The sequence below is a fragment of the Procambarus clarkii genome, chromosome 31, assembly GCF_040958095.1.
Source record: "Procambarus clarkii isolate CNS0578487 chromosome 31, FALCON_Pclarkii_2.0, whole genome shotgun sequence".
Taxonomy (NCBI): domain Eukaryota; kingdom Metazoa; phylum Arthropoda; class Malacostraca; order Decapoda; family Cambaridae; genus Procambarus; species Procambarus clarkii.
Window position 1 is genome coordinate 32,289,365 of NC_091180.1, and position 72,089 is coordinate 32,361,453.

A 72,089-nucleotide genomic window follows, 5' to 3' on the forward strand; every position below is an offset into this window, starting at 1 on the left:
TAACTTCGTTTTGTGTTTGGCTAGACGTGGACTCCATGCTGGAGCCGCATACTCCAGGATTGGTCTGACATATGTGGTATACAAGGTTCTGAATAATTCCTTACGTAAGTTTCTAAAGGCCATTCTTATGTTGGCTAACCTGGCATATGCCGCTGATGTTATCCTCTTGATATGGGCTTCAGGGGACAGGTCTGGCGTGATATCAACCCCCAGGTCTTTCTCTCTCTCTCTGACTCTTGAAGTATTTCATCTCCCAAATGATACCTTGTATCTGGTCTCCTGCTCCCTACACCTATCTTCATTGCAACACTTGTTATTCGTTGCTCAGGTAAAAATCTAAGTACCCCAACAGTCAGAACCACCCCCACAACACCCCCTCCCCCTCCAACAGTCAGAACCACCCCCAACACCCCACTCCAACAGCCAGAACCACCCCAACACCCCACTCCAACAGCCAGAACCACCCCAACACCCCACTCCAACAGTCAGAACCACCCCCAACCCCCCACTCCAACAGTCAGAACCACCCCCAACCCCCCACTCCAACAGTCAGAACCACCCCCAACACCCCACTCCAACAGTCAGAACCACCCCAACACCCCACTCCAACAGTCAGAACCACCCCCAACCCCCCACTCCAACAGCCAGAACCACCCCCAACACCCCACTCCAACAGCCAGAACCACCCCCAACACCCCACTCCAACAGCCAGAACCACCCCCAACCCCCCACTCCAACAGTCAGAACCACCCCCAACCCCCCACTCCAACAGCCAGAACCACCCCCAACCCCCCACTCCAACAGTCAGAACCACCCCCAACACCCCACTCCAACAGCCAGAACCACCCCAACACCCCACTCCAACAGTCAGAACCACCCCCAACACCCCACTCCAACAGTCAGAACCACCCCCAACCCCCCACTCCAACAGTCAGAACCACCCCCAACCCCCCACTCCAACAGCCAGAACCACCCCCAACCCCCCACTCCAACAGCCAGAACCACCCCCAACCCCCCACTCCAACAGCCAGAACCACCCCCAACCCCCCACTCCAACAGTCAGAACCACCCCCAACACCCCACTCCAACAGCCAGAACCACCCCAACACCCCACTCCAACAGTCAGAACCACCCCCAACACCCCACTCCAACAGTCAGAACCACCCCCAACACCCCACTCCAACAGCCAGAACCACCCCCAACCCCCCACTCCAACAGCCAGAACCACCCCCAACCCCCCACTCCAACAGTCAGAACCACCCCCAACACCCCACTCCAACAGCCAGAACCACCCCCAACCCCTCCAACAGCCAGAACCACCCCCAACACCCCACTCCAACAGTCAGAACCACCCCCAACACCCCACTCCAACAGCCAGAACCACCCCAACCCCCCACTCCAACAGTCAGAACCACCCCCAACACCCCACTCCAACAGCCAGAACCACCCCCAACACCCCACTCCAACAGTCAGAACCACCCCAACACCCCACTCCAACAGTCAGAACCACCCCAACACCCCACTCCAACAGTCAGAACCACCCCAACACCCCACTCCAACAGTCAGAACCACCCCAACACCCCACTCCAACAGTCAGAACCACCCCCAACACCCCACTCCAACAGCCAGAACCACCCCCAACACCCCACTCCAACAGTCAGAACCACCCCCAACACCCCACTCCAACAGTCAGAACCACCCCAACACCCCACTCCAACAGTCAGAACCACCCCCAACACCCCACTCCAACAGCCAGAACCACCCCCAACACCCCACTCCAACAGTCAGAACCACCCCAACACCCCACTCCAACAGCCAGAACCACCCCCAACACCCACTCCAACAGCCAGAACCACCCCCAACACCCCACTCCAACAGCCAGAACCACCCCCAACCCCCCACTCCAACAGCCAGAACCACCCCCAACACCCCACTCCAACAGCCAGAACCACCCCCACCCCCAACCCCCCCACTTCCCCCACCACCAGAACAGGCAAGAAGCCTCACTACCGCTGGACACAGCCTAGTTCCCGCCAGAGCTTCTGGGGTAACGCGCCTCGAGACTTTTCAGTAGTTCAAAAAGACTTCTTCTTGTAGGCTTCAATGACTTTTCAACACTTCGCCTGAGACGTGTCTCTCCCCCGCCAAGGACGAGAAGTGAGCCTTAGCGACATGTGGCTTAGCACCCTCCTGCCACCACACAGCAAGCTGGCCATTACACTAATTCTTCCATCTAACAATGATCTTTGTCCAACAATGAACTGGTTGGTGCTCTTATGTAAAATTAACGTTCTGAAGGGTAGAAACTGTCGGAATATGACGGTTATGTCTGCCCGCGGACTGGACACTTTTCAATCCATTTATTTCCCGGTTCATAGATATATATATATTATCTAAACACGTAATCGGTTTGTCAGACTACTGGTTTGTATTTGGTTTCCAAATTGTAATTTAGACGATTTTTAAACACGTTTATAAGTGTTTTATTGCTGTTTTTTATCAGGTTGAATTTTTAGTTTTATGTTAGGTAAGGCCTAGTTAAGTTTGGTTAAATTTTAGTTAGGGGTTGACTGGTTAGGTTAATATTAGTTAGGTTTGATTCAATGGGACGTAATTAGGTTGACTAACTACACTATTTTGGTTTGCATTTCGATTATCGGGGACAGGAAGCCTGTTAGGTGGATTGAAGTTCCCCTAGGCCTAAGCTAACAACTAACTCTCCCACTCAGCCGTCTGATCTGACGGCTGAGTGGACAGCGCTCGGGATTCGTAGTTTTAAGGTTCCGGGTTCGATTCCCGGCGGAGGTGGAAACCAATGGGCAGAGTTTCTTTCACCATGATGCACCTGTTCACCTAGCAGTAAATAGGTACCTGGGAGTTAGGCAGCTGCTACGGGCTGCTTCCTGGGGGATGTGTAACAAAAAGGAGGCCTGGTCGAGGACCGGGCCGCGGGGACGCTAAGAGGGAGCCGGTCGGCCGAGAGGACAGCAAGCTGGACTTGTGATCCTGTGGTCCCGGGTTCGATCCCGGGCGCCGGCGAGAAACAATGGGCAGAGTTTCTTTCACCCTATGCTCCTGTTACCTAGCAGTAAAATAGGTACCTGGATGTTAGTCAGCTGTCACGGGCTGCTTCCTGGAGGTGGAGGCCTGGTCGAGGACCGGGCCGCGGGGACACTAAAGCCCCGAAATCATCTCAAGATAACCTCAAGATAACCTACGTCAAATGTGAATGATGCTCACATCTTCCAAACACTTAATAAAACTCTGTTTACAACACAAGAATTAGGCTAAAATCAGATATCGAACATCAGCGAGGCGCAATACATGAATAAGTCTAGACCAACAATCAGCCACCAGTTAACACATAACTACATTCTACCCACTTCAAGACCCCGAGCCAACACAGAGAGCAGCAAAAACATAAGACCACAACTGACTGTACAAAAAATGTTGGTAGTGGTGAGACTATTCACCCAACACCCGACAACACTCGCTGGTCAACTTGGACACAGATATTTCATCGAATCACCTCACTTGTTGTGGCCACGTGAGCAACACAAATGTGAACAAGCTTGAATGGTCCCCAAGCCAATAAGCAACCGAAAACTCCTCACCCCCAAAAGGATTCGAACCCAGACAGCCAAGAGCACCATGTACCTTAGCGTATCAAGTACTTTAACTCCTGGCTGTCTGGGGTTCGAATCTTCATTAATATGTTGTTGTTATTTTAGATTCAACTACTGGGAACACAAAGTTCCAAGCAGCACGGGCTATGGCGAGCCCGTAGTGGACAAAAAGAAGGCTTGTAGAAAACCTGGAACATATAAATGTTGTCTCCAAGCGTCAACAAGCATTCAGTTAATAGCAATCTTCATTGACTGACCACATGCGTTTACTGACTTTAATTAATTTAATTTAATTAATGTTAATTACTGCCCAAATTACGACCAAATGCGGCAATTAAACAAGAGAAAGAGGGTATAATGCTCTTTTCCTTGACTGCCAGAAAGTTGTTGACACTGTTCCTCTCAGGTGGCCCAAATACCAATTTACAACAGGAGGTTTGCGAACAGCAGCTTTCAGAAACAAAATAGTCACAGTAAGATGAAAAATAGCAGAAGTGAATAACTGTAGTAACACACAGAAACCACAATAGCGTGATGCATCAAATGAACAAATCCACAAGGGCCGTGAGGTACAGCGTCTGGGATGCTCTCGGACGCAGGTTCGAATCCTCGTCACGGCCCTTGTGGATTTGTTCAATAACTGTAGCAACTTAATGATTGTAGTAACTCGTTCAAGGGCTGTAACAAGGGGTTCAGGCCGCTCCTGATACCGTAGAGGCAAATGACCATTATATACCAACCTTGACTGACTAGTAACAAGTGTCAAAACTGAGGAGGATTGCAGTACGTTGCGAGACGAACTAAACAGTCCCCCATAGACGGTCAAATTAATGGCTATTAGTCTTTAACCCAGACAAGTGCAAGGTTATGACGCTATGAATACGAGCGAGAAAACCTCAAATACATTACAGAGTGGAGGGAAACAACCTCTGATCCCTGAAGAGGGACTTGGATCTTTAACCATCTAGGTTATCTTGAGGTTATCTTGATATATCTTGAGGTTATCTTGAGATATCTTGAGGTTACCTTGAGATATCTTGAGGTTATCTTGAGATATCTTGAGGTTATCTTAAGATATCTTCAGATGATTTCGGGGCTTAGCGTCCCCGCGGCCCGGTCCTCGACCAGGCCTCCTTTTTGTTACACATCCCCCAGGAAGCAGCCCGTAGCAGCTGTCTAACTCCCAGGTACCTATTTACTGCTAGATAACAGAGGGCATCAGGCTGAAAGAAACATTTTGCCCATTTGTCTCCGCCTCCACCGGGGATCGAACCCGGAACCTCAGGACTACGAATCTTGAGGTTGCGTAACGTCTTCGTGAATCTGGCCCCAGGTTCGTAAGTGCTTGATTAACTACTTCGTGAATCTGGCCCCTGGATAACGGTCCTTTCTGTTGTTGTTGTTATAGATTCAGCTACTCGGAACAGTTCCAAGTAGCACGGGCTATGGTGAGCCCGTAACTTACCTGGCACAGGAGCGGGGCAAGAAGCACGGGCTATGGTGAGCCCGTGGTGGACTTACCCGACACAGGAGCGGAGGGCTCCTTCATACTACCGGACCTTTCCGAGTGCTCCATACATATATGTCAGGCCCATTCGTGAGTAACTACGGGCTCACCATAGCCCGTGCTACATAGACACTTCGTCCTGAGTAGCTAAATCTGAAACATCGTGAGTATGCAGTACTGGCATGGATCTCCTACGTAAACACAACACTCGTTCCAGTTCTAGCGAAAGGGAATTATCAGGGCAAAGCTAACGGGCTATTCATGCCCGTGCCACCTCTTGGGTGGCTTAATCTTCATTAATCAGGGTAAAAGCGACAAGCCATTACGATTATATAGCACTGGGAAGGGATCAGAATAAAGATTTGGGATGAGACGGGGGAAAGGAATGGTGGCCAACCACTTGTGGACGGCCGGGGATTGAACGCCGACCTGCAAGTAGCGAGGCAGTCGCTCTACCGTCTAGCCCAAGTGGTTAGGCAGGTTCTAAAGGGGTACTGAGCTATGTAGAAAGACTGAAAGAACTGAACCTCGCCTCACTGAAGGAAACTAATATAGTGGAAACATAGCAACGATCTACAAGATCCTAAACGAAATAGTCAAATTAAATTTAGAATAAATGTTCAGATAGGAACAGAAGGATTTTGTTTTAATTTTAAAAGTTGTAAATAAAACGGATTAGACGAATAATGAAGGGCAACTCAATTCACAGTTCTAAATGCAAATAAGATTAAAGAAAGCAGCTAATATATTGAACAACTGTAGGTCCATTTAGACGAGTACACTGCAAAAACACATATAACATAACTGGCCCTATTTTTCCGCTTGTTACAACTTGTAATAAAGTTGTTACATCTTGCTATAACGTTTTAATAGATGTATCAGACTGTTGTTACAACTTGTTTATATATATATATATATATATATATATATATATATATATATATATATATATATATATATATATATATATATATATATATATATATATATATATAAATATATTGCTCGTTACAACTTGTTAGGGATTAAACCTCTTTCGAATGTTGTAGAAACGTCGTATTTTCGTCGTGTGTATGGCGGGAATTATACACACTGTTGTATGTATAATTGTTGCATGTATAATCCAGCAGGTGGACACTCCTCCTTGGTGCTTCCGGTAACTCCAGTGGGAAAAAAGGTACCACAAAGCCACTCAAATAGGAAACATATATATACTGCATGAGTTTGTTTCTTTACTTAACAGTTGGCTCCAATGCCCAACCACTTGGGCCTGGATGGTATAGAGCGGCGGTCTGGCTTCATGCGGGTCGGTGTTCAATCCCCCGAGACCGTCCACAAGTTGTTGTTGTTGTTATAGATTCAGCTACTCGGAACAAGTTGCAAGTAGCACGGGCTATGGTGAGCCCGTAGTGGACATACCTGGCACAGGAGCGGGGCAAGTAGCACGGGCTATGGTGAGCCCGTAGTGGACTTACCTGGCACAGGAGCGGGGCAAGTAGCACGGGCTATGGTGAGCCCGTAGTGGACTTACCTGGCACAGGAGCGGGGCAAGTAGCACGGGCTATAGTGAGCTCGTAGTGGACTTACCTGGCACAGGAGCGGGGCAAGTAGCACGGGCTATGGTGAGCCCGTAGTGGACTTACCTGGCACAGGAGCAGGGCAAGTAGCACGGGCTATGGTGAGCCCGTAGTGGACTTACCTGGCACAGGAGCGGGGCAAGTAGCACGGGCTATGGTGAGCCCGTAGTGGACTTACCTGGCACAGGAGCGGGGCAAGTAGCACGGGCTATGGTGAGCCCGTAGTGGACTAACCTGGCACAGGAGCGGGGCAAGTAGCACGGGCTATGGTGAGCCCGTAGTGGACTTACCTGGCACAGGAGCGGGGCAAGTAGCACGGGCTATGGTGAGCCCGTAGTGGACTAACCTGGCACAGGAGCGGGGCAAGTAGCACGGGCTATGGTGGGCCCGTAGTGGACTTACCTGGCAAAGGAGCGGGGCAAGTAGCACGGGCTATGGTGAGCCCGTAGTGGACTTACCTGGCACAGGAGCGGGGCAAGTAGCACGGGCTATGGTGAGCCCGTAGTGGACTAACCTGGCACAGGAGCGGGGCAAGTAGCACGGACTATGGTGAGCCCGTAGTGGACTTACCCGGCACAGGAGCGGGGCAAGTAGCACGGGCTATGGTGAGCCCGTAGTGGACTAACCTGGCACAGGAGCGGGGCAAGTAGCACGGACTATGGTGAGCCCGTAGTGGACTTACCTGGCACAGGAGCGGGGCAAGTAGCACGGGCTATGGTGAGCCCGTAGTGGACTAACCTGGCACAGGAGCGGGGCAAGTAGCACGGACTATGGTGAGCCCGTAGTGGACTTACCCGGCACAGGAGCGGGGCAAGTAGCACGGGCTATGGTGAGCCCGTAGTGGACTTACCTGGCACAGGAGCGGGGCAAGTAGCACGGGCTATGGTGAGCCCGTAGTGGACTAACCTGGCACAGGAGCGGGGCAAGTAGCACGGACTATGGTGAGCCCGTAGTGGACTTACCCGGCACAGGAGCGGGGCAAGTAGAACGGGCTATGGTGAGCCCGTAGTGAACTTACCTGGCACAGGAGCGGGGCAAGTAGCACGGACTATGGTGAGCCCGTAGTGGACTTACCTGGCACAGGAGCGGGGCAAGTAGCACGGACTATGGTGAGCCCGTAGTGGACTTACCTGGCACAGGAGCGGGGCAAGTAGCACGGGCTATGGTGAGCCCGTAGTGGACTTACCTGGCACAGGAGCGGGGCAAGTAGCACGGACTATGGTGAGCCCGTAGTGGACTTACCCGGCACAGGAGCGGGGCAAGTAGCACGGGCTATGGTGAGCCCGTAGTGGACTTACCTGGCACAGGAGCGGGGCAAGTAGCACGGGCTATGGTGAGCCCGTAGTGGACTTACCTGGCACAGGAGCGGGGCAAGTAGCACGGGCTATGGTGAGCCCGTAGTGGACTTACCTGGCACAGGAGCGGGGCTGTAACTGGCGGTTCCCATCTTTTGCTCTTGGATTAAATCTTGAGCCGATTGAATTCACCTCATTCCAACCCAATCTTGGCTTACTCGTGAATACATATGGCTTACTCGTGAATACATATGGCTTACTCGTGAATACATATGGCTTACTCGTGAATACATATGGCTTACTCTTGTATACCTTAATTGACTCGTATACACCTGGCTTTCTCGTATACAGTTATTCCTAAACATCTCACATGTATAAGGGGAAATACAGCTGCAAGAATCAAAAGCTTCACGTGGCTCGATTGAATTTATTTTGATTTCTCAGAGATGTGGAGTCTCCAGTGGGCGGGTTCTGCCTTTTCGTAAACGTCTTATTAATGACCCTGGAACCACAAACCGAAATTGTCTTTATTTTCCGCTTGTTACAACTTGTAATAAAGTTGTTACATCTTGGTTTAACGTGTTTATGACGTATTAGAACATTGTTACAACTTGTTATATTGGTTGTTACAACTTGTTATATTAGCTGTTACATCTTGTTAACGTATTAGAACGTTGTTACAACTTGCTATATTGGTTGTTATAACTGGTTAGGTGTTAAAACTTGTTCGAACGTTGTACCAACGTCGTAGTTTCGGTGTGTTTGGCGGAGACGGACCACCGTCAAGCAGGCAAGACGTTGTTGTTGTTGTTGTTTCAGATTTAGCTACTCAGAACGAAGTGTCCATGTAGCACGGGCTATGGCGAGCCCGTACAAGACGTTCCTTCGTTCCTTGGCTCTCGTAACTCCCACAAGTCAGACGCTGCAGAAATAGCGTATCTTGCCCCATGAACCGTGACCGGCAATTTGCAACATGTTCAGCCGCTAATTTTTTTTTAATTATTCGGGATTAGCAATCAATCAGCAGCAAAACTGCAGCTACAAGGTCGGCTTCACCACTACACACTCACCGCTGCCTGCACACACACGCTACGCCAGTGGTGTGTAGACTCGCTTCGCCACAGCAGACCTGACACAGCTTCGAATCCCTCGAACTAGAATTAGCTCACTGGGGGTGGCGGCTGAAAAGGTAGGGGTAAATGATGGGGGAGGGAGCAGGGATGAACCCTGAACGGGGTTTAGGGTGGGGGTGGTGGTGGGGTAAGAGAGGGGGGTGGGGTGGGGTGGGGGGATTAATGCTTTAGCTGTCGTTTGTCCCCATGATCAGCCCCTCTGACTCACCCCTAACCTCCTCCTCCCCCACTTGTCTCCCTATTGCAATGGGGGGAGACGGCCCCCATTTCACACGTATATGCAGGTTTTCCTCTGATTAAAAGTAAAAAAAAAATAAGGGGTCACCATAGCCCGTGCTACATGGACATTTCGTTCTGAGTAGCTAAATCTCAAACAACAACAACAACTCTGATTACAAACCTCTGTTCCTCCGTTCAGAATTATAACAATATTCAGATTTGAATATTGTTTGCGATAACCTAACCTTTGAACAAATCCACCAGGGCCGTGACGAGGATTCGAACCTACGTCCGAGATCATCCCAGACGCTGGCTTACTCGACTGAGCTACGACATGGTCAAAAAGAGTTGAAACCAGAAGTTGTACCTAACTTGGATCCTGCAGCCTCTCCGAGACACAAGCCAGGCTTTTACACAACTCCCCCCATGCACTCGAGCCATGTCAATAGCCCGTTCTACCTCTTCGCCCTTCATTACACACAGAAATCACATGCAAATTTGATACATCACGATAGTATGATTTCTGTGTGTAACCTAACCTTTACCTTTAGGGGAGCCGGTCGGCCGAGCGGACAGCACGCTGGACTTGTGATCCTGTGGTCCCGGGTTCAATCCCAGGCGTCGGCGAGAAACAATGGGCAGAGTTTCTTTCACCCTATGCCCCTGTTACCTAGCAGTAAAATAGGTACCTGGGTGTTAGTCAGCTGTCACGGGCTGCTTCCTGGGGGTGGAGGTCTGGTCGAGGACCGGGCCGCGGGGACACTAAAGCCCCGAAATCATCTCAAGATAACCTCAAGATTACCTATACAAGAATTAACAGGTGTAGCCTAATCAGTAAGTAATCGCCGTATACCCTGTGATTACTATTGGAATGTGAAATGCAAAATCTGATCATTCTTTGTGTACTGTATGGGTTTGGGAGCCTTGTTGTTGTTGTTGTTCAAGATTCAGCTGCTGGGAGTAAAAAGTTGCAAGTAGCACGGGCTATGGTGAGCCCCTTGAGGGAGCTTATATAGACGAGGGGAGAAATAGCCTTAGCTGCTGCTAATACTCTGAGGCATTTCACTGCCTCAATAAACTTGAGCCTGAACCTGGGGCCAGATTCACGAAGCAGTTACGCAAGCACTGACGAACCTGGGGCCAGATTCACGAAGCAGTTACGCGAGCACTGACGAACCTGGGGCCAGATTCACGAAGCAGTTACGCGAGCACTTACGAACCTGGGGCCAGATTCACGAAGCAGTTCGCAATACGCAAGTACTTACGAACCTGGGGCCAGATTCACGAAGCAGTTACGCAAGCACTTACGAACCTAGGGCCAGATTCACGAACCAGTTATGCAAGCACTTACGAACCTGTGCATCTTTTCTCAATCTTTGACGGCTTTGTTTACAATTATTAAACAGTTAATGAGCTCCGAAGCACCAGGAGGCTGTTTATAACAATAACAACAGTTGATTGGCAAGTTTTCATGCTTGTAAACTGTTTAATAAATGTAACCAAAGCCGTCAAAGATTGAGGAAAGATGTACACGTTCGTAAGTGCTTGCGTAACTGCTTCGTGAATCTGGCCACCCAGGTTCGTAAGTGCTTGCGTAACTGCTTCGTGAATCTAGCCCCAGATTCGTAAGTGCTTGCGTAAGTGCTTCGTGAATCTGGCCCCAGGTTCGTAAGTACTTGCGTAACTGCTTCGTGAATCTGACCCTCCAGGTTCGTAAGTGCTTGCGTAACTGCTTCGTGAATCTGGCCACCCAGGTTCGTAAGTGCTTGCGTAACTGCTTCGTGAATCTGGACCCTGGGATTCAGCTGAATCTACAAGGGGCCTTGAAGTGTCAAGCAGGACTCGAACTGATTGTCTCATTGACAGATCACGTTAATGTTATTTTTTTTTTTTTTTTTTGAAGGTAGCATCGGTGGAGTCACTCCTATACGACAGCATATAGTACGCGGGAAACGTATAAAATCTGGCGTTCTTATACAAAATATATTTATATAAAACCTGGCAAATCCACGGGTCCCGAGACCCCAAAATCCACAGGAGCCGTGGTGAGGGCTCGAACCTATGCGCCGGGTCTTCCCAGACGCACACGATAGACGAGCAACTAAAATGCTCATCGATACATGTTAATGTGATTGCTTTGAGCATTTGAAGAGGAGCATTGGGGGGAAGAACTCCCTATACCACACCCAGATTGCTGGCGGACACTGAAATCCTGACTTGGCTTCAGTGGAAGCCTCGTGACCCCATAGAGGATCCGTTGAACATAAGAACAAAGGCAACTGCAGAAGGCCTATTGGCCCATACGAGGCAGCTCCTCTTTATATCCACCAAATATCATTAATATACATGACTAACTTACACCGAAGGGGAGCAGGGACCCCCCAATCCTTGGTTCATCCCCCCCAGAATCACTGGGGGAGCAGATTGCTTAGCCCATCAGCCCAGCCCATCTATGTGGGACCTCTGGCACCTGACGCTTCCCTTGTGGATGAAGATGCCAGAGATCTTTCTTACTCTGGTAAGAGTGAATTGGTTGAGAGTTACAAACACCTGTCCAGAGTGATCAGTGGGTGGACATTTGGACATGAGAGGAGTTAACTGCTCTGTGTATCACTATTACTTTAGTTCCCCCTATAACAAAATCCACTTACAACCTGGCGATGTTTTTTTTATTTTTGAGATATATACAAGAGTTGTTACATTCTTGTACAGCCACTAGTACGCGTAGCATTTCGGGCAGGTCCCTGGAATACGATCCCCGCCGCGAAGAATCGTTGTTACAACCAAGTACACATTTTACTGTTGAGTTAAACAGAGGCTACAGTTAAGGAATTGCGCCCAGTAAATCCTCCCCGGCCAGGATACGAACCCATGACAAAGCGCTCGCGGAACGCCAGGCGAGTGTCTTACCACTACACCACGGGGACTGGTTTGTTCTGGTGGAAAGCGACGGTCCGTACTCAAGACTGGCCTATAATCTGCGCTACTTCTGTTCACCCAGACGGCCTGGGAGCCTTGAGGATAGTGAAAGTAGAAAGGTACAACTACCCCTCAAAACAACATAAATTAGTACACACAGTTCGTAGATCCCGGGCGCCGGCGAGAAACAATGGGCAGAGTTTCTTTCACCCTATGCCCCTGTTACCTAGCAGTAAAATAGGTACCTGGGTGTTAGTCAGCTGTCACGGGCTGCTTCCTGGGGGTGGAGGCCTGGTCGAGGACCGGGCCGCGGGGACACTAAAGCCCCGAAATCATCTCAAGGTAGTGGAGGGAAGCTCTTAGAGACCCTCTGAACCTACGTCTCCAATACGGGACATCTACCCTGTTACCAAGTAAGTTCAGTAGGACTTCTGGTTTCAACTCTTTTGACCATGTCGTAACTCAGTCGATTAAGGCCGCGTCTGGGATGCTCTCAGACGTAGGTTCGAATCCTCGTCACGGCCCTTGTTGGATTTGTTCATTAGATGTATCACACTATTGTGATTTGTGTGTGTGATCTACCCTGTCTGTACTGCAGCCCAAAAGTGTAAACAGAAAGTAAAACATTGTAACCGTAACATTGATCAACCGATCAATGTTACAATGACCAACAATGTTGATGACCAACCGATTGGTCATCAATCAATCAAGATAAAAAAGAGCCGTTTCACAGCAATTAGGTTATCCCTAATTGACCTCTTAAGGATGAGATTAGTCAGGAATACCACCTTGACTTTCACTTCAGACCACGACGACACATGTTGAATCACAGCCCCGCTCTTGTGCCAGGTTAGTCCACTACGGGCTCACCATAGCCCGTGCTACTTGCCCCGCTCTTGTGCCAGGTTAGTCCACTACGGGCTCACCATAGCCCGTGCTACTTGCCCCGCTCCTGTGCCAGGTTAGTCCACTACGGGCTCACCATAGCCCGTGCTACTTGCCCCGCTCCTGTTTCAGGTAAGTCCACTACGGGCTCACCATAGCCCGTGCTACTTGCCCCGCTCCTGTGCCAGGTTAGTCCACTACGGGCTCACCATAGCCCGTGCTACTTGCCCCGCTCCTGTGCCAGGTAAGTCCACTACGGGCTCACCATAGCCCGTGCTACTTGCCCCGCTCTTGTGCCAGGTTAGTCCACTACGGGCTCACCATAGCCCTTGCTACTTGCCCCGCTCCTGTGCCAGGTAAGTCCACTACGGGTTCACCATAGCCCGTGCTACTTGCCCCGCTCCTGTGCCAGGTAAGTCCACTACGGGCTCACCATAGCCCGTGCTACTTGCCCCGCTCCTGTGCCAGGTAAGTCCACTACGGGCTCACCATAGCCCGTGCTACTTGCCCCCCTCCTGTGCCAGGTAAGTCCACTATGGGCACACCATAGCCCGTGCTACTTGCCCCGCTCCTGTGCCAGGTAAGTCCACTACGGGCTCACCATAGTCCGTGCTACTTGCCCCGCTCCTGTGCCAGGTAAGTCCACTACGGGCTCACCATAGTCCGTGCTACTTGGAACTTGTTCAGAGTAGTTGAATCTGTAACAACAACAACAACCTGTTCAATCAACAGCCTCATACTTCCTGGCACAGTTTGCCAACCACCACAGCTCTGGCAAACACCACTGCTTTACTAAGTTACTAATTAAACTCGTCTCAATTACAGTCATTAAATTAAGCTCCGGTAATTTACAGCCGTCAGTAACTACAGGCTCTTTAACACACATCAAATGTGGTAGTAACTGAAGACACTGAGTCAAACACCAAGTAACTTACGGGCTATTCATGCCCGTGCCACCTCTTGGGTGGGTTAATCTTTCTCAATCATCACCAGGTAATATTCTACCGTCAATGTTAATAAAGGTTACAAAACAACTATGAAACTTGCGTTAGAAAAAACATTCATTGCTAATAGAGAGTTAGTTAATAATAATAATAATAATAATAATAATAATAATAATAATAATAATTAGTTGAATGAGTGGCATAATTCCCCAGTCAAGAATACAAGAGTAGGCCTTGAATTTTACGTTTTACATTTAGCTACTCAGGGCGAAGTGTCCATGTAGCACGGGCTATGGTGAGCCCGTAAGGCCTTGAACTACACGCTCGTTCAAGTACGTTTATTAAGACAATAAAATAGATCTCAAAGGGATAGAGTAGCTTAAGGTATGTCTATCCCCTTCCCCCCCCCCCCCTTTCCAAGCTCGTGTTACCGTCAATCATACCCTGCAAGACGTTTAGTACATTACACACAGGAATCACAATAGCCTGATGCATCAAATGAACAAATCCACGAGGGCCGTGACGAGGGTTCGAACTTACATCTGAGAGGATCCCCAGACGCTGCTTTACGTTTATTAAATGATCACGAACATATAATCGACATCAAATACGAAATAAATGTATTATTTGTTAGAGTTTGAAATGGAGAAAAATCGATTCGTTACTCACTTCATATTCGTCAATTATATATTGTACGAAACGTAAATTTAGATTTTATTTGTTTGTTTTTGCATGTATGCAATTATTTCCGTCTACCGGACGTAATCAACTGACTATAAACAAGTCGACAAGGGCCGTGACGAGGATTCGAACCTGCGTCCGAGAGCATCCCAGACGCTGCCTCTCGATTAAGGCAGCGTCTGGGATCCTCTCGGACGCAGGTTCGAACCCTCATCACGGCCCCTTGTGGATTTGTTCATTTGATACATCACATTATTGTTATTTCTGTGTGTAACTGACTATAAAGGAGCAAAGATGAACAACCAGTTAACGATCATTTAAAACAAGATAAAACACGAATCTTATTAACTGTTATCTGACCACCATACAAATGAACAATTAAAAGAAACAAAAAAAGTACTCTGCGTTATAATGAACCAAGAGCAATACTTCACAACAACAACAGGCAAGTCTCTCCACATATTGTTTGACCTCTAAATGTAGGTGGTATTGCAACTCTGTGGTTGGCATTGCAACACATCCCGAATTGATATAATTAGAGGTGAAACGTGCGTAAATTCGAGCGTTGTGCGGGAGGACATATTTGGCATCTTTACGTTTAATATATCGGCAGTATTTAAGGCGAGTCGCGCGCCCATCTTCTCCCAGACATGGCCATGCAAATATATTTTTTTTAAACACTTTTGAAACAGCTTTCGAACAAAGCGGCGAGAAGGAAAAGCCACAACTGCCCTTTACTGTGGCGAGAGCGGATGATATATTGTCGTGATTAGGGTTTTGCTTGCCCAGGAAGTTGCGGGTCGTGGCCGGGGAAAAGCAACCTTTATGCACGTTACAATCACGGGTCATTTTGACACTCGCCCTCCATGTTGCAACGGTGGCATTCACACCCATCGCGCCGTTGAGCATCACCGCCGTGTTCATTGTGTTCTCCCAGAGCCCTTTGAGGCGTTTAGAGGCTGGGGTTTTTGGAGGGAGGATTGGGCTTCCCCCCCCCTCACTCTGCTCATCCCGATGTAATGCAACTTAATTTACATATTGCTACTGCACTTTGGCACCTTAACTACCTTTAACCCCCCCCCCCATAGTCTCTGCTACTGTTTAACCCAGCCACTGAACCATCGCTTTATTCTAAATATTCTTAAACATTATTTTGAAAATATACTTAATTTGCCTCAAGAATAAATTTATAAAGGCTTCCGAGAGAGAGAGAGAGATACAGTCGATTAAGACAGCGTCTGGGATGCTCTCGGACGCAGGTTCGAATCCTCGTCACGGCCCTTGTGGATTTGTTCACCCAGCTGGATTTTCCCATCATGTCAGGAGAGCAGTCCCCCGCCTACCTTGTTCAGGTGAACTCAATCTACATTTCCCAAGTCTTCATAATTTGGTATCCTTTACAGAGTGTTCACAGCTCCTGTGCCAGGTAAGTCCACTACGGGCTCACCATAGCCCGTGCTACTTGCCCCGCTCCTGTGCAGGTAAGTCCACTACGGGCTCACCGTAGCCCGTGCTACTTGTCCCGCTCCTGTGCCAGGTAAGTCCACTACGGGCTCACCGTAGCCCGTGCTACTTGCCCCGCTCCTGTGCCAGGTAAGTCCACTACGGGCTCACCGTAGCCCGTGCTACTTGCCCCGCTCCTGTGCCAGGTAAGTCCACTACGGGCTCACCATAGCCCGTGCTACTTGCCCCGCTCCTGTGCCAGGTAAGTCCACTACGGGCTCACCATAGCCCGTGCTACTTGCCCCGCTCCTGTGCCAGGTAAGTCCACTACGGGCTCACCATAGCCCGTGCTACTTGCCCCGCTCCTGTGCCAGGTAAGTCCACTACGGGCTCACCATAGCCCGTGCTACTTGCCCCGCTCCTGTGCCGGGTAAGTCCACTACGGGCTCACCATAGCCCGTGCTACTTGCCCCGCTCCTGTGTCGGGTAAGTCCACTACGGGCTCACCATAGCCCGTGCTACTTGCCCCGCTCCTGTGCCAGGTAAGTCCACTACGGGGTCACCATAGCCCGTGCTACTTGGAACTTATTCCGAGTAGCTGAATCCATAACAACATACATAGTGTTCTCTATACAAACTTTCTCCCCTCATGTTACGTTCGATCTAATTTCCTTTATAATTGTTGTTCCGTGACGTGATCCTTTTCATGATATTATTTACTTGAGTCTCCCTGTGGGCGGGGAGAGTCTAAAATATTACCTCATCAAGACTGTAACTTGCTTAGCTAAATGAATTGTGGGGTTCAGTCCCTGAGCCCATTATGTGCCTCTGTAACCCTCTCTACTACTCACCAAGTTGTACTCACCTAGTTGTGTTTGCGGGGGTTGAGCTCTGGCTCTTTGGTCCCGCCTCTCAACCGTCAATCAACAGGTGTACAGATTCCTGAGCCTATCGGGCTCTGTCATATCTACACTTGAAACTGTGTATGGAGTCAGCCTCCACCACATCACCCCCTAATGCATTCCATTTGTCAACCACTCTGACACTAAAAAAGTTCTTTCTAATATCTCTGTGGCTCATTTGGGCACTCAGTTTCCACCTGTGTCCCCTTGTGCGTGTTCCCCTTGTGTTAAATAGACTGTCTTTATCTACCCTATCAATCCCCTTCAGAATCTTGAATGTGGTGATCATGTCCCCCCTAACTCTTCTGTCTTCCAGCGAAGTGAGGTTTAATTCCCGTAGTCTCTCCTCGTAGCTCATACCTCTCAGCTCGGGTACTAGTCTGGTGGCAAACCTTTGAACCTTTTCCAGTTTAGTCTTATCCTTGACTAGATATGGACTCCATGCTGGGGCTGCATACTCCAGGATTGGCCTGACATATGTGGTATACAAAGTTCTGAATGATTCTTTACACAAGTTTCTGAATGCCGTTCGTATGTTGGCCAGCCTGGCATATGCCGCTGATGTTATCCGCTGATGGGTATGGGGGTCCACTACCGCCCACAGGATGGGTATGGGGGTCCACTACCGCCCACAGGATGGGTATGGGGGTCCACTACCGCCCACAGGATGGGTATGGGGGTCCACTACCGCCCACAGGATGGGTATGGGGTCCACTACCGCCCACAAGATGGGTATGGGGTCCACTACCGCCCATAGGATGGGTATGGGGTCCACTACCGCCCACAGGATGGGTATGGGGTCCTACCGCCCACAAAATGGGTATGGGGTCCACTACCGCCCACAGGATGGGTATGGGGTCCACTACCGCCCACAGGATGGGTATGGGGTCCATTACCGCCCACAGGATGGGTATGGGGTCCACTACCGCCCACAGGATGGGTATGGGGGTCCACTACCGCCCACAGGATGGGTATGGGGGTCCACTACCGCCCACAGGATGGGTATGGGGTCCACTACCGCCCACAGGATGGGTATGGGGTCCACTACCGCCCACAGGATGGGTATGGGGTCCACTACCGCCCACAGGATGGGTATGGGGTCCACTACCGCCCACAAGATGGGTATGGGGTCCACTACCGCCCACAGGATGGGTATGGGTATCCACTACCGCCCACAGGATGGGTATGGGGTCCACTACCGCCCACAAGATGGGTATGGGGTCCACTACCGCCCACAGGATGGGTATGGGGTCCACTACCACCCACAGGATGGGTATGGGGTCCACTACCGCCCACAGGATGGGTATGGGGTCCACTACCGCCCACAGGATGGGTATGGGGTCCACTACCGCCCACAGGATGGGTATGGGGTCCACTACCGCCCACAGGATGGGTATGGGGTCCACTACCGCCCACAGGATGGGTATGGGGTCCACTACCGCCCACAGGATGGGTATGGGGTCCACTACCACCCACAGGATGGGTATGGGGTCCACTACCGCCCACAGGATGGGTATGGGGTCCACTACCACCCACAGGATGGGTATGGGGTCCACTACCGCCCACAGGATGGGTATGGGGTCCACTACCGCCCACAAGATGGGTATGGGGGTCCACTACCGCCCACAAGATGGGTATGGGGTCCACTACCGCCCACAGGATGGGTATGGGGTCCACTACCACCCACAAGATGGGTATGGGGTCCACTACCGCCCACAGGATGGGTATGGGGTCCACTACCACCCACAGGATGGGTATGGGGTGCATAATAAATGAACTTAACTAACTCTCCTGTAAGTTAAGTATACAGCCCCAGTGATCGCTTGAGAAAGCAGTTGGTCACCATTTCTTAAAACTCGTCTACAGTGCCCTGTTGTTGTTGTTGTTGTTAAAGATTCGCTACCTGGAACAAAAAGTTCCAAGTAGCACGGGCTATGGTGATCCCGTAATAGTGCCCGTTCTATTGGTCCAAGTTTAGCTTACTCTAATTAAAAAGAGGTTACCTGTTACACATTATCAGACCTAGTTACTTTAGATACCTCTATCTATATGTGGTGAAGAAATGATCAGGGGAAAAGCGCCAAGCCATTACGACTGTGTAGCACTTTGAAGGGGTCAGGATAAGAATTTGGGATGGGATTGAAGGATTGCTGCCAACCACTTGGACGGTCGGGGATTGAACGTCGACCTGCATGAAGCCAGACCGTCGCTCTACCGTCCACCCCAAGTGGTTGAGCATAGTTCTTCCAAAGAGTCTAAGATCGCCTCCCCGTTCCTAGACAGATGAAACTATCTCCCTCATCAAACACAGAATTCTGGCCAATGAACGAATCCAAGTTATTTATGAATGGTATTTCTCAAGTAAGACAATGCCCTTTAAGTTATCAATATAATCCAGTTATATTGATAACGCATCAGCATCACTCCCTCCAACAGAAGGGCAGAGAACAGCTTTGTTCCCGTTGCTGACCAAAAATGTTTTTCCTGCCTGTTATGTCACTTGCCGAAAAAAACACGCTCATCCTATTACGAGCAAATAGACCTGTGTACACATCTTATTTGAGAATGCCCGACAAACCAAGATTTGTCCTACCTTAATTAGGTCGCTTCGTTACTGGCATCTCCAGCATCCCTTCGTGAGATCTCCTGGCTCCTCTTGTCAGGCGAGCATCACGCACTAGGACAGAGAATCCGTTTTGGGAGGGGTTGGGACCTCTCCCCCCCCCCACATACACACATGGCTAATGGTAGTGATACCATTTACAAACCTACGAGGTTTCCGTGTGTATTTGTTAGGACCAGTTCTCCACAGCCAGGACCCCGTCGTCAGGTGAAACACATTTAGGCTGAGGGTATCTCACTCTTTTGACAACATAACTCTTCAGGGGGAAATGAAGTATACACACACACACACACACACACACACACACACACACACACACACACACACACACACACACACACACACACACACACACACACACAATGTATACTCACGCCTATCCACTAGCGTCAACAGTCAGTTTTCTATAAAGCCACAATACTGACTCTTATTCGCGACGGGAGACATCTCCCGTCACGCAGGGTGCAGTCGCACCTCCACAGATCTCCAGTATCATCTATAAATACTGGTAATGGCTCAAAAGGGCCACCACTTACGGGCTATTCATGCCCGTGCCACCTTTTGGGTGGCTTAATCTTCATCAATCAATCAATCTTAATCGCACACTATATTCATGCACCGTCCAGCGCCGTTGGCCACATAATGAGTTTCAAGACGTCTTCTCGTCCACGATCGACAACATCCCCCGTGTCTCTCTCTCTCACAGGTGACTTACAGACGCCGAGTCAATATTCTGCTTGGCGGAGGTGATCTGATCTACGTTTATGTCCCTGGACTGAGCCGAGCACTCGATGTTTATATCGCTGGACTGAAGCACAGCACTGACTGTGCCCAAAATTATCGGTGTGCTCGTTGTCTCAGTCGGCGACTCTGATTGGCTCTCCCGCCACCAGTCGGACAGTTTTGGCGAGCGCCAAAACGCCATCTATCGTCCACCTCGTTCCCTTCGGCAACAGTTCAACACATCATTCTCTTAAACCACAATTTCAATCTTAATTTGAAGCGACGAATTAGCACGCCCTGAGACAAGAAGTCCCAGTATCCTATTTGCTTAAGAGCGACATACACGCGTTCATTTTGTTTTTTACTTCTGATCCCTATTAACAATAACCCAAATCTGTTTTCGTATTCTTATTTCGTCTATTCTTATAGCCGATATCTGGTGCCAGATTCACGAAGCAGTTACGCAAGCACTTACGAACGTGTACATCTTTCCTCAATCTTTGACGGCTTTGGTTACATTTATTAAACAGTTTACAAGCATGAAAACTTGCCAATCAACTGTTGTTATTGTTATAAACAGCCTCCTGGTGCTTCGGAGCTCATTAACTGTTTAATAATTGAAAACAAAGCCGCCAAAGATTGAGATACGATGTACAGGTTCGTAAGTACTTGCGAAACTACTTCGTAAATCTGGGCCCTGGCAAGTAGTATCATTTCCTGGGAGTCGAACCCTATCATTTTGCCAGTGTTGAATGGCTCCTGCCGAACTATCGTCCATTTTAAACCCCTAACGAAATCGTCTTCAGTTATTTGGAGTCTTGTTCTGAATTTATTCTGTCTCATTTATGCACCGAAGGGAACTTTTTGCAATGGTTGTTGTTCAATCCCGAGTCTAAGTCTTTGATATGCCCTCTGGTGAGCAGCAGAGGTACTAGAGGCCCTCTGGTGAGCAGCAGAGGTACTAGAGGCCCTCTGGTGAGCAGCAGAGGTACTAGAGGCCCTCTGGTGAGCAGCAGAGGTACTAGAGGCCCTCTGGTGAGCAGCAGAGGTACTAGAGGCCCTCTGGTGAGCAGCAGAGGTACTAGAGGCCCTCTGGTGAGCAGCAGAGGTACTAGAGGCCCTCTGGTGAGCAGCAGAGGTACTAGAGGGCCCCTCTGGTGAGCAGCAGAGGTACTAGAGGGCCCTCTGGTGAGCAGCAGAGGTACTAGAGGCCCTCTGGTGAGCAGCAGAGGTACTAGAGGGCCCTCTGGTGAGCAGCAGAGGTACTAGAGGGCCCTCTGGTGAGCAGCAGAGGTACTAGAGGCCCTCTGGTGAGCAGCAGAGGTACTAGAGGCCCTCTGGTGAGCAGCAGAGGTACTAGAGGGCCCTCTGGTGAGCAGCAGAGGTACTAGAGGGCCCTCTGGTGAGCAGCAGAGGTACTAGAGGGCCCTCTGGTGAGCAGCAGAGGTACTAGAGGCCCTCTGGTGAGCAGAAGAGGTACTAGAGGCCCTCTGGTGAGCAGCAGAGGTACTAGAGGCCCTCTGGTGAGCAGCAGAGGTACTAGAGGGCCCTCTGGTGAGCAGCAGAGGTACTAGAGGCCCTCTGGTGAGCAACAGAGGTACTAGAGGGCCCTCTGGTGAGCAGCAGAGGTACTAGAGGCCCTCTGGTGAGCAGCAGAGGTACTAGAGGCCCTCTGGTGAGCAGCAGAGGTACTAGAGGGCCCTCTGGTGAGCAGCAGAGGTACTAGAGGCCCTCTGGTGAGCAACAGAGGTACTAGAGGGCCCCCTGGTGAGCAGCAGAGGTACTAGAGGCCCTCTGGTGAGCAGCAGAGGTACTAGAGGGCCCCTCTGGTGAGCAACAGAGGTACTAGAGGGCCCTCTGGTGAGCAGCAGAGGTACTAGAGGCCCTCTGGTGAGCAGCGGAGGTACTAGAGGGCCCTCTGGTGAGCAGCAGAGGTACTAGAGGCCCTCTGGTGAGCAACAGAGGTACTAGAGGGCCCTCTGGTGAGCAGCAGAGGTACTAGAGGGCCCTCTGGTGAGCAGCAGAGGTACTAGAGGGCCCTCTGGTGAGCAGCAGAGGTACTAGAGGCCCTCTGGTGAGCAGCAGAGGTACTAGAGGGCCCTCTGGTGAGCAGCAGAGGTACTAGAGGGCCCTCTGGTGAGCAGCAGAGGTACTAGAGGGCCCTCTGGTGAGCAGCAGAGGTACTAGAGGGCCCTCTGGTGAGCAGCAGAGGTACTAGAGGCCCTCTGGTGAGCAGTAGAGGTACTAGAGGGCCCTCTGGTGAGCAGCAGAGGTACTAGAGGGCCCTCTGGTGAGCAGCAGAGGTACTAGAGGCCCTCTGGTGAGCAGCAGAGGTACTAGAGGGCCCTCTGGTGAGCAGCAGAGGTACTAGAGGGCCCCTCTGGTGAGCAACAGAGGTACTAGAGGGCCCCTCTGGTGAGCAGCAGAGGTACTAGAGGGCCCTCTGGTGAGCAGCAGAGGTACTAGAGGGCCCTCTGGTGAGCAGCAGAGGTACTAGAGGCCCTCTGGTGAGCAGCAGAGGTACTAGAGGGCCCTCTGGTGAGCAGCAGAGGTACTAGAGGCCCTCTGGTGAGCAGCAGAGGTACTAGAGGCCCCTCTGGTGAGCAGCAGAGGTACTAGAGGGCCCTCTGGTGAGCAACAGAGGTACTAGAGGGCCCTCTGGTGAGCAACAGAGGTACTAGAGGGCCCTCTGGTAAGCAACAGAGGTACTAGAGGGCCCCTCTGGTGAGCAGCAGAGGTACTAGAGGGCCCCTCTGGTGAGCAACAGAGGTACTAGAGGGCCCTCTAGTGAGCAACAGAGGTACTAGAGGGCCCTCTGGTGAGCAGCAGAGGTACTAGAGGCCCTCTGGTGAGCAGCAGAGGTACTAGAGGGCCCCTCTGGTGAGCAACAGAGGTACTAGAGGGCCCTCTGGTGAGCAACAGAGGTACTAGAGGGCCCTCTGGTGAGCAGCAGAGGTACTAGAGGGCCCCTCTGGTGAGCAGCAGAGGTACTAGAGGGCCCTCTGGTGAGCAACAGAGGTACTAGAGGGCACTCTGGTGAGCAGCAGAGGTACTAGAGGCCCTCTGGTGAGCAGCAGAGGTACTAGAGGGCTCCTCTGGTGAGCAACAGAGGTACTAGAGGGCCCCTCTGGTGAGCAACAGAGGTACTAGAGGGCCCTCTGGTGAGCAACAGAGGTACTAGAGGGCCCTCTGGTGAGCAACAGAGGTACTAGAGGGCCCCTCTGGTGAGCAACAGAGGTACTAGAGGGCCCTCTGGTGAGCAGCAGAGGTACTAGAGGCCCTCTGGTGAGCAGCAGAGGTACTAGAGGGCCCTCTGGTGAGCAGCAGAGGTACTAGAGGCCCTCTGGTGAGCAGCAGAGGTACTAGAGGGCCCTCTGGTGAGCAGCAGAGGTACTAGAGGGCCCCTCTGGTGAGCAACAGAGGTACTAGAGGGCCCCTCTGGTGAGCAGCAGAGGTACTAGAGGGCCCTCTGGTGAGCAGCAGAGGTACTAGAGGGCCCTCTGGTGAGCAGCAGAGGTACTAGAGGCCCTCTGGTGAGCAGCAGAGGTACTAGAGGGCCCTCTGGTGAGCAGCAGAGGTACTAGAGGCCCTCTGGTGAGCAGCAGAGGTACTAGAGGCCCCTCTGGTGAGCAGCAGAGGTACTAGAGGGCCCTCTGGTGAGCAACAGAGGTACTAGAGGGCCCTCTGGTGAGCAACAGAGGTACTAGAGGGCCCTCTGGTAAGCAACAGAGGTACTAGAGGGCCCCTCTGGTGAGCAGCAGAGGTACTAGAGGGCCCCTCTGGTGAGCAACAGAGGTACTACCCGCCAAACACACACCGAAACTACGACGTTGCTACAACGTTCGAACAAGTTTTAACGCCACCTAACCAGTTATAACTACCAATATAGCAAGTTGTAACAACGTTCTAATACGTCATAAACACGTTAAGCCAAGATGTAACAACTTTATTACAAGTTGTAACAAGCGGAAAATAGAGACAGTTTCGGTTTGTATTTCCAGGGTAGAGGGCCCTCTAGTGAGCAACAGAGGTACTAGAGGGCCCCTCTGGTGAGCAACAGAGGTACTAGAGGGCCCCTCTGGTGAGCAACAGAGGTACTAGAGGGCCCTCTGGTGAGCAACAGAGGTACTAGAGGGCCCTCTGGTGAGCAACAGAGGTACTAGAGGGCCCCTCTGGTGAGCAACAGAGGTACTAGAGGGCCCTCTGGTGAGCAGCAGAGGTACTAGAGGCCCTCTGGTGAGCAGCAGAGGTACTAGAGGGCCCTCTGGTGAGCAGCAGAGGTACTAGAGGCCCTCTGGTGAGCAGCAGAGGTACTAGAGGGCCCTCTGGTGAGCAGCAGAGGTACTAGAGGGCCCCTCTGGTGAGCAACAGAGGTACTAGAGGGCCCTCTGGTGAGCAGCAGAGGTACTAGAGGCCCTCTGGTGAGCAGCAGAGGTACTAGAGGGCCCTCTGGTGAGCAGCAGAGGTACTAGAGGGCCCCTCTGGTGAGCAACAGAGGTACTAGAGGGCCCTCTGGTGAGCAGCAGAGGTACTAGAGGGCCCTCTGGTGAGCAGCAGAGGTACTAGAGGGCCCTCTGGTGAGCAGCAGAGGTACTAGAGGGCCTCTGGGGAGCAGCAGAGGTACTAGAGGGCCCCCCTGGTGAGCAGCAGAGGTACTAGAGGGCCCTCTGGTGAGCAGCAGAGGTACTAGAGGGCCCCTCTGGTGAGCAGCAGAGGTACTAGAGAGCCCTCTGGTGAGCAGCAGAGGTACTAGAAGGCCCTCTGGTGAGCAGCAGAGGTACTAGAGGGCCTCTGGGGAGCAGCAGAGGTACTAGAGGGTCCTCTGGTGAGCAGCAGAGGTACTAGAGGGCCCTCTGGTGAGCAGCAGAGGTACTAGAGGGCCCTCTGGTGAGCAGCAGAGGTACTAGAGGGCCCCTCTGGTGAGCAGCAGAGGTACTAGAGGGCCCTCTGGTGAGCAGCAGAGGTACTAGAGGGCCCCTCTGGTGAGCAGCAGAGGTACTAGAGGGCCCTCTGGTGAGCAGTAGAGGTACCACAGGGCCCCTCCAGATACCAGAGCACTCTGGGGGGCCCCCTTCCACTTGCATCAGATTCACTCTTCAGTAGATTGTGGGAAGGGGGAAGGGAACTATCAGGGGAAAGCAGCAAGTCGTTGCGACAATATAGGTAAGGGGTCAGGATAAGGATGTGGGACGGGTGGAGGGGAAGGGATGGTGCCCAACCACTTGTGGACGGTCTCGGGGATTAGACCATTCCGCTTGAAATATACTAGAGAAGGACGAGTCAATTTATTAAACACGAGTCGTCCTTAGTACAACCATGTCAAGATTACCTTGAGGTGATTTCGGGGCTTAGCGTCCCCGCGGCCCGGTCCTCCTAATCCCTCAATCCCTTAATTATTCTTATATCTTTTTCCCATTAGTAAACAAATGGCTTTTGCTATTATCGATTCATGCCATTTATCCCAAGAATAGCGGTTAAGTTAAATGGACTTGATTGATTGATAAAGATTAAGCCACCCAAGAGGTTGCACGGGCATGAATAACCCGCAATTAAATGGACGATAGTTCGATGCCTAATGGGCTTTAAGTTTCTATTTTGTTGAATAACTTCCTCCCGAGGTAACCCCTAAACTGTGTCAACGCGGCATAGCACGTTCTTCTCTAGTAAACACAGAGACATAAGACTTATTTTACAATATCACCTCGTGCCTCTGTCATTCTCATTTAATTGGCCTGTTTCATGTATCAATGGCTTAAGTGGTGGTCAGGGGGAAGGACTTAGGGAGGATGTCCTCCCAAAAAGTTATATGTAGTCGTAAACATATATAAAAGTATATAACATATATATATATATACATATATATACATATATATATATATATATATATATATTATATATATATGTATTATATATATATGTATTATATATATATATATAATATATATATATATATATATATATATATATATATATATATATATATATATATATATATATATATATAACACATATAGCTTCAATGTATTGAATCCCTTCAAGAATGAGAAGGGTGGATAGAGACAGCAGTTAGCGTCAAGGGGGTGTCACGGATCAGTGAAAAACGGTATATATATGGACATTTAATTTATTTAAAATATACAAACAATAAATAGGTATAAAAATCTACAACAGAAGACCTAAGCTGCGGCTCTACTGACGAGTCTTTTAATGGTTTCACATAGTTCATATCATCACCTTTTTTTCCATTTTTTTTTTTAAGAATAAGGGACACAGCGGACTCCTATAGAGAGAGATGGATGATGAGAGAGATTGATTGTCAATCTCATGATGATTGTGGTGTCCGTTCCCAGCATGATGAGGAATGGAAGGTGATGGGGGAAGGGAAGGGATGATTGGAAAGTTATTTAGTAAGCTATATGTGAAAGATATGAGAAGTATGAAGGAGTGAGAAAGACAGACGTATAATGGAAATGGGAAACTATCATCTAACATATTCAAGATGGTTTCAATTATGTAGTTTGAAGTTAAATCAAACATTTGGACAGTCGTAAACATATATAAAAAAAGTCCCCCCCCCTAAATAAAAAAGTAGGGAGGATAGCGAACATAGGAAGTGAGACAAAAAAAGTGAACAGCAAACAGGGTGTGAAAGCAAACACTGTGCTGGAAACAAAACAAATATCGGATGGGAAAAACAGGAGGGGGGGGGTGGGGGGCGGGGGTGAGGGGGGGATAATACTAGGGAGGGGCGGGATTTGGGAGTGGGAGGAGAGAACCCCCCCCCCCCTTTCCCTCATCATCCTGGGAGGGAGGGGTGAGAAGGAAAAGGGGGGGGGGGGATGATGGGGCGCTGGAACAGAAAGGTAATGATAGACTCAAAGGAAAGAGATAAAGAAAATGGGATAGATGTCTTCTTATACTTTTAAAAGTTTGCAAGTTCTGTGGTCTCTATATTTGTGATATTTCCCAGAGTTACAAAGGAGTCCACTGTTTGTAATTGTTACACAGAGGGGGCATCATTGAACATATTTAACGCCGGCATGAAGTTTCATAACAGCCTTGTTCAATTCAAAGAGACATAGTGATTATATCTTGTTAAACCTTCACATTTCTCAGCAAATATACTAAGTAATCATGTCTTGTGAAAGCTTCCAGTTAACAAAATATAGTAGCCATATCTTGTGAAGCTAAGCAGTATTAAAATCAATAGATATATTAACTATATCTTGTAAATTCTTAAAATGCCAAAAATGAACACGATGGAAATTTATCATGTAGTCCAAAGATTATAAAAACCATTTCAAATTTAATATATATATATATATATATATATATATATATATATATATATATATATATATATATATATATATATATATATATATAATTTGCGATTGTTATTCTATATTTAGAGTTCACAAACACTGATTTTTGAGAGTTTGGAACACAGAACATATACTGTATATATATATATATATGTGTGTGTGTGTGTGGTTTTGATTGTTGAAAAGCTAAGTTGTAAATGTAATGCAAGATATTATACACCAAACTTGCACATTTAGAGATATAAAACATGCTCAATAAATGGGTACACATACTTCATTTTGAATTGTATATATTATATATAATGGTTTTTATCATGATTTAAAATTAGAACTCCAATTTATTCATTAAAAAAGACGATGCTCGTTGTTTCTATTAATTTTTAAGGGAGGGGTGTTTAGACCATTCTTCCACTAGGCTTCATGCACTTCAATCCTGTCAGTCTTACAAAACCAGTCGTGAGAATCTAATATGAGAATAAGGAGACGCAGAAGACACACAATAATTGACAGTTGTGTTGATTACCGCCATTTTCTCCCTCCAAGAGGTACACTGGGACTCTCGTCACTTAATCTAACATAAATATGTCTTTGTGATCATGTTAACCCCCCCCCCAGTCACCCTCACGGGGAGGGGGGGGGGGTGGGGGACTCACTTTCATTCAAATACTTGTCTTGTTATTTTCCCCTAGAGTCTCCCTCATCACAGGGAGGGGGGAAGGGGGGACTCACTTTCAGTCAAAATCTAAGTCATGTGATCATGTTCCATGAGTCACGTTCACCAGGGAAGGTGCTCGCCCTTACACCAACCTGAGTACCAGAGGCTAAATCAGTACAAGCTCACAGTAAACAAATAACAACAACAAGGTAAGCAAACAAAGAACAATTACACGACAGCAGTGAAACAAGGACACGTTTGAGTAATGGCAATACTTGAGCAAGCACTAATATCATAGGAACAAACTGCTCAAATACAAAATAGTAAATTAAAAAATAAATACTATAAGTTAAGGAATAAATATATCACAGTTTTGTCTAATTGTAACCTACAAAATAAGTACACTAATGACTGCAAGATCCTTAAAAAACAAAATTAATATTACTCTGTAATATTTCAATGTCTACAATCACAAGCGATACCTGACGGTTCATGTGGATTTACTTTATGGGGGATTTAGCTTAAGGTGACTTGCTAATCTCACATAGGCAGACGAGGAGTCACAATAACGTGGCTGAAATGTTGACCAAATCACACTAGAAAGTGAGGGGACGACGACGTTACGGTCCGTCCTGGACCATTCTCAAGTCGAATGTGAGAATGATCCAGGACGGACCGAAACGTCGTCGTCCCTTCACTTTCTAGTGTGTGGTTTAGTCAAGAAATCTCACATAGTATCTGCTACCAGTCTAATCCTTTACAGAAGGCTTCGAGGGCCCTGTTCTGAGCTGACAGCTCCAGACTTCACCCGGGGCTGACAGCACGTTACCAAATTAACAAACACGATTTATAATCGATTTATTGTTGTTTATGGATAAAGGATTAGTGTATTTATGGATTGAAGAACTCGCAATCAGTTTAAAAAAAAAAAAAAAACAAGAGGTGAAAACTATCACTGGGGATGGCGTCGTGTCCACACGCTGCCATTGGTTGAGGTGCCTGAATATTTAAGCATTTCCTTGAGGTCGTTAATCAATACAATACAATGCTCGCGGAGCTTGAGAAAGAGGGAGTAATAATAGTAGACTTGATCTGAGGAAGAGGGGGGCTCATAGCTACTCAAACTCTACGAACATGTCTCTCAAACTCGTAAGGGCTTGGTCGTAGTCACGGACGATGATGGTGTCTCGCATCGTTCTGGCAGACTCGCCTTCCAGATCGCGGTATTCTATGCCCATAATCTCCTTCGTGACGGCCACGGAGGGCGTCAGCTCCTGGTGCACCATGGCGTAGTGTAACTCACACAAGATTTTCACAATATGAGTCTCTATGGTGCGGAACTCCAGCAAGAAGGTGCTCTGGTAAAGCGCCTGGTCCAGAGTCACCTGTTCGATGCCCACCGCCAGGCGCTGCATCACTTCGTAAGCGTTCTGCAAATGCGAGTTGAAGTCGTTCACCAGTGGTTGAGACACTGCCTTGAGGAATGGAATAGACTGATTGGAAGTGTAGTTGTCCAGCACGCTGGCCCAATCCATGCCCAGCTGCTGCGCCTGTTGAAGAAGAAAATGGGAATTAGTTTTGCTACAGTCTTGTATGTAAATGTGATAAACATTGTTATTAACTATAATCATACTGTACTTATCTATATTCCTATTTAAATAACAAAATTCTTGTTTAAGGAAAACATGCAAGTTAATTTGGATTTATGCTTTCCTTATAATAATGCATAATAGAGGAGCGGGCATAACCTGAGGGGGGACTTCTATGTTTGCACTGTGCAAACAGAAGATTAGTTCATAAACTCATTTGCCTTTTTCAGTTTTACACACCGATGGGAAAAAGTTTATCTGGAGACACGCGATACGACCAAATTTTCAAATCTTATTATCGGAAGACAGCAGCGGGCAGTATACCTTCCTCCGCCTGAATCAAATTACTTAATCACAAGGAAAATAGAGGAAAAATGTCAAGAGGGAAAAGGAAAAGCTCTGAAGAATGAGGAACCATTCTTCATAATATACCTTATAAGACCTCACAAGAAGAACGAGAAACGACGATGTGAAATACCACAATCGACTTGAGAATGGTCCAGGACGGACCGAAACGTCGTCGTCCCTTCACCTTCTAGCGTGTGGTCTGGTCAATATACGTCAGCCTCGTTATTGTGACTCATCGCCAGCACGTGAAATACCAGTTAAGAAGAGAACATATAAACCCCCAGACAACCACCAGCAACTTTAGTACAAGTGCCCGCACACACAAAGTTGCAATCGTCGAGAGAAGCACTTGTGGTAGAAAAACTTGTGTTGAAAAAGAAGTGTGTGTGTGTGTGTGTGCCTGGGGGCGTATGCGGGCGTGAGTGGGCGTGAGCAGCAGATGGGCGGCACGCTGGCCACCCAAGCCTCACCCTTGCACTAGAGCCTGAGGGCCTCACTCTAGCACTATATATACCCTCTTTTTGCTCACTCTGTACTCGAGTCCTCACATCTTGCAGAGGAGTACTAGGCTCCATCTCACTATAATACGAAGAACGCCAAGCAGGATCAGCCTAAGTCGAGCTCCAATACGTAAATAAATATGACCACAAAGAGGCCATCTGGGCCAAAACTGTCGTATTACCAAACCCGCTGACGACTCCTCTCATTACCACACAACCACTCTAATGCACAAACCACAAACTCTCCCATAAACTCATCTGGTGGCAGAGCAAGCAGCCAGCCACCCACGATCCTGCCGAGCGCCCCGTGTGTGTGCGTGTGCGTGTGCGTGTGTGTGTGTGTGTGTGTGTGTGTGTGTGTGTGTGTGTGTGTGTGTGTGCGTGTGTGTGTGTGTGTGTGTGTGTGTGTGTGTGCGTGTGTGTCTGCGTGTGTGTGTGTGTGTGTGTGTCTGCGTGTGTGTGTGTGTGTGTGTCTGCGTGTGTGTGTGTGTGTGGAGGGAGGTCCTGGAGGCTGCCATTTATGCCATATGGCGACCAAACAGTCACGACTCTCGCGGGCGGCCACATAATACCTCCACCCACCCATCAGAGGCCAAGGTCCTCACACACCCCCATACCGCACTGACATAGCTGCGAGCTCTCACTATCAGATAAGAATCCCAGGTGTCACCCACTCTACCGCAATGCTCGCTAATTAACGTCGTATTTGTCAGCAAGAACGCGTTAAATAATTTGAACAACGCGACTAACATTATACAATATCTAGTCGGTTGTTGACTTTTAGCAATTTTCTGTTTAAGGCGAAAGTTTTTTTGTTCCGTGGTAAACTTAAGTATTCTAGTGCGTGAACACACACACACTTTCTTTTCACTCTGGGAGATAAAATCCCGTAGACAATGAATATATTTTATTGTTTTGTGTTTATGGGCCCATTCAGTGGCATATATAATTTCATATAGTCAGGTCCACATTTTGTACTGCCCATATTTTATATAAATATATATATATATATATATATATATATATATATATATATATATATATATATATATATATATATATATATATAAATATATATATATATATATATATAAATATATATATATATATATATATATATATATATATATATATATATATATATATATATATTATATTATATATAAATGATAAACCCGAATAGAACCTTCACGTGGGCCAGAACCTCCGCCCAAGTGATGTAAAGTTGAGTATTGTACTCGACTCTCCACCAAGTCAGGGTGTCTACAGTGGTTAGATGAGCGGCTGCGAGTGCCTTGATCGCGGGTTCGAGTCGCTCTCAGAGATCCAGCTGACTTTAATTAGACTTTCTAACACTTCGTGTGTGTTCAGTGTTGGAGAAGTCGGGAACCTTTGTGTCTTCAATGTCAACAAAATATATGTTGACTTGTAAGTGGGAAGTTTTAACTCTTCCTTTGTGTTAATGATTCTAATACACAGTCTCTATTAATACCCTCATGGCCCCAGGCTTCTTTGCTCAAAGCAATAGTGGAAAATTATTAATGAAATATCAGTTGTTTAAGATTCCCTACTAGGAACAAAAAGTTCCAAGTAGCACGGGCTATGGTGAGCCCGTAGTGGACTTACCTGGCACAGGAGCGGGGCTTGAGATGTCAGACAAACATTAGTTAGTCAAACAGACTAACTGCTCCAGCATATTGATCACTGGTACCAATGTTTCCATTGTTCTAACACGCGCTGTAAATCATTTACAACATCGGTCTTGATGCTTACTATTTATGTTGCACTTAAGTTCCAGTGCTTTAGTTGCTGACTGACAACTCCGCCACTTGTTCTCTTACCGAGATAAAAGTGTTCTACATCTTGTTATAGAGATAATGAGACTTAACAATAACAAATTCTATGCAGGCGATGAGTCACAATAACGTGGCTGAAGTATGTTGACCAGACCACACACTAGAAATTGAAGAGACGACGACGTTTCGGTCCGTCCTGGACCATTCTCAAGTCGATTGTGAGAATGGTCCAGGACGGACCGAAACGTCGTCGTCTCTTCAATTTCTAGTGTGTGGTCTGGTCAACAAATTCTATGTAACTATGTCCAAAAAACCTGAAATTCTTGTGATATTCAAAATAAACAGTCGCCTAATACCATTCACAAGATATCAGTAAGTAATAATTGGCCAGTACGCAACCTTGGCGTCGCTGGCAGCAATTGCTTGCATCTTGCACGCGAGGCGGTGTACGTCCCTACGAGGCCCCCCAGGAATCTTCCTTGCCTGCTCTAAGATCTCCCCGGTATCTTATCGCAAATACTTTACACATTCTAAGCGTGTTGTGTGCGCCAATAACGGCGTCTCCCTCCCCCCCCCCCCTCTCTCTCTCTGTCCCAGACAGTCACGGCGTTATCGCATCCGTCTCCAGTAGATCGTCACCTCCACTACCACTGTTGTCACCACTACTACCACTGTTGTCACCTCCACTACCACTGTTGTCACCACTACTACCACTGTTGTCACCTCCACTACTATCACTGCCACTACCACCACTCACCACCACCACTATTGTCACCTTCACCACTACCACTACCACCATTAGAACCCAAATGGTATAGTAAACTAATATGGTCTCAACCACTGAGAGAAAAAGTTAGTGCCTTGAAAAAAATAAGGCTTGGAATATGTCACATATGTACTTATTTATAAGTGAAATAGTGACTATAAGCAATAAGTCATATATGTGCTGTCTTGTGCCAGAGCAGGTTGGTATATAATGCCCAGTTTTAGAAGAGGGTTTGAACACGAAAAGAACAGACGAAAACGGGCGATTGATTGACTGATAAAGATTAAGCCACCCAAGAGGGTGGCTTAATCTTTGGTTCCTTTGAAAGTAAACTATTATCTGGCACGGGCATGAATAGCCCGTAAAAACGGGCGATTTGTTGTTGTTTTAGATTTAGCTATTCAGAACGAAATGTCCATGTAGCACGGGCTAAGGTGAGCCCATAATTAAAGCGTGTACAGGTTTACATTTTGGCGAGGGTCAGGTGTGTGTTGGGGGGGGGGGGAGAAGGAGGAGGGGGGAGAGAGAGGGGGGGTAGTGGGGGGGGGAATGGGGGGTTGTGGGGATGCAATAATGTGAGGATTAGTTAGGGCGTGAGAGGCCGCCCTGGTGTGGTGTGGTGGGAGGGAGGGAACCAGGGGCCACTGATGCAATCCGCGACTCGGAAATTCCCCCCGCCTCTGTGGGCTGCTTCCGGTAGCAGAGCTGTGACTGTCCGTCATACGCCCAATATGCCACTCGCAAGATCCACGCCCACGCTGGGGGCGTGGGCGTGCGTCCCAGCGCCGAGGTCAGCCCTAGGACGCACGCCCGCGACCCCAGGTGAGGAACGCCACTCCGGAGTGGCATACAGCTGCGGCCGCGAGTGCTGAGACACAGAAGGCTTCCTGCAGGACGCAGCCCGGCACAGTTTACTGGGTCAAGTAGAAATCAACAGTCGCGAGGGTATTTCTTCCCTGTCGAGTATACTAGTATACTACTAGTATACTACTAGTATACTACTAGTATACTACTAGTATACTACTATTATACTACTAGTATACTACTAGTATACTACTAGTATACTAGTAGTATACTACTATTATACTACTAGTATACTACTAGTATACTACTAGTATACTACTAGTATAAGTGGGGAACATCCTGATGCGGAAGGACGTTAAACCTTTTCCTCTCTCTCTTGATGTCAGACTCGTTTAAAGGTTGAATCGACGCAAGCCAGGGAAGAGGAGGGGAAAGAGGAGGGGAAAGAGGAGAGAAGGCAAGCCACCAGACGAGACACGAGAGGTGAATCAGAGCGGACTCCAGGCTTACCTTCAAGCCGGGATTCCCGAACAGAGAGGCGAGTGGACCGTGACAAGATCAACCCACATCACCACAGACGAAAGCCGCGGGAGGTGACAGGGGGGGGGGGATGGGTCACCTGTTGGAGAGGGAGGAGGAGGAATGAGGGAGAGTTGGGGGTTGGGGGGGTTGGGGAGGGGAGCAGGAAGAGGTCAGGAGGTAGAATTATGGACTAGAGAAGCTGGATGAACAGCGCACAGGACAAATACGTTGTCCAGTGATGTATTGGGGGCAAGAATGTCGGGAGTAGGGGGGTGCCGGGTTGAAAGTCCCCCCCCCCCCTCCCTCCTCCCCATCCCTCTGGCGTCTAGTGCAGGGGGGAACCCTCACCACTTGTTTGCCTCTTCCCGTTAACTAAGCAGCACCACCCCTCACCAGCCACGGCTCAAATGCTAGCTAAAAAACAATCCCAAAAAAGCCCCTTTGAGTAAAAAAAAAATCAAATCTCTACGCAGTGGACGCGACAAAACAAACGAGTCTAACACTATTTTTCCCGGGAGAACCAAGAAGAACAACAAGCCTAGCGCGCGAGCCACCTGTTACTACACCCAAAACCTCCCATAACCTCACCACCAGGGCTGTGAGTGTACTCATTTCACCTCATTTTCTCACCCAGACATGATGTTGCCTCCTCCACACCTCTTTCCCACACCCGTCAACCCCATCACACACCCGTCGACCCCATCACACACGACTCGATTCCCGGTTCTTCCCCACCGTTTCTCGGAATCACAAAGGCATCCCTGGCTTCGCGGTCACGTGACTCATTTCCCCCCCCTAACCTCACCCCCACACGTCAAGGCAATTCACGGCCCTGTAGCCGGACGCCCGAGGGCCGGTTATCGCTTACAGCGGCGTCGCATCCGCCAGTGAAGGCGTGACGTCACACTCACGGATTCCCTTCGAACACCGGAAGCTCCAGGAAATTTCGGACGCGTATCCGAACACACGATAAACCGAACGATTACCCTAATTTACCCACGATACCTATTCACCACTCGGGAGGATTTATTGGACTTTATTTGATACAATAACGAAGAATAATTCGACAGAAAGCATAAAAATGGAGACTTTATGGAAAGCAAAATTTGACATTTGTTGGTATATAGCTTTGTGACGCGTCGCATTTACAGCTTCGGATGCTGTCTGTCGAGATGTGAGCAGATTGATGCTGCCACAGCCTCCAAGCCACAAGCCGGGACCTTGACAAGCCCAGCGACACTAGTCAGGTATGTATAAACCTGTGTGTTTATATTATGCCACCAATGAGCTTAATAAGCCACTGCTGAGCGTGAGGCTTCCGCGCTCTTCTCAGAGCCGGGGACGCTCCTAATGAGCTAGAGTTCGACTCTTCGTTCTCGCGGAGGCGAGAACGAAGGGGGAGCTCCGTTCTCGTCCTCTGGGGCTCCAGGTGAGCACCCACATTGGCAGACAGTGATACAATGTTTACATCCTCGGCCAGACGCCGACTAGGCTCCGCCTACTCCCGAGGCTCTGCTTGTTGATTGGTTGGCCAGATGATGACGTAACAACGACGCCCTGATGACGTAATTAAGATGCTGCAATTACAAAATCCAACCAACAGTTGTCTGTTCCTTTAAATAAAAATCTGATATACTCCGCATTTATTCATTCTTTTGTGTGCTTGTTAGGTGATTAACGAAACAAGGCTCAGGGTATAATTACTACTTTACGAAAGTGCAAATGGCCCAAGTCTAAACGGTCGATTTAAAGCGCTCCCCCTTATCCTAACCTACCAAGAGGACCCACAACAGAAAACGGGACAGTCCGTCACTTTCACCAGCCGCTTCCATGTTCTAGCATGACGATTTTTTTGGCGGGCTTAGGTAACGCCTACGAAGGAAAAGCGACGTTCTTCGCAAGAGGACAAGTTGGAGCATACGGGCGTTTCGCCTTTTCGCTAATTAAGAGTGAACCCGGAGGCCATTACCGCCAGGGTGAATGACCACCACGCCACACCACCAACGTACGTGCGCGCACGCCCCCATTGGTAAGCGCACGCCCCCCTGGTGTATATATATACATATTTCCATGCACGGGAGTTGCCAACGGTCATACAACGTTGAGAACACCACACCGCACAGGAGAGAGAGAGAGCAGTTACAGCTCCGCTCCTGGGCCAGGTCACTACGGGCTCACCATAGCCCGTGCTACTTGGAACATTTTGTTCCTAGAAGCTAAACAACAGCACAGGAGAGGTTGCGTGTGTAGGAGATTTGTCCGTATATATATATACATATATATATATATATATATATATATATATATATATATATATATATATATATATACATATATATATAAGGCGACAGAGAAGGATGGGCATGACGGACGGCTAAACCCGCCGACGTCTTAGCGAGAACATGCATCTTGGCAGGTCATGGTTGGGAGGGGGAAGGAGGTGGGGCGCCGGGGAGATAATTGGGTCAAGCAAGACTTAAGAAGGAGATCACCTCGCCAGAGACGTCTTTAAGTCTCAAGTGTATGCTTTTTTTCCCAGCCTTAAAACCCCCAAGGAAAATATTAGAATCATTAACATTCTTTAAGGGGAACGCTGCAGTCAGAGCTGCAGTCAGAGCTGCAGTCAGAGCTGCAGTCAGAGCTGCAGTCAGAGCTGCAGTCAGAGCTGCAGTCGGAGCTGCAGTCAGAGCTGCAGTCAGAGCTGCAGTCAGAGCTGCAGTCAGAGCTGCAGTCAGAGCTGCAGTCGGAGCTGCAGTCGGAGCTGCAGTCAGAGCTGCAGTCGGAGCTGCAGTCAGAGCTGCAGTCAGAGCTGCAGTCGGAGCTGCAGTCAGAGCTGCAGTCAGAGCTGCATTGCAAGCCTGGCAAGCTATCAACCCGTCTTGTTGATAGAGGGGGGGGAGAGTTTTCAGGGGAAAGCGCCAAGCCATTACGACTATATAGCACTGGGAAGGGGTCAGGATAAGGCTTAGGGATGGGATGGAGGGAAGGAATAGTGGCAAACCACTTGTGGATAGTCTCGGGGGATTGAACCCCGACCTGCATGAAGCGAGACCGTCGCTCTACCGTCCATCCCAAGTGGTTGGGTTCCTCCTCATAGAGTGTGGCATTTTGACTCATATTCTACCTAAGGAGGCCTGGTCAGAGACCGGGCCGCGGGAACACCCGGAACCACCGCAAGGTAACCGCAACATAAGGGCCAAAAATCGTCGTACTAGATAATGAAAGCGGTTGGCGAAAGTAACATACTGTCCCGTTTTCTGTTTTGGGTCCTCTGGTGGGTTAGGATAAGGGGACACTTTAGTACGTCAGTTTCTTGACGTTGGGGACACCTCAGGAGGACGGACTGGTGTCCAATAGGCAGATATATGGAGTAACTGAACGGAAAAATGTGTTTGGAAAAGAAAAGAGTATTTATCTCTGTTGCCAATTTTTTTTTAGCTCTGTCAGAATCATTTTCTGCCTAAATCACACACAGTGTGTACGTGCTGCCACGTGTAGCACGTAAGGGAATGTAGGCGTGCCTGTCACGTTGTATGTACAGTAATAACAAGATTATTATTATTAAAAGATGATTCCTTATTAAGGTCACTCAATAGCACGATAGAGCTTCGGTCTTTACACGCACGTGGGGATCCCCGGTTCGATTCTCCTAGAGCCCAAGTGAATGGAATTCTAAACATTCTCCAGCCCGTCCTCATAAACAAAGATCCAATGACCATTCCATCCACCCACCAACCCCCAGCTGTTTATGAATGAAAAACGGTTTACACACGACTCACAACTGATGACGTCCGAACACTTCCGGAACAAGTGCTTCACTGACGACTTGTGTTCGAACCACAACGCTGTAAATGCTTCACCCACGTACTACAAATACAAATAATCGCCAACAGAACCTAAACACCTAACCTAACCAGTGCCTAAATATTATATATTTTAGCATTTTGTGCATAATATTAATTTATACTTGAGAAAAGTTCAATTTTGAATGAACAGCATGATAAAATTGATGTGTCATTGGGGTCGACCGCTGGATGGAATGGTCTTGCTCAGAAGACGAGTTGACATTCTCGTGACAGAATTGCAAATCAAGCTAATCAAAGCTTCCTTGATCATGGTCCCAGCAACCGAAATGAGAAATAGGCTATCTAATTACTGGATAACACATATATATAACAGCTGTCTTATCCAACTAGGGGGGGAGACCGTGGCTTGTTGCTATCTATCTGGGCGAGGGTTGGCTATCGTGTCGGCATGTGAAGAACGTCCCATTTGTTATCTTATCGACAGGAAATTATTTAAGGCATGATCTCAGCGAGCCGAGACGTCGGTCGATGCCACACGTCGGAACACCTTATGTCGAACTCCGACAAAGTACCCAACTGTCACCCTTTCACCCCCCCCCTCAACCCCCTCAATAGTACCCCAGCTATCGGCTTCTCCATCCAAATAGTAGCCAGCTGTCACCCCCCTCTACAGTACCCAGCTGTCCCCCCTCTACAGTACCCAGCTGTCCCCCCTCTACAGTACCCAGCTGTCACCCCTCTACAATACCCAGCTGTCACCCCTCTACAGTACCCAGCTGTCACCCCTCTACAGTACCCAGCTGTCACCCCTCTACAGTAGCCAGCTGTCACCCCTCTACAGTACCCAGCTGTCACCCCTCTACAGTACCCAGCTGTCACCCCTCTACAGTACCCAGCTGTCACCCCCCCCACAATATCCCATCTATATATTAAATTCAACTAATATCCCAGTCATCCTAGCACACACACCCATCCTCCCAGTCATCCTAGGACACACACACCCATCATCCCAGTCATCCTAGGACACACACCCAGCCTCCCAGTCATCCTAGGACACACACACCCATCATCCCAGTCATCCTAGGACACACACCCAGCCTCCCAGTCATCCTAGGACACACACCCAGCCTCCCAGTCATCCTAGGACACACACCCAGCCTCCCAGTCATCCTAGGACACACACACCCATCCTCCCAGTCATCCTAGGACACACACCCAGCCTCCCAGTCATCCTAGGACACACACACCCATCATCCCAGTCATCCTAGGACACACACCCAGCCTCCCAGTCATCCTAGGACACACACCCAGCCTCCCAGTCATCCTAGGACACACACCCAGCCTCCCAGTCATCCTAGGACACACACACCCATCATCCCAGTCATCCTAGGACACACACCCAGCCTCCCAGTCATCCTAGGACACACACCCATCATCCCAGTCATCCTAGCACACACACCCATCATCCTAGTCATCCTAGGACACACACCCATCATCCTAGGACACACACCCATCATCCTGACACATCATCCCAGCCACCCTTGGCAACCAGTCATTTAGCGTGACTCGACAGATGAAGGGGGGGGGAGGGGGATGACGAGGACGCGCTCGCTAATTAGGTCTCGGGTGCCAGATATACCACTCGTGTGTATGTATGCCATTATACCCCCAAGCATATTCGCAGCCCCGAGTATGCTGAAGGGATTTGATGGAATGTCTGTGGTCAATGCCACGCGTGTTGCCGGGGAGTGGGTGGGTGGGGAATGACAGTCTATTGGTTGAGTGATTAGAGGACTGGAGTGCCATGGGCATATAGAGACTCCCTGGCTGACCGGGTTCGAATCCTTCTGGGAGACTTTTGAGTGACAGGTGGCTGAAGCCATAAGATACATATGTACAGGATGAACAACCCAGCGGGTTTTCTTCCTATTGGGGAGTGTTGTACATGCTGCTATGGCGGTGTGTCCACTCACAGGATGAGTGACGCTGCCCAGTACTGTCAATATGGCGGTGTGTCCACTCACAGGATGAGTGACGCTGACCAATACTGTCAATATGGCGGTGTGACCACTCACAGGATGAGTGACGCTGCCCAATACTGTCAATATGGCGGTGTGTCCACTCACAGGATGAGTGACGCTGACCAATACTGTCACTATGGCGGTGTGTCCACTCACAGCATGAGTGGCGCTGCCCAATACTGTCACTATGGCGGTGTATCCACTCACAGGATGAGTGGCGCTGCCCAATACTGTCACTATGGCGGTGTGTCCACTCACAGGATGAGTGACCCAATAAACTCGCCCCTCGGGGCCAAAACTTTAAAATGTACTTACATAAGTCGTTTTGAAGTTATTCATGTAGCTGAGAGCTCTTGAGACGGCCTGGAGGATGTGTTTAGCCAAAGAGTTAGGAGTATTGGTCGCGTCGTGCATAAGATTGGTACAAGGCTGCGACCAATGCGCCGTCTCACGACGACTCCTGCTGTTAGCCACGTCGTCGGGTTGGTCGTCCATGCTTCTGCTCACACGCGGTCTCTCCAGCGACTCCTCCAGCTGACTGATCTCCCACTCTAAGGTATTCTGAACGGTTTCCGACGCCGCTGCTGCCGCCGCTGCTGCTGCTGCTGTTTCGAGGATATAAGCTGTTCTTCTGCTTCTGACTGGCACGGCTGATACGGGACTCAACACTAGCAGGAGGAGGCACCACCGGGTCCAATCTGTAAAGAATATTGTAACGTTAATAAGACAATATTCTTAAGTGTGTGTGTGTGCATCTTATCTTGCTTTATAAGGGTTAATTAGCTTGTTATATGTTTAAGGGTTTAATAGGGTTGTATTGGAGTAAACGATGCCTGATATTAGTAATAAATAGTGGTTATGAAGTCGTTGTTGTTGTGATGGTTGTAGGCTGGTAGTGGTGACGTGTTGTGGTAGCTATATTGGTGATGGTATTGATAATATTGGTAGTGATGGTAGTGGTGGTGATGGTAGTGGTGACAATGGTGGTGGTGGTAGTGGTGGTGGTGGTAGTGGTAGCAATGGTGGTGGTTGCAGTGATAATGGTAGTGGTCGATTGTGATATAGTGGAGATTATAGGGGCGGCATACTAGTGATGGTGTAGTGGTATATTTGGTAGCATGTCCACATTTCATTCGAAATTGGCTATAATGCTAACAATTACTCATATAGAATATTATAGGTAACAATTACTCATATAGATCATTATAGGTAACACTTCATACATATAAGACTCGCATAGAATTTAAAAAAACGAATATACGAATAGTTTGATGTCCACAGAAATATACTGATGAATGAGGACACTCAGGATGAGTATACAGAACTATACTCATCCTAGATATACTGATGAATGCACATCTTGCATAATAGATACAAACGGGAATATTATTCATCTTGGGTGTATAACTGCATTGCTGTAATTTTTTCACTTGAATTTTTGCATTTAATTACGTTCTCTGCACTACCACCACCACCAGCTTACCTGGTACCTGGTATCTGGTACCTGGGACCTGGTACCTGGTACCAGCTTACTCCTCTACACCACCAGCTGCGTCACCAGCTTACTCCTCTACACCACCAGCTGCGTCACCAGCTTAGTCCTCTACACTAGCAGCTGCGTCACCAGCTTAGTCCTCTACACCACCAGCTGCGTCACCAGCTTAGTCCTCTACACCACCAGCTGCTCCACCAGCTTAGTCCTCTACACTAGCAGCTGCGTCACCAGCTTAGTCCTCTACACTAGCAGCTGCGTCACCAGCTTAGTCCTCTACACAAGCAGCTGCGTCACCAGCTTAGTCCTCTACACTAGCAGCTGCGTCACCAGCTTAGTCCTCTACACCACCAGCTGCGTCACCAGCTTAGTCCTCTACACTAGCAGCTGCGTCACCAGCTTAGTCCTCTACACAAGCAGCTGCGTCACCAGCTTAGTCCTCTACACTAGCAGCTGCTCCACCAGCTTAGTCCTCTACACCACCAGCTGCGTCACCAGCTTAGTCCTCTACACTAGCAGCTGCGTCACCAGCTTAGTCCTCTACACTAGCAGCTGCTCCACCAGCTTAGTCCTCTACACTAGCAGCTGCGTCACCAGCTTAGTCCTCTACACCACCAGCTGCGTCACCAGCTTAGTCCTCTACACTAGCAGCTGCTCCACCAGCTTAGTCCTCTACACCACCAGCTGCGTCACCAGCTTAGTCCTCTACACTAGCAGCTGCTACACCAGCTTAGTCCTCTACACCACCAGCTGCTCCACCAGCTTAGTCCTCTACACTAGCAGCTGCGTCACCAGCTTAGTCCTCTACACCACCAGCTGCGTCACCAGCTTAGTCCTCTACACCACCAGCTGCGTCACCAGCTTAGTCCTCTACACTAGCAGCTGCGTCACCAGCTTACTCCTTTACACCACCAGCTGCGTCACCAGCTTAGTTCAACTCACGAGTCAAATCCAGAAGCTGAAGCCAGAAGCTGGTTATATGGAAGGGATCCAGAGGAAGCAGGAGAAGCGCTCCGGCCCGTCTGACGAGTGCGTGTGCGTGAGTGAGTGTGTGTGTGTGAGAGGTGACGGGCGATTGTGGTGCGTCATCTCTATGTTTCTAGGAAGCGTCTGGAGAGACTATACAACTTCCACTACCTGTGACGCACGCAAACACACGCACAGGCATACATACGCACACTCACACACATTATATAGACGTAATCATATGGAGCCCAGTAGGCTCAGGAATCTGTACACCAGCTGAGTGACAATTGAGAGGCAGGACCAAAGAGCCAGAGCTCAACCCCCGCAAGCACATCTAGGTGAGCACACACACACACACACACACACACACACACACACACACACACACACACACACACACACACACACACACACACACACACACACTTCGCTGGAAGACAGAAGAGTTAGGGGGGACATGATCACCACATTCAAGATTCTGAAGGGGATTGATAGGGTAGATAAAGACAGTCTATTTAACACAAGGGGAACACGCACAAGGGGACACAGGTGGAAACTGAGTGCCCAAATGAGCCACAGAGATATTAGAAAGAACTTTTTTAGTGTCAGAGTGGTTGACAAATGGAATGCATTAGGGGGTGATGTGGTGGAGGCTGACTCCATACACAGTTTCAAGTGTAGATATGACAGAGCCCGATAGGCTCAGGAATCTGTACACCTGTTGATTGACGGTTGAGAGGCGGGACCAAAGAGCCAGAGCTCAACCCCCGCAAACACAACTAGGTGAGTACAACTAGGTGAGCACACACACACACACACACACACACACACACACACACACACACACACACACACACACACACACACACACACACACCGTGCGCTCAATCACGGACTCAAAAGGATATTATCGATTAAAAAGGTTGAAATGCTGGGCCCATGAATTACAAGTCAACCTCCACGGGCACAAATATGTGAATTCACCACATATAAGAACATACGAATACATATGTAAGAAAAATGTAATTACGAATAATAAACGCTGGCAACACTGTACCGACACTTAGGCCTAAAACCTGTAATTTAGGCTTTAATCCAGAAGTATTAAGGAATCCTCTTTATCCTAATACGAAACAGTACACAATTTATACCCTATCCTAAACATTCATTTAATCATCTTAACCAAACTGTTATAGAATATTAAGGTCTATATATATATACAATATAGACCTATATACAATATCTATATACAATATATTCCTGTTAGCTATGTGATAGAGACTAATTATCGTGAAGCTAAACGGAAAAGTTTTCCCCGAAATTGAAATTGAAATCAGTTTATTGGGGTAGAAATACCCACAAAAGGGATGAAATAGTTCAATAGTTCAAGCCATTCTCAACCCTGTTCAACGTGTCCGCTCTTCAAAGAACGTCGCTTTTCGCTCGTAGGCGTTACACAAGGGCCAAAAAAAAAAATATTGTCGTACTAGCAATTAATGGAAGAAGCTAACGAAAATGACATACTACTACTGTCCCGTTTTCTGTTTTGGGTCCTCTTGGTAGGTTAGGATAAGGATAGTTTTCGAATGATGAACATTTCTTAGTTCACCTAAGGGGTTCGAACGCCGGGAAAGGTACAGTTACAAGCACCTGACGGTACCAGGGAGGGTACAGGAAGGGAGGGTTCGTATGGGAGGGGGAGGAGGGGATGGGATGTCAAGAAGTGGGAGAGGAATAGGTGGGAGAGGGAGGGGATGGAAGTGGGAGGGGATAGGGGGGGCGGCGACACAGCAACAAACATGACTCAGAGAAGTTGTAAGTTATCTAGGAGGAGGAGGTGGGGGGGGGGGGGGGGAAGGAGAGAGAGAGAGAGAGCAGAGAGAACCCCTTGCCCCTCTCCCCATCCCCCCCTTGCTCCTCCTAGCCCCCCCTATAACCCCTAACCACCCCAGCTTACATGTACCCCCCCCCCCCCCACCACCCACCCATCCCCCAAACCCCCTTACTTACGGACTGTTGAAAAACCTCTAACCTCTTCAATTGTGTTACATTACTCGTCACCGAAATGTATGTTATTCTATCCATAAGAACACTATCCCTGGCGCGTTATACAGGGATGGAAACCTTCAAGAATATATATATATATATATATATATATATATATATATATATATATATATATATATACATATATATATATATATACCCTATATAGATCTAGGCTACAGGATATATAGATTTATGCTACAAGATGAAGGCTTTGGGCCTTGTTGTTTAAGATTCGCTACTTGGAGCAAAAAGTTCCAAGTAGCACGGGCTATGGTGAGCCCGTAGACGGTATTTGTGCCTTGTAAGGCAGAGTATATAGCCCCTAGGGGGAATCAGAGATAGGGGGGCAGGGATAGGGGAGGGGAAAAGACAAAAGAATAAGGTGGATAGGCTATGGACGGCATCCTAGCCGACTGCGGGGCGCGCTTGGTGGCTAGGCGTTGCTGCCTTTTGAGAACAGTAATGTGCCAAACGTCCTTTCATGCCCTTTTGTTTAGCCCACGCTTCCCCCCCCCCCTTCTGTCACACCACTCTCCCTTTCTCTCTCCCTCCCTCTCTCTCTCCCTCACCTCTCAACCTGCTCTCCCAAATCATGGCTGCGATAGTGTCCGTTAACTTTATATATTTATATATTGCATTAGTATCTGTATTATCAGTGCACTATTTAATTTCCTGTACAGGAATATAGTGACACTGTAGCTGTGAGTTGTGACCATCACATCTCTGTACAATGATATATTCAACAGCATCAAAAAATGTAATCATCTACAGGAAATACTGGCAAAAGGGACTTTCTCCCCCCACCACCACCACCACCACCAGGATTTCATTCCGTGCAACACTAAATATAATTTACACAACCAACCACATAATCTGTCTAAATGTGTTGACCCTCCTCCTCTCTCCTACCCTCTCACACGGCTAATACCGACTCTCCTCCCTCTCCTATACCTCATATAGCCTCTCCTATACCTCATATAGCCTCTCCTCCCTCTCCTATACCTCATATAGCCTCTCCTATACCTCATATAGCCTCTCCTCCCTCTCCTATACCTCATATAGCCTCTCCTCCCTCTCCTATACCTCATATAGCCTCTCCTCCCTCTCCTATACCTCATATAACCTCTCCTCCCTCTCCTCCCCTCTCACAGGGCCCCATCTACACCCCATACCCTTCCCATACAGCTCTGGCAAGCACCTATAACCCTCTCCCTGCTAAAGTCACCATTGTAAGAGTCATCCGGCTTAACTCATCATCTAAAAACAATCTTTATGACACTCGCATTTCCGACTGCGAGTTCACAGACTTTCCACCAGGGTGGGACACCGGTGAGTCAATCCTAGGGCGATGGACGGTTGAAATTAGCGGTTCAGTTATTGAATTATTGGCCGCGAGAGGAAATTGGTTGGGGTTTTAACGACCGAACTATCCAGACAATTAAAGCGTTCATACCTGTTGAGATTATTTCATAGGTGATCTTGCCCCCTCAATAATGAGAGTGTCATTATAAGTTTGTGTATGTGTTGGTGGTGATTAGCAGGCTTGTTGAAAGCCTCCGTCTTGCACACTGGTGTAGGTGCATTCTGGTGCTGTTTGCAACATACAATTTACGCTAAAGTTTTGGGAGCTAATATATAGCAATATAGATGGAAAACTGTTTGGCACAGCATTGGCACTAGCAGCAACAACAGTAGCAACAGCAACAGCAGCAACAACAGCACCAACTACAACAACAACAGCCCCATCATCACCAACAACAACACCAACAACAGCCCCACCACCACCAACAACAGCCCCACTAACAGCCCCATCATCACCAACAACATCAACACCAGCCCCACCACCACCAACAACAGCCCCATTAACAGCCCCATCATCACCAACAACAACACCAACACCACCAACAACAGCCCCACCATCACCAACAACAGCCCCATCATCACCAACAACAGCCCCACCACCACTAACAACAGCCCCATCATCAACAACACCAACAACAGCCCCATCATCACCAACACCAGCCCCATCATCACCAACAACAGCCCCACCACCACTAACAACAGCCCCATCATCAACAACAACACCAACAACAGCCCCATCATCACCAACACCAGCCCCATCACCACCAACAACAGCCCCACCATCACCAACAACAGCCCCATCATCACCAACAACAGCCCCACCACCACTAACAACAGCCCCATCATCAACAACAACACCAACACCACCAACAACAGCCCCATCATCACCAACACCAGCCCCATCACCACCAACACCACCAACAACAGCCCCACCACCACCAACAACAGCCCCATCATCACCAACAACAGCCCCACCACCACTAACAACAGCCCCATCACCAACAACAACACCAACACCACCAACAACAGCCCCACCACCACCAACAACAGCCCCATCATCACCAACACCAGCCCCATCACCACCAACAACAGCCCCACCATCACCAACAACAGCCCCATCATCACCAACAACAGCCCCACCACCACTAACAACAGCCCCATCATCAACAACAACACCAACACCACCAACAACAGCCCCATCATCACCAACACCAGCCCCATCACCACCAACAACAGCCCCACCACCACCAACAACAGCCCCATCATCACCAACAACAGCCCCACCACCACTAACAACAGCCCCATCACCAACAACAACACCAACACCACCAACAACAGCCCCACCACCACCAACAACAGCCCCATCATCACCAACACCAGCCCCATCACCACCAACAACACCAACACCACCAACAACAACCTCCACATACGCTACTCTCCCGCAGCCAACTGACCATGCAAAACACCAACAGGTCACCTTGGGTAAAAATGTTAAATATATGGGCGAGGAGGATACTACAGTGCGGGCGGGCAAAAAGCCTCATCCACTGAACCTAATCACCACGCTGGCTATTGCCAATCAAGAATTTTGATGCAGGTTAATAATATTTATTATCCAGTAAACACAAGGAGGGCTCTGGAGGGAGGCTAGGCTTGCGTGTGGGTAAGGAAGTGAGGGGGGAAAAGGTATTTCATCGGAGGTGAAACAAAGCTTAGTGGAGGCACCTTGCAGGTTGATAATTGTACTGGGGAGCTTCACCTGCTCCTCCTCGTAGCCAAACCGGTACTGGTCTCACAACCTTTCGACCGTTATGACTTTCAGACGCCCAAAAATGTCTCAGGTCCACAATCCCCCTGAAACTTGTATATATTACGACGTGAAACATTGCCTGTTTATAACCCTCCCTTTCCTGCAGTCGCTTGCAAGGTGCGTTAGGATTGGGATGATGTAGAAGAGGGGGGGACGGAGAGGGGGGATGGGTAACTATGACCATGTCGTAGCTCAGTCGATGAAGGCAGCGTCTGGGATGCTCTCGGACGTTGGTTCGAATCCTCGTCACGGCCCTTGTGGAATTGTTCATTTGATGCATCACTCTATTGTGATTTCTGTGTGTAAGGGGGGATGAGTTGTTGATGATTTTGTGTCTGAGGCTGATGAGGACACCTGAGGTACACCAACACCTGGACGCCTCCTCTAAATTGCCTTACCTGCCTGCCACTTGCCATCATGGCGACGCGACGCGCCTGCGTCCACACCCATGGCCACCCACGCACCAATAATGGCAATTCACACATAAAAGGGGGGTGTGACCTTCCATATATTGCCATCCTATTTCACTCTGTCCAACCACTTGCAGTAGAGCGACGCTCTCGCTTCATGCAGGTCGGCGTTCAATCCCCGACCGTCCACAAGTGGTTGGTCACCATTCCCCCAAATCCCCCCCCCCACCCTGCCCCATCCCAAATCCCTATCCTGATCCCTTCCAAGTGTTATATAGTCGTAATGGCTTTGTGCGTTGAAATGATTGAAAAAACAAAAATGCTCTCTACCCTCAGGACGATGAAACATGTGTGTGCTGTAGAAGAGGTACTTAGGCCTAACCAAACCCTCACCCCCCCCCCCCCACACTTTTAACCCATCCAACCCCCCCCCCCCATACCCACGGTACTGACCCCCAATTCTTCCACGTGCAGTGGGGGGGGGAGGGGTATGTTAGAATATATTTTTGTTTGTTTATAATCTCTGCATTATATTTTACTGGCCGACCACAGTCTTGACAAGATAAGGCAACATGATATTGACCGAGATCAGCCCGCCGTCAACACGTTGTTGAAACTGTTATAGGGGTAGAGGTGTGTGTGTATATTATATATATATATATATATATATGTGTGTATATCACGAAAATAAACACGTGATTAAGAATGTGACAATGTCAGACCACGGAGGAAAAATGAAACACGAAATTTCCTTAAGTACTTTCGTATATTAAATACATCTTCAGAAGGTGAAGATGTATTTAATATACGAAAGTACTTAAGGAAATTTCCTGTTTCATTTTTCCTCCGTGGTCTGACATTGTCATATATATATATATATATATATATGTGGCGATGTCTAGGTGAACGCTGATCATGTGGTTCTGTGCCCCACACAATCACTCAAGAGGGGGGGGGGGCCTTAGGCTGGGGTTTATAAACAATAAAAAAAATAAAGTTGATACCGACAGTTCTAAAACTTGTACCCAGTGAAATGAATAAAAGATTGTACTGAGGTTCTCTTTATCACAAACCTCACGGAAGTTATGTAAGATACACAGAGCGACACTCTCCACGGGTAAACAAGTAAGATAATACTCTTATAAAACAGAAAAAAAACACACAAGAAAAAAACCACGCACGCTCCAGTATTATTAAAGTGAACTCAACTAAAACACAAGACGGCAGACCGCTTGAGATTAGCTTACAGCAGAATGAGACAGGCAGCAGACTCCCCCCCCCCCATCCCCCTATCCCCCCCCAATCACCCCCCCCCCATCCCCCTATCCCCCCCCCTTCCCCCGCAAAACGTTTCATAGCCGAGCTCCTCTCCTAAATCTCGCTTCTATTCACCTTTTTGAAAAAAAAAACTTAGACCTATTCTTCACTCTCTTACACAACTCAAATAGGCATGTACTTTTTTTACACAACCACCATTTCTCCCACTTGACATATGTACATAAAACACATGTGTATGGTTACCTGTGAAGCCACTCAACATGATAGGTACTCGAGACACACACAGACCATTTGTCACCATTTGGTCCGGGAGACATCTCCCGTCACGCAGGGTGCAGTTGCGCCTCTACAGATCTCCAGTATCATCTTTTGATACTGGTAATGGCTCGAAAGGGCCACCACTTACGGGCTATTCATGCCCGTGCCACCTCTTGGGTGGCTTAATCTTCATCAATCAATCAATCTACTCGAGACAGTGAAGCCACTGTCCTATTACACTTCAATAATTCTATAATTACTTATCAGTCTATCCCATTTCTACTTCAAATACTCTCATCTTCAATTGCATTATTGAACTAATGTCGGCCTTAATCCCTTTTAAGAAACTAAATTATTTAAATTTAATTCCATTGTTTGAGTTCTATGTCACACAGGATCATTTCAACACTATATATTTTCAACTTTATGTTCTTGTTTATGACTAGGCTTTGCTTTCTCTCCTTTCTTTATACCTTTCGTGAGAGGTTCATTGCTCTTAATCTTTCATAAGCTTAATTCCTTTCTATCCCTTTCAGTGCAGACGAGGAGTCACAATAATGTGGCTGAAATATGTTGACCAAACTACACACTAGAAAATGAAGGGACGACGACGTTTCGGTCCGTCCTGGACCATTCTCAAGTCGATTGTCACACAATCGACTTGAGAATGGTCCAAGATGGACCGAAACGTCGTCGTCCCTTCACTTTCTAGTGTGTGGTTTGGTCAACATATCCCTTTCAGCTTTCATAGGCTGTCAAGCAATTGTAAACTCCCCACCCCCAGAGTCCATTCAAATTCTACTAACAGACGTTGGTAAACTTTTTAGCTAATAGAGGGGAAGTAAAAATAGCCTAAGCTACTCTATCCCTTTGAGATGTATTTTATTATCTCAAATAAACATACTTGAACCTATATTACATATATCTATACTAACCACCTGCAAACGTTTCCTTAGCAACCCTCACTTCGTTATGTAAACAAACCATTAAACGTTCCTGAGAGCGACATTAACCAATCACGTCAATGTCTTCTCAACGTTCCCGACCCCCCCCCCCTCACAGGTCTCAAATTCTCGTACCAAAAATAGATACAGCTGTTTCGTCGCGACTATGAAACCGTGGTGATTGATTGACCTCCTGCACCACATTAGAGAGCCGAATCTCAACCCCGGCAAGCTACTAGGCGAGTACAAGTACTAGGCGAGTACAAGTACTAGGCGAATACAGCAACAACAAGATGAGTACATTACTGCAACAGGCTTCCCATTTTCTCTCACTCCTACTGCTCTCCCTTCCTTACACGCATTAGAGGGAGTCTGACGCATTCCGCGACTCTCTTACGCCTTACGCAAGTCTCAGTCACGTCAATATTTAGCATAGCATTGTCTAAGAGAAGCGTAGACCAATCAGTTCTCGCTAAACTCCCACTCGTTACCAATTAATTGGTTATGCTACTACTATATAAAACAATGTTTAGAACCATACTCATTTTTCCATCAACAAACGTTTCAAACCGTGTTAATCTGTTCATCAACAAACGTTTAAAACCGTGTTAATACGTTCATCAAGAAACGTTTAAAACCGTGCTAATCTCTTCATCAAGAAACGTTTAAAACCGTGCTATTATGTTCATTAACAACGTTTAAAACCGTACCATTATGTTCATCAACAAATGTTTAAAACAGTGCTAATATATTAGCAAACAAACGTTTGCTCTCTTTCAAATGATAAAATATCAACAAACGTTTGTAACACGAGATAATTGATCGACAAAACATTGTTTTGTTTAAGCTTGATGAAATAAAATTCACTATAAAAAAAAACGTTTGTTGTTGATTTAGGGGCGACGGAAAAATAAACGTTTGTGCTTCGAGACTCCGTAAGAGCAGGTGTCGTCACAAACGTTGCTTGACAACACAGCTGATGTGCCCTTGACAGCGCTGCTTCACCCCAGGATTACGTCACTCCAGGAACTCCACAAACCCTTTCTGTTACTCAAATTATAAACGTTTTTTTTGTATTTTTTAATATCTCCCCCTCAAAAAATAAGCTTGAAATTAACAAAAACAAATTATATTCAACGGCTGAAATATACAATTCTATAAACATTTCGAGACTACAATTAATAAACATTTCCTGTGCACAATGTAACTACCATTAAACTGGTAATACCCACTGACTGTTTATCCGTAACTGGAAGCACTCAAAAACACATAGTTAAACGAGTTCACTGTAAGATGTCTATTTCTATAGGTCTGCTGCTATGTACTTCCATCAAGAACTTCTAACAAGCTTAAAACTACACGGCACAGTTTATATATATGCACAAACCCTCCTATCGCAGGCGATAGGAGGTTTACTATCACTACTTACCGATAGTTCTCCATAAGGGCTTCTTTCTCTTAGTTGAGGTAGTGAGAGTTACGGTACAGACACGAGCAATCAGCGACGAGTCCGCTAACACGCACATATCGTCATACGAACTCATTTTGCTTATTTTCTATATTCTCACTCAACACTCACTTGTACAATAAATATAAATCACAGAGAAGCTATGCGCCTTTGGCTTCAAATATATTCTCTCAATGTTGTCTGGACGAATAGGCTAGTTACAACTGAGCTCTCACGTGTTCTCTTGTATTTAAACTCAGGCGCCCTGACGTCACTATGCGCAGGAGCTGTGCGCAGAGTGGGAGGGGCCTAACCTGGCCCATTCATAAAGTGAGAGGCATCGTAAAATACGTACGAGGCAACTCACCAGGGGTTACTCGGTGAGGAAATCCCGTACTTTTCTCACTGAGTAAGACAATCCTCGACATTCCTGATAATGGAGTGTGAACGCTCACCTTATGGGGAAAGAACGCAGAGGAGGGAGGGAGTTGAGGCTGGCGCTCAATAGATGGCGCGCAGTCCTCTGTCACTCGCTCTCCACTGGCCGAGACCTGCAGTGGCAAGACAGACGCGAGATGGGGCACACGTCATCTCTTTCTCTCTCCCTCACCCTCCTTAACCCACACACACACTGCATTCTCCTGTCTTATCGTCAACCAGAAACACCACACAACCTTCGTCGCTCAGGTGAAGGTAGAGACACAAAGAGAACGCAAGTGCCAAAGGGGGAGTTCCGTCAGCCGGAGTTTTTAAGAGGTTTCACTGGCGTTTTTAACTGCGACGCGATAACAAGGAATCTGCTGATTAGGGAGGCAGGTAAAATGCATATATCCCCATCATGTTAATTCAGGGTTAGTGTGACGGCCCTGCACGCTGTGACGCGTTCAAACTTGACCCACAGGGGTGAAGCTGTGTACACACACACACACACACACACACACACACACACACACACACACACACACACACACACACACACACACACACACACACACACACACACACACACACGCACACACGCACACACACACACACACACTCTCACTAGAAAGGCGGGCTCCAAGAGTCAATACTCGATCCTGCAAGCACAAATAGGTGAGCATACACACACATAGCGTAAGATGATATCCTGGTGCAATATATCTCTGATAAGATTTCACACACATCCACGCTCACCCTTACTGAGTACTGCTATCGTACGTCATTGCTATCTTTCAATTACTTGTATTCTCACACCACCTCTATTATGCTGCTACAGCTGTTGTGAGAAAACTTTCATTGAACATACTAGCGTAAGCTTGAAACAAATGAAGCCTAATGTTATTGTGCGAAAACTTTGAATATCGTGATGTAATTTCTGTCTCATGCCTTCTGCTATCGTGAGGCTGCGGCTTCTGTTATCATATATATATCCTGCGACATACCTCATATGGTAAGAGAGCGAGAACTTGTTGGGGAATAATGAGTGAATGAGTAAGTTACTTCGTTATTAATATACATCGTTATATATACATCATTAATATACATCGAATATTGGCCGAATGTAGAATGGAAAGAGACCGGAGGAGATGGGTAAATTAAGCTAAGTCTTCATTCACGCCGGCTTCACTCGTCATGAGTGAATACTCACACGTGAATACAATAAGTGAATACAATGATTGTCTATGCCTCACAGCATGCATCAGCACTAATTACACTGTCATCAGCACTAATTACACTGTCATCAGCACTAATTACACTGTCATCAGCACTAATAATACACACACACAATCCTTTATTTTGTTCAAATTCTATCCCAATCGTTTAAATATATGTTTCAGTAAGTCCTCTTTCGGATTTTGCAGGTGTTAGGACCCTTTTGTAATATCCAATTCAGTGGTTATATAAGATAATTGAAGTAGGAAACGTCAATTATGGATTAATAGGAAACTATGATTAGTATTAAACTTGATATTAGTAATGATCTTATGTTATTTAAAACCTTAAAAAAATGTATAAATGTTCCATATTAAAATTCGTTAGTTAAAATGGTATTCAATGTTATTTTTTCATCTTCACATTGTTCCATTTAGATTATACTCTTTCGTTTGAACACATTAAAAAAATAATAATAAAAAACATAGAATGATACAAATTTACTGTAAAGAATGGAGAGAAGAATGAAGATGTTAATCAAAGGAACTCTGAACCTCTTTTTCTACAAACAAATCAAGAAAATTTATATTCTTAAGAAAAGGGAAGAATAGCGAGGGGGGATGACTAAAGTATTCAAATTTGGTGAACGGGTAGGTTATCTTGAGATGATTTCGGGGCTTAGCGTCCCCGCGGCCCGGTCCTCGACCAGGCCTCCTTTTTTGTTACACATCCCCCAGGAAGCAGCCCGTAGCAGCTGTCTAACTCCCAGGTACCTATTTACTGCTAGGTGATCAGGGTGAAAGAAACTCTACCCATTTATTTCCGCCTCCGCCGGGGATCGAACCCGGAACCTTAAGACTACGAATCCCGAGTGGTGTCCACTCAGCCGTCAAGGCCATTGTCAAGGACTTACAAAATTGACAGACCAAACAACGCTTCAGTTGTTACAAATCAAATGTGATGTAAATGTAAAGAAAAATAATTGTCAAATAATGTATATATATATATATATATTTTAAATTATTAAATGATATTAAACTAAACTGCATCATTTGGTAAGCTGTTCCGTGTATTCACGCCCAACCACTTGGGGTGGACGGTAGAGCGACGGTCTCGCTTCATGCAGGTCAGTGTTCAATCCCCGACCGTCTACAAGTGGTTGGCCACCGTTCCTTCCCCCCGTCCCATCCCAAATTCTTATCCTGACCCCTTCCCAGTGCTAATGACGTAATGACTGATTGATTGATTGATGAAGATTAAGCCACCCAAAAGGTGGCACGGGCATGAATAGCCCGTAAGTGGTGGCTCTTTTGAGCCATTACCAGTATCAATAGATGATACTGGAGATCTGTGGAGGTGCGACTGCACCCTGCGTGACGGGAGATGTCTCCCGTACGTAATGACTTGGTGCTTTCCCCTGATAATTGCTCCGTGTATTCACTATTCAATTAAACAACTGCCATCTTGCTTCGTTTGACTGAAATTGTTTGCCTTCCCTTTTAATACCAATATTTTGAGTGGTGTTAGATTATACAAAACTCAGACTTGATTAAAATCACCCATTTTTTGTCTTACCTCTGAATATATTTAGCTTCTTATAATGTCTAAGTCTCGAAATAATTTTTGTTGTTGGACGCTGACGACCTTTTCAGAAGTTATATGGAAGGGAGTACCACCTCTAGCTGGAAGAAGGGGGACCCATAGCCTCGGAGGAAACCACGCATAACGCATTAGAGGGAATATATATATATATATATATATATATATATATATATATATATATATATATATATATATATATATATATATATATATATATATGTAGCTAGCTTCAATTTTATTTATTGCTGTAGAACATCCAATTTAGATCTTTTATTAAATAAAAACAAAATTTTCGTCCATTGCTTATCACTAACGTTATATATATAAAAAAAGATATTTAAAATTTCAATACAAAATACATTTACAAAATAATAATTACATATCTTTAAACAGCTTGAGCGGTTTCTGGCACTGTAGACACTGAGAGAGCGCCCCCCCCCGTCCCATCCACAAGTGGTTGGGCACCATTCCCTTCCCTCCGTCCCATCCCAAATCCTTATCCTGATGATTGATTGATGAAGATTAAGCCACCCAAGAGGTGGCACGGGCATGAATAGCCCGTAAGTGGTGGCCCTTTTGAGCCATTACCAGTATCAAGAGCTGATACTGGAGATCTGTGGAGGCGCGACTGCACCCTGCGTGACGGGAGATGTCTCCCGGACCAAGTGGTGACCAGATGGACCTTATCCTGACCCCTTCCCAGTGCTATATAGTCGTAATGGCCTAGCGCTTTCCCCCCTCTGATAATTCCTTCCCTCTTTTCATTCTGTTATAACTAAACAATTATTTGTTTTCTAATATCTAGAATTCAGAATTATGTTTGGCCAAGACGAAGGAGTTTCTTTGCAAACAAAAATATTGGCTAAGAAATCAGATATTTTCCATTAGAATGACCAAACAAAAATATATTTAGTTCTTGTATTATTTCTAAAAGTTTTTAGAAATTATTTGTATTATTTGTTTTTTGTTATTTCTAAAATCAATATTATTGTTATTTCTAAAGGAAAAATTATTATTTCTAAAAGCAAATATTACTGGTATTTCTAAAAGCTATTTCGTATTTCATTATGCCACCGCCTAGGGGTGTCAAGTGACGTGACACATGACACGTGACACATGACACGTGACACATGACACGTGACAAATTTCTAATAATTTATACAGGTTACTAAAGGCCTTTTTCCTCTGCTCTGACCGGGTAAAGTTCTTCGGTAACATCATTCAAATTTATGCATAAATGTTCTAGACGGATTTATGGAAAATCTGCTTTGTTATGTTAAGGCCAGGAGGCGTGGGTGTGGGCGTGGGTGTGGCCATCATTCAATGTGGAGCGTGGGTGTGGGTGTGGGTGTGGCCATCATTCAGTGTGGAGCGTGGGTGTGGGTGTGGCCATCATTCAGTGTGGAGCGTGGGTGTGGGTGTGGCCATCATTCAGTGTGGAGCGTGGGTGTGGGTGTGGCCATCATTCAGTGTGGAGCGTGGGTGTGGGTGTGGCCATCATTCAGTGTGGAGGCGTGGGTGTGGGTGTGGCCATCATTCAGTGTGGAGCGTGGGTGTGGGTGTGGCCATCATTCAGTGTGGAGCGTGGGTGTGGGTGTGGCCATCATTCAGTGTGGAGCGTGGGTGTGGGTGTGGCCATCATTCAGTGTGGAGGCGTGGGTGTGGGTGTGGCCATCATTCAGTGGAGCGTGGGTGTGGGTGTGGCCATCATTCAGTGTGGAGCGTGGGTGTGGGTGTGGCCATCATTCAGTGTGGAGGCGTGGGTGTGGGTGTGGCCATCATTCAGTGTGGAGCGTGGGTGTGGGTGTGGCCATCATTCAGTGTGGAGCGTGGGTGTGGGTGTGGCCATCATTCAGTGTGGAGCGTGGGTGTGGGTGTGGCCATCATTCAGTGTGGAGCGTGGGTGAGGGTGTGGCCATCATTCAGTGTGGAGCGTGGGTGTGGGTGTGGCCATCATTCAGTGTGGAGCGTGGGTGTGGGTGTGGCCATCATTCAGTGTGGAGCGTGGGTGTGGGTGTGGCCATCATTCAGTGTGGAGCGTGGGTGTGGGTGTGGCCATCATTCAGTGTGGAGCGTGGGTGTGGGTGTGGCCATCATTCAGTGTGGAGCGTGGGTGTGGGTGTGGCCATCATTCAGTGTGGAGCGTGGGTGTGGGTGTGGCCATCATTCAGTGTGGAGCGTGGGTGTGGGTGTGGCCATCATTCAGTGTGGAGCGTGGGTGTGGGTGTGGCCATCATTCAGTGTGGAGCGTGGGTGTGGGTGTGGCCATCATTCAGTGTGGAGCGTGGGTGTGGGTGTGGCCATCATTCAGTGTGGAGCGTGGGTGTGGGTGTGGCCATCATTCAGTGTGGAGCGTGGGTGTGGGTGTGGCCATCATTCAGTGTGGGTTTGGAGCGTGGGTGTGGCCATCATTTAGCGTGGGTGTGGGTGTGGCCATCTTTTAGCATGGGTGTGGGTGTGGCCATCATTTAGCGTGGGTGTGGCCATCATTTAGCGTGGGTGTGGGTGTGGCCATCTTGTAGCGTGGGTGTGGGTGTGGCCATCATTTAGCGTGGGTGTGGCCATCATTTAGCGTGGGTATGGGTGTGGCCATCATTTAGCGTGGGTGTGGGTGTGGCCATCATTTAGCGTGGGTGTGGGTGTGGCCATCTTTTAGCGTGCGTGTGGGTGTGGCCATAATTTAGCGTGGGTGTGGGTGTGGCCATCTTTTAGCGTGGGTGTGGGTGTGGCCATCTTTTAGCGTGGGTGTGGGTGTGGCCATCTTTTAGCGTGGGTGTGGGCATCATCCAGCGTGGCATATCCATGCTTTGAGTGGTATATCCATGCTCTGAGTGGCATATCCATGCTCTGAGTGGCATATCCATGCTCTGAGTGGTATATCCATGCTCTGAGTGGTATATCCATGCTCTGAGTGGTATATCCATGCTCTGAGTGGTATATCCATGCTCTGAGTGGTATATCCATGCTCTGAGTGGTATATCCATGCTCTGAGTGGTATATATATATTTACCAGGTCGTGTCTGGCACAATGGTTGGTGGGTGTGTTATCAGGTTGTGGTGGTGGTGATGGTGATGATGTTGGTGGCTAGGGGATAGTTATAGTAGCTAGGGGATGGTTGCGGGGGGGGGGGGGGGGGGTTGGAGGACGGACGAGACAAGATGTAAGTGGTCACCACCACAACCACTGATCCAGTGGGTTGTGGTGGTGACAGTTGTGTATAGGTGGCAGTGGGAGACCCCCATGTACACATGGGGGGGGGTCTCCCACCGTCACCCTGGCCTAGCCACTGGCTAGATCTAGCCAGAGGCTTGGCTAGCCCAGCCGTCCCAGGCGGAAATAATTGCTTTCATCACCAAATAGTCGGTGGATTCTTGACGGTGGGTGGACAGCGCTCGGGATTCGTAGCCCTTAAGGTTCCGGGTTCGATCCCCGGTGGAGGGGGAAACAAATGGGGCAGAGTTTCTTTCACCCTGATGCCCCTGTTCACTTAGCAGTAAATAGGTACCTGGGAGTTAGACAGCTGCTACGGGCTGCTTCCTGTGTGTGTGAAAATGAGGATTAAGAACCTGCCTGGAACGCTACGCGTGCTAGTGGTTATATAAGACTGTAAGAATTCTTGTATATATATCAATAAATAAATAAAATCAATAGATAAATAAACACCTTTAATCAACAAGTTAACAATACACTATAAACCCTTTAACAGGTGTGTTATTTAACAGGTGTGTGAGTGGGATTGGGTGGTTATAGATAGGAGCTGCCTCGTATGGGCCAATAGGCCTTCTGCAGTTACCTTTGTTCTTATGTTCTCTAAGATAGGAGGCTTAAGGAGACAGATGAACAAATCCACAAGGGCCGTGACGTAGGTTCGAACCCTCGTGGATTTGTTCATTTGATGCATCACGCTATTGTGATTTCTGTGTGTAACTGAGGAGACAGATTGGATGAATGAAAAATACATTGCTAACCCAAATTACTAACAGAAGCCGTATTGAATCTTTCAAGAGAGAGGGGGGGGGGGCTATAAGTCTTTCAGGCCCTATTTTCAGGTTAGGACTTATACAAGTCCTTCAAACAAAAAAAAAAAAAGAGGACGACACTGTTATCGAACCAGCAGACAAAAGGTTTGTCTGCTGGTTCTATGCTATGAAAAGTGCTTTCTAGTGCTAGTAGTGTCTACTAGCATTAGAAAGTGCTAGTAGTGCACTACTAGCATTAGAAAGTGCTAGTAGTGCACTACTAGCATTAGAAGTGCTAGTAGTACTAGCATTAGAAAGTGCTAGTAGTGCACTACTAGCATTAGAAGTGCTAGTAGTACTAGCATTAGAAGTGCTAGTAGTACTAGCATTAGAAGTGCTAGTAGTACTAGCATTAGAAGTGCTAGTAGTGTCTACTAGCATTAGAAGTGCTAGTAGTACTAGCATTAGAAGTGCTAGTAGTGTCTACTAGCATTAGAAGTGCTAGTAGTACTAGCATTAGAAGTGCTAGTAGTGTCTACTAGCATTAGAAGTGCTAGTAGTACTAGCATTAGAAGTGCTAGTAGTGTCTACTAGCATTAGAAGTGCTAGTAGTGCTATGAAAAACAATAACAAAGATTATTATAAAAATGAGATGCTTCAACAACTAGACGACAAATCATCCTTTGATTTGTCGTTTAATTTGTTGATTTAAATTATGACATTTAAGAATAAATAAAAAACACAAACACGCAGCCAATAGATTAATACTAAAACTAAACACGAATAAACACGATAGATCTTGTGGGAACAGTGGCCGGGGGGGGGGGGGGGGAGGGGGGAGGCCTGATTAAAACGAGAGCAAGAGCCACGCTCTTTATATCTTTTGTCTCTATAATACCTGTACTCTATATAGAGTCTTTACAAAGGTAAGTTAGTTGAAACGAACTCTTGGCAGGGTAGACTTAAGTAGATGTAGGGCCAGTAGATTGGCCAAAACCCTGGCCAGTGGATTGGCCAAACCTGTCCAGTGGATTGGCCAAACCTAGCCAGTTGATTGGCCAAATACAGCCCGGTGACGATAAGCACCTCCAAAGGAATACCTAATCAACCAGACTGTGATTCATACGTCAAGCTGCAAGTAGCCGCCTCCAACAGCCTAGCTGACCAGACCATCATCAACCAGGAGACCGGGCCGCGAGGTACCTTGACCCACGGAATCATCGCAAGATAACCGCATGGTAAAGCAGCCCACCTAACTACTTAAACTCCTGCCTGGACGTCTAAGAGACGCAACAGACTTAACAAGGAGACTCGAGTTACTTGAAGATCCTATTGATAGATCCTATTGATAGATCCTATTTAAGGTTGATCCTATTGATTGATAGGATGCAGTTACCTTCATTCTTATATTCTTATATCTGTATGTAAGAACATAAGAATGTTCTAACTGCAGAAGGCCTATTGGCCCATACGAGGCAGCTACTATCTATATCCACCTCAATCTCATTCATATATATATATATATATATATATATATATATATATATATATATATATATATATATATATATATATATATATATATATATATATATACATATATCTAACCTAACCATTCATATATATGTCTAACCAAACCCTCGTCACGGCCCTTGTGAATTTGTTCATGTCTAACCTACGCTTGAAACAATCAAGGTGATCCTACTTCTATTACGCTATCAACAATAACATCACCAATGTTATATGGGGGGGGGGGGAATATGCTACGAGAAGAGAAAACCGCTATTTCGCCTCATCAACAACACACAGCCGTCAAAGCTGTCGAGAATGTGGCCTCACGTACATTAGCCCGTGTGAAGTGATGCAGCTCGCGCAGATCCTCTAGCTGATTAGATGTGAAGACACGGGGACCTTAATCACCTCTCCCCCAAGGGACTATCCTCACTAGGGAATACACTAATAGGCCCAACCGTCTGTGGCCCAAGAGATGCCATACAAATTATATATATAACCTGTTGACCAAACCACACACTAGAAAGTGAAGGGACGACGACGTTTCGATTTGAGAATGGTCCAGGACGGACCGAAACGTCGTCGTCCTTTCACTTTCTAGTGTGTGGTTTGGTCAACATATTTCAGCCACGCTGTTGTGACTCCTCGTCTGTATATATATAACCTCTCCTCCAGGTGTTGAAGAAAGGGGGAAGAGGTTGTGTAAAACCCTGGTTTGTGCCTCGGAGAGGCTGCAGGATCCAGTAAGTTCAGTAGAACTTCGGTTTCAACTCCTTTTGACCATGTCGTAGCTCAGTCGATTAAGGCAGCGTCTGGGATGCTCTGGGACGCAGGTTCAAATCCTCGTCACGGCCCTTGTGGATTTGTTCGAGGAAGAGGTTATTTCACCGCGATCTAAACGCCCCAAATGATCAACCACAACTACTGACAACTACATATCACAAATGTTAACCCCCCCAAAGAGCCACTCACAAACTGGTGTTATAAGCGGGCTGAGGTGAGAGCTGTGACCTACGAGGAGGTGCAAGTCTTGACCAGGTTAGGTGACCTCTGGATAAGACCTTAATGAGGTGTGTGCTTAATACACGTGTGACCTCTGACCACATACCACTGACCACTGGCAGTTAAGGTGTTATCTTGATAAGGCTCTGAGGCGCATTACCAAAAGCCAATTCGAGCAAAAGTTGTTTTTTTTTATCTAGTTCCTAAATCTTGTCATTGTTGTCATGTGTGGGTGTGGAGGGAGGGTAGGGTTGGTACACGGGGGTGTGGGGGTGTGGGGGGGGAGACATCAGTGGTGTCTGGTGGCAGGAAAAACGTTGCTACCAACAGCGAAAACATTTGGCAAACGTTCGCCGTACTAATACATTGTTCCTATGAACAAACCCACAAGAGCCGTGACGAGGGTTCGAACCTACGTCCCAGAGCATTCCCAGACGTTACATTGCTCCTATGTATATATATAAAAGATGTACTACACATAATTCAAGTTCTGCCTACAGTCCTTATACCAACAAAGCAAGCTGTCTATATACAGTCACATATACCCACTCCCACAACCCCCCTACACCCCCCCCCCCCACACCCCCAATCCCCTCCCCCGGCCAGGTATACACAATCAGTCAAACATCTCTCACAGGTCACTTACATATCCCCATGAGCCTCCACGGAAATATTTTTACGCCTTAAGCCGATAATCCCAATCACTACACCAGCACCAACTCGCAGGAACTTTATTTGGGTGAATTTAGCGCCAGTTTGGGAAGCTCACATTAGGTGTACCGTCAGTAACACTCATAGGAATTAGAATGTACGGTTATGAAGGGGTGTCATTATTATTGTTTATGATATAAGCAATAGTGCTGAATCCAGGGGGCCAGATTCACGAAGCAGTTACGCAAGTACTTACGAACCTGGGGCCAGATTCACGAAGCAGTTACGCAAGTACTTACGAACCTGGAGCCGGAATCAAGAAGCAGTTACGCAAGCGCTTACGAACCTGGAGGCGAGATTCCCGAAGCAGTTACGCAAGCACTTACGAACCTGGGGGCCAGATTCACGGAGCAGTTACGCAAGCACTTGCGAACCTGGGTCCAGACTCACGAAGCAATTATGCAAGAACTTACGAACCTTGGGCCAGATTCACGAAGTAATTACGCAAGCACTTACGAACCTGTCCATCTTTTCTCAATCTTTGGCGGCTGTGTTTACAATTATTAAACAGTTAATGAGCTCCGAAGCACCAGGAGGCTGTTTATAACAATAACAACAGTTGATTGGCAAGTTTTCATGCTCGTAAACTGTTTAATAAATATAACCAAAGCCGTCAAAGATTGTGGAAAGATGTACACGTTCGTAAGTACTTGCGTAATTGCTTCGTGAATCTGGACCACTGGATTCGTAAGTGCTTGCGTAACTGCTTCGTGAATCTGGACCCCTGGATTCGTAAATGCTTGTGTAACTGCTTCGTGAATCTGGCCCCAGGTTCATAAGTACTTACGTAACAGCTTCGTGAATCTGGACCCCTGGATTCGTAAGTGCTTGCCTAACTGCTTCGTGAATCTGGACCCCTGGATTCGTAAGTTCTTGCCTAACTGCTTCGTGAATCTGGACCCCTGGATTCGTAAATGCTTGTGTAACTGCTTCGTGAATCTGGCCCCAGGTTCGTAAGTGCTTGCGTAACAGCTTCGTGAATCCCGCCCCAAGAGGCCCCATTACCGAAATCTAGTTTCAACTTGGGTCACCCCGAGGAAGGAGGCCTGCCTGAGGAGCAAGGCCTACGGTCATTGGGGTCAGCTAACACAGGCGTGAGAGGTGAGGAGGACGGACACGAAGTCGTTATGAAGATCTGCAGGTCCAATCAGGCTAGATATGGACGGGTCTCAGGCTCGGATTATTATCAGTGGTGTGAACCGCCAGCCATCTTGCTATCTATAATCTCCAAACTTACCTCCAGACCTTCCCCCACACCCCTCAATATATCTTACTGCACGAGGCAGAAACAAATGGGCAAAGTTTCTTTCACCCTATGCCCCTGTTACCTAGCAGAAAATAGGTACCTGGGAGTTAGTCAGCTGTCACGGGCTGTTTCCTGGGGGTGGAGGCCTGGTCGAGGACCGGGCCGCGGAGACACTAAAAGCCCCGAAATCATCTCAAGATAACCTCAAGATAACGACACACACGATTGCAATGACAAGAGATCTTGTGCAACATTTAGAAAGGCAAATTAACTGATTGGAATGATCGATAATCTCGTACAATCTTAAGAAAGACTTAATTCGATTGATTATCTGTGCAAGCAGAAGTACTGATCAACGTGTACTTGTAATAGAACGTCGTATTTTGACGTTTAATTTAATGGACAGTTTAATTTAGATTTAGAATTCTTTCTACTTTGAAAATACATGTTACTAGAATGTTTAAATACGTTTAATATGTATTAAATATAATTTAATATATAATATAATTTAATATATAATATAATGTAATATATAGTATAATTTAATATATAATATAATTTAATATGTTTAAATACGGCATTGTTTTCTTGTAATGTTCCAATGAATTACTTTGTGGCTAATTTAATTGATAATGAAGCATTGATTATTTACTTGATTTAGACTTTTATTATACACCCCATACCCATGTGTGGGAGGTAGGGTCCACACAAAAAAAAACTAGGCCAAAACTCCTAGGCCAAAACTTCTAGGACAAAACTCCTAGGACAAAACTCCTAGGACAAAATTCCTAGGACAAAACTTTTAGGACAAAACTTCTAGGATAAAATTCCTAGGACAAAACTTTTAGGACAAAACTTCTAGGCCAAAACTTCTAGGACAAAACTTCTAGGCCAAAACTTCTAGGACAAAACTCCTAGGACAAAACTTTTAGGCCAAAACTTCTAGGACAAAACTTCTAGGACAAAACTCCTAGGACAAAACTCCTAGGACAAAATTCCTAGGACAAAACTCCTAGGCCAAAACTCCTAGGACAAAACTCCTAGGCCAAAACTCCTAGGACAAAACTCCTAGGACAAAATTCCTAGGACAAAATTCCTAGGACAAAATTCCTAGGACAAAACTCCAAGCACTAAACCCCCTCAGGTAAAGATCAAATTAGGACACTTCCTTAGTTGGCTAAATTAAACCATTACAAAAACCCAATTTTGTCTGTGTTTCGACTTTAATACTATTTAATACCATTATAATTATATTAAAAGGTCAATGTAGGTAATTTATTAATATGGAAATAAATTCCGAGAAAATGTTCTGAAATTTCTGAAAAATGTTCTGAAAATGTTCTGAAATCGGTCTAAGACGACCTTTCGGTCCGTCTTAGACCGAATTCAAGTCGACTTGGCAATGGTCCGGACTGACCGAAACGTCGTCGTCGTCTCATCATCTTCTGGTGTGTGTTTTGGTCATTATATCTTCAGCCCCGTTATTGTGACTCATCGTCTGAAGCATATAGTTCATTTAGCTCAGCACGTAAACATTTTGTGAAGACAGTTACACAATTTAATATATATATATATATATATATATATATATATATATATATATATATATATATATATATGTGTGTGTGTGTGTGTGTGTGTGTGTGTGTGTGTGTGTGTGTGTGTGTGTGTGTGTGTGTGTGTGTGTGTGTGTGTAATGTGACAGTGTCAGACCACGGAGGAAGAATTGAAACAGGAATTTCCTTAAGTACTTTCGTATATTAATACATCTTCAGAAGAAATGAAGATGTATTCCTTCATTCCTTCTGAAGATGTATTAATATACGAAAGTACTTAAGGAAATTCCTGTTTTAATTCTTCCTCCGTGGTCTTTTTTTTTTTTGGGTAACAGTCTTTCTTGCAAACATATGTTGCTGACCGGCCATATACTGCAGGTATGTTGATGACATTTTTATGCAGGTACCTGATGTCGGACTTTTGCATCAGCTGAAGGAAACATTTCAGCAAAATTAGGTGTTACGTTTCACTTACGAGATGGAGAAGGATGGGAAGCTGCCCTTTCTAGATGTAACAGTCACGGATAGGAATGGAGGCTTCCTCACTGCAGTCTACACTAAAAAAGCAAACATAGGAATGTGCCTTAATGTCAATAGTGACTGCCTAGACAGGTACAAGCGGAGTGTTGTCAACGCTTACGTTGACCGTGCTCTCACTCACAGCCCTGGTTGGAAGCAAGTCGATGAAGAACTCTGTAGGGTAAGGCAGGTCCTAGTCAACAATGGCTTCTCAAACGGTTATCTTGAAGACATCATGCAAAGAAAGGTGAAACGCCATGCAACCTCTGAAGAATCAACCAACACAACACTTGGACCTCCTATTAGACTGTTTTACAGGAACTTCTTTTCCACGGCTTATAAAACCAGGGAAAGTGTCCTAGGAGAAATTATTGAAAGGAACGTCATTCCCACAGACAAATCAGAAGATGCAACTAACAATTGACTACAAAAACAAGAAGACCACAAACTTGCTTGTGAAAAACTCTCCAGACACCAAGCAAAGCGCCTTAAGAGAGACCAACGTCGTCTATGCCTTCACATGCCCACTTGGGGACTGTCAGCCCCAACGATCTCAATATATAGGCAAGACAACAACGTCTCTCTCTAGTCGATTAACAATGCACAAACAACAGGGCTGTATCAAGGAACATGTAATCACCACACACACCCAGATCATCACCAGAGACATCTTAACAAGCAACAGTGAAATAATCGACAGATATAACGACTGAAAGAGATTGGACATCAGCGAGGCACTACATATTAAGAAGTCCAGACCAGCAATCAACAACCAGTTAACACATAATTACATTCTACACACTTCAAGACCCCGAGCCAACGCAGAAACAACATCTAATTACTCTACTAATACCTCCCCCCCCTGATCCATTCATTCATTGATACCCCTTGATACACTTATTCATTAATATATCTAATACCCCCTTGTTATGGTACTCATCCTCCACCTCACCCAAAGTGTATATAATCCTATGTTTAACACGGTAAAATTGTCTGTGAAAATGTAAGGCGTACTTTGTTAATTTTTCAACTTCCCTCGACAGTGAAGAAAAACGTAAGAAATATTGAGAAGATATATATATATATATATATATATATATATATATATATATATATATATATATATATATATATATATATATATATATATATATATATGTCGTACCTAGTAGCCAGAACTCACTTGTCAGCCTACTATGCAATGCCCGATTTGCCTAATAAGCCAAGTTTTCCTGAATTAACATATTTTCTTTAAATTTTTTCTTATGAAATGATAAAGCTACCCATTTCATTATGTATGAGGTCAATTTTTTTTATTTGAGTTAAAATTAACATAGATATATGACCGAACCTAACCAACCCTACCTAACCTAACCTAACCTATCTCTATAGGTTAGGTTAGGTTAGGTAGCGGAAAAAGTTAGGTTAGGTTAGGTTAGGTAGTCGAAAAACAATTAATTCATGAAAACTTGGCTTATTGGGCAAATCGGGCCTTGCATAGTAGGCTGAGAAGTGCGTTCTGACTATTAGGTACGACATATATATATATATATATATATATATATATATATATATATATATATATATATATATATATATGCGAACAAGCCTGAATGGTCCCCAGGACTTATTTACAAGCAGTTTACAAGGAGACATGTAGACATTTATAAGTGTGGGTATACCTCACTCTACGATTCACCTAACCCCTTAATCGTAGGGAGCGGCGAAGGGTAGGGAGAGGTGACTGTTGCCTGACTCCGGCTTCCAGCTGTCCGCCAGGTCTTACATCTTCCCTCTCAGTCAATACAGGACCACCAAACAACTGTATGATTGGAGTCGAGTTCACCTTAATGTTGATTACTGGTGTCAGCTCCCGGATGAACACAGCCTGAAGCGTGCGAAGTCTCCTACGATGTACGAAGCCACAAACCCACCGAAGGAGGTACGAACAAGCCACTGGGCTGTTCGTACCTGTGGGTTCTTTCAAGCCTGGAAAAAAGATATCTAGAGAAATGGCTGTAGCCATACACAGACTCAGACAAGTGGATACAAGTGCTGCTAGGAGGTATTTTTTTTTTTTAATTTGCCCCGAGGGGCGAGTTTATTGGTCAGCGGCACTCATCCTGTGAGTGGACACACCGCCATAGTGACAGTATTGGGCAGCGTCACTCATCCTGTGAGTGGACACACCGCCATAGTGACAGTATTGGGCAGCGCCACTCATCTTGTGAGTGGACACACCGCCATAGTGACAGTATTGGGCAGCGCCACTCATCTTGTGAGTGGACACACCGCCATAGTGACAGTATTGGGCAGCGCCACTCATCCTGTGAGTGGACACACCGCCATAGTAACAGTATTGGGCAGCACCACTCATGCTGTGAGTGGACACACCGCCATAGTGACAGTATTGGGCAGCGTCACTCATCCTGTGAGAGAACACACCGCCATAGTGACAGTATTGGGCAGCACCACTCATCCTGTGAGTGGACACACCGCCATAGTGACAGTATTGGGCAGCGCCACTCATCCTGTGAGTGGACACACCGCCATAGTGACAGTATTGGGCAGCACCACTCATCCTGTGAGTGGACACACCGCCATAGTGACAGTATTGGGCAGCGCCACTCATCCTGTGAGTGGACACACCGCCATAGTGACAGTATTGGGCAGCACCACTCATGCTGTGAGTGGACACACCGCCATAATGACAGTATTGGGCAGCGTCACTCATCCTGTGAGTGGACACACCGCCATAGTGACAGTATTGGTCAGCGCCACTCATCCTGTGAGTGGACACACCGCCATAGTGACAGTATTGGGCAGCGCCACTCATCCTGTGAGTGGACACACCGCCATAGTGACAGTATTGGTCAGCGCCACTCATCCTGTGAGTGGACACACCGCCATAGTGACAGTATTGGTCAGCGCCACTCATCCTGTGAGTGGACACACCGCCATAGTGACAGTATTGGGCAGCGCCACTCATCCTGTGAGTGGACACACCGACAGTGACAGTATTGGGCAGCGTCACTCATCCTGTGAGTGGACACACCGCCATAGCAGCATGTACAACACTCCCCAATAGGAAGAAAACCCGCTGGGTTGTTCATCCTGTCACTTGTACCCAGACACAGCTGGGACTTGCTTAACTGTCTCAAGTGAACAGCTCCTCAAACAAGAAGATTAACATTTGTCAATCCTTAAAATTTTACGTAATCTTGCGGGTGCAAAATGGGGGAATCTTTTAATAACAGTATCTGTATTTGACAAATGATATTTTGCTAACTCAAACAATGTGGGGTTTATTATTCTACACATATTTCTAATGTCTCTCAGGTGTTCACAGTCTCGTAGATAGTGGTCTATAAACCCAATAGTTAAAGAGTGTCATATCTTAGGAACAGATGCAGCAGCGCCAACTACGGGCTCACCATAGCCCGTGCTACTTGCCCCGCTCCTGTGCCAGGTAAGTTACGGGCTCACCATAGCCCGTGCTACTTGCCCCGCTCCTGTGCCAGGTAAGTTACGGGCTGACCATAGCCTGTGCTACTTGCCACGCTCCTGTGCCAGGTAAGTTACGGGCTCACCATAGCCCGTAACTGTGGCGTAGCCCGTAACCACCAATTTTGTGGCGTGGGTTCGATTCCCGCACGAGGCAGAAACAAATGGGCAAAAGTTTCTTTCACCCTGAATGCCCCTGTTACCTAGCAGTAAATAGGTACCTGGGTGTTAGTCAGCTGTCACGGGCTGCTTCCTGGGGGTGGAGGCCTGGTCGAGGACCGGGCCGCGGGGACACTAAAGCCCCGAAATCATCTCAAGATAACCTCTCAAGCTCGTGCTACTTGCCCCGCTCCTGTGCCAGGTAAGTTACGGGCTCACCATAGCCCGTGCTACTTGCCCCGCTCCTGTGCCAGGTAAGTTACGAGCTCACCATAGCCCGTGCTACTTGCCCCGCTCCTGTGCCAGGTAAATTACGGGCTCACCATAGCCCGTGCTACTTGCCCTGCTCCTGTGCCAGGTAAGTTACGGGCTCACCATAGCCCGTGCTACTTGCCCCGCTCCTGTGCCAGGTAAGTTACGGGCTCACCATAGCCCGTGCTACTTGCCCCGCTCCTGTGCCAGGTAAGTTACGGGCTCACCATAGCCCGTGCTACTTGCCCTGCTCCTGTGCCAGGTAAGTTACGGGCTCACCATAGCCCGTGCTACTTGCCCTGCTCCTGTGCCAGGTAAGTTACGGGCTCACCATAGCCCGTGCTACTTGCCCTGCTCCTGTGCCAGGTAAGTTACGGGCTCACCATAGCCCGTGCTACTTGCCCTGCTCCTGTGCCAGGTAAGTTACGGGCTCACCATAGCCCGTGCTACTTGCCCCGCTCCTGTGCCAGGTAAGTTACGGGCTCACCATAGCCCGTGCTACTTGCCCCGCTCCTGTGCCAGGTAAGTTACGGGCTCACCATAGCCCGTGCTACTTGCCCCGCTCCTGTGCCAGGTAAGTTACGGGCTCACCATAGCCCGTGCTACTTGCCCCGCTCCTGTGCCAGGTAAGTTACGGGCTCACCATAGCCCGTGCTACTTGCCCCGCTCCTGTGCCAGGTAAATTACGGGCTCACCATAGCCCGTGCTACTTGGAACTTGTTCCCATTAGCTGAATCTATAACAACAACAACAACAACAACAACAGCCAACTATTGCATTACTTACTGGAATGTGAAGCAACTGAAGCCCTGCGCATCAAACTCAACATTAATCCAACAACAGCAGCTGCATTAGATGCAAAACTCACATCAACTACAAAGGTTAAAAATGCAGCTGAAGAATGAGGAACACGATAGTGAACATTGTTCATCTACATCAGCCACCATGATAACGTTATTAAAACAAGAACTTAAATCAGTGCTAAAATAAGGAATCTCCACCTTCATTTAAAACTCTGACCCCAAATATCACATTAACGAGACTATCGCGAATAAACGAACGCAATTACGGGCTCACCATAGGCCGTGCTACATGGATATTATAGTTCCGAGTAGCTAAATCTAAAGCAACAACAATGCACATCCATAGTCTATGTTGTCTAATTGATTTTGTATTTTATGTATATAAATATTTATGTATATTTTGACTATTTTAGAGAAATAGTCAACATAGTCTATGTTGTCTAATTTTTTTTATTGCCATTCTCTGTATATTCATGCCCCTCAGTCTCCTCAAAGGGGAATTGCAAGATGAATTGGATTGCAACTAACTCGTCAGCTCCATCATGCATTCGGAGACCCCAAGATGAGTAAGGAGCCGCACAGGAACACCATTCAACACTAATTCAAAGAAGCAAACACATATTGTCTTTGTTCCTTGCTTGAAGATTTGTTCGCAGTGTGTTTACATCTTATCATTCCACGAAAAGGAATTTCAGATTTGATCGATTCCTGCATTGATATATTTTTATTGTTGAATGAATGTTGAATGTTGAGAGAGTGTTGAATGAATCTTGAATGAATGCTGAATGTTAAATTAGTTTTCTGGCAGAATTTTTTTAATTACTTTATTATTGGCCTCAGTATGTATCCTGTATCTCAGTATATGTATCCTGTGTGTATGACCATATGTATCCTATGTGTATGACCATATGTATCCTGTGAGTATATTTAGCATGTATACTGCGTCCTTTATACGGACACGAAAGGATTACATTTATAAACTAACATTGGGTTCAGAAAATAA

The 72,089-nt window shown here is 47.1% G+C and overlaps 1 protein-coding gene across 1 annotated transcript; it reads right to left on the bottom strand.

The window, feature by feature from the left end:
* Window positions 1-26,585: 26,585 nt before the first annotated feature.
* Window positions 26,586-52,863, bottom strand: LOC123758682 (uncharacterized). The gene is made up of 3 exons (XM_045743221.2): window positions 52,608-52,863; window positions 40,925-41,307; window positions 26,586-30,007 (listed from the first exon to the last, which is right to left on the bottom strand). Exons 1-3 carry the CDS (start codon window positions 52,720-52,722, stop codon window positions 29,573-29,575), a joined length of 933 nt encoding a protein of 310 aa, XP_045599177.1. The 5' UTR covers window positions 52,723-52,863; the 3' UTR covers window positions 26,586-29,572.
* Window positions 52,864-72,089: the final 19,226 nt, after the last annotated feature.

Bases quoted from the DNA above. Each gene is read 5' to 3' on its own strand.
- LOC123758682 (XM_045743221.2), bottom strand. From the start codon at position 52,722: ATGAGTTCGTATGACGATATGTGCGTGTTAGCGGACTCGTCGCTGATT. The intron at 41,308-52,607 runs GTAAGTAGTGAT...TATTCTTTACAG, and splicing joins GCCCTTATGGAGAACTATCG to ATTGGACCCGGTGGTGCCTC. The intron at 30,008-40,924 runs GTAAGTACATTT...CTTCTTCAACAG, and splicing joins ATAACTTCAAAACGACTTAT to GCGCAGCAGCTGGGCATGGA.